This window comes from Larus michahellis, chromosome 5 (assembly GCF_964199755.1).
Source record: "Larus michahellis chromosome 5, bLarMic1.1, whole genome shotgun sequence".
Lineage (NCBI taxonomy): Eukaryota > Metazoa > Chordata > Aves > Charadriiformes > Laridae > Larus > Larus michahellis.
In genome coordinates, this window is record NC_133900.1 from 15848418 (window position 1) to 15920506 (window position 72089).

A 72089-nucleotide genomic window follows, 5' to 3' on the forward strand; every position below is an offset into this window, starting at 1 on the left:
GCTTAATTACTTGCTTACTTAGTTGAAAAGTTCAGTTTGTCACAGTAATCTTTAATCCACAGCAACTCCCAAATGTATTTAATGCACTGAATATATTGAGTAGTACATGTCGGGGATGGAATAATAAATTAAAAGGTCATTTGTGTACAGTGAAGTATGATTAGGGATCTCTGTAATTTGCACGCCTCTAAGCTCAGATATCTACTGGCAACAGTTCTAGACTGAAAGTGCATAGCATGAGTACAGTGGGTTAACCTCAGCTAAGGGCCAAACTCCACCCCATCTTCTTGCTCATTCCCTCTCCTCAGCAGGGCAGGGACAGAAATAGGATGGGAAAGCTTGTGGATCAAGATGAAGGTAGGCAGATTGCTTACCAATTACTGTAAAGGGCAAAACTGACTCAAACTAGGGAAAACTAATCTCATCTATTGTCAATTAAAATGGATTTGGGTGTTAGAAGCAAATAAAAACTTTAGAACACGTTTTGTCCCCCCTTTACAATGCTCAACTTTATTCCATCACTCTAGACTCCTCTACATCCACCTCTGAGTAGCAGTAGGGAAGGTACCAAGGGAGGGTAGGATTGCTAGTGCATGGCGGTTTTTCTCTGCCGTTTCTTCCCTCTCACGCTGTTCCCCTGCTCTAGTATGGACTCTCCCCACGGGCTGCAGTCCCTCAGGAAAACATGCTCCAGCATGGGCTCTCCATTGGCTACAGTTCCTTTAGGAAACATCCAGCTGCTCCAGTGCAGGGTCCTCCATGAATTGCAGGGAATATTGCTCCAGTGCCATAGAGCACCTCCTCCTCCTTCTCTGTCCTTGATATTTCCTCTCCTCTGCTGTTTCTCATTCTTTTTGTTCTTGCCACACCTCTCTCTGTTTGACTTTTTTTTTTTTTTGCCAGTTCTTAAATATGTTTTCAGAGAGTTGCTGCACTCTTGGCTGATGGGGTCAGCCTCTGGTGGGTCAGTTGCAGAGAGGTGGAGAAAATCTCTATAGATTGAGTGCTTGTGCTGCTGGTGTAACCAAAGTTGTGTGCAAGTTGCATACCTAGTTTGCTTTACCACTCTACAGGGGCATGGAAGGGACAGGGGAGGGACCCTTTATCAGGGAGTGTAGTGATAGGATGAGGGGTAACAGTTTTAAACTGAAAGAGGGTTGATTTAGATTAGATATTAGGAAGAAATTCTTTACTGTGAGGGTGGTAAGACACCAGAACAGGTTGCCCAGAGAAGCTGTGGATGCTCCATCCCTGGAGGTGCTCAAGGCCAGGCTGGATGGGGCTTTGAGTAACCTGGTCTGGTGGGAGGTGTCCCTGCCCAGGGCAGGGGGCTGGACCTAGATGGTCTTTAAGGTCCCTTCCAGCTCTAACCATTCTATAACAGCAAAGGGAGGCAGCCCTTGAACTGCTAGCCAGCAGCTGTCATATGCATATAACCCACTTAGGCTGATCACATGATTTGCAGAGAGAGTATTTGTGGAGAAAGAGCTGAGAAGTTGCAAAGGTGGGAAGGAATGAGATTAAATTTAGGTGCTGTTCCCTTGGGATTTCCCATGGTCTCCCAAGATAAAAGCTGAAGTGGAACAGTTGTGTCCTGCTGAGAACCATACAGATGGGCTCAGAAAGGATACTTAGAAGATGCTCTGCAGGTTATCCACTCAGTTCCCACCATGGAAGTATTGCCCTGTATGATTGCCTTTTGATTCAGAAGCAAGCCCTAAGCTTAAAAAATGGGGAAGTTCCTCCATCCAGTAATTGAAATTTCCATTTGTAGCACAGCTGGGTCAGAAATGCCAGCTTTTAAATTTGGTGCTAGTATAAAAGCGATTTTAGTGCCATTTTTTATAGCTAAACAATGGATTTGAATTTAAGTTAAAAAAGTGTTTACCTGAAAGGTTCTTATCTAGCTGGATGGTTGGAGGGCTAGCTAGGTATTTTCAATAGCAGGGGATTAAAGATGCTCAGTGGTTCTTTGTTAGTTGACTACAGTTAGTATACAGCTGGCAAGAACTTCTAGTATTTTATTCATCTATTGTCTATTGTTTAACATTGACTCTCACGTATGTTTACATACATCCCTAAGAAAAAATGTTACACATATATCAATTCTATGTTGCAAAGAAGGGCTATTAGAATAAGTTAGAAAAATTATTTATTTGTTTTATTAGAGATACAAAGAAGATGACTAAATTTTGTCTAGTGAAGTCAAAGTGTAAATGTCATATTAAGACCTTTATAAGCTCTTAAGACCTATATATCTTTGAGGTTAAATAACAAAGAAAAATAGGATTATTTTAACTAAAGAAAATACTAGTGGTCTGTTCTTTTGATCCTGGGATCAAGAGGCTGGCCATCAGTGAGTTTCCCAGTTCTCTGTAGGGATCATTCTTTTGACTGAGAGTTGTATCTCGGGATGAAATGTAACCTTAAGCATCTCATCTCAGTTACTGTCTCTCATTCTCTTTTCTTCTGTCAGTTCTGCTTTTCAACCCAAGGAATTGTCACCTCATTGCTCTACATCTTCCTTGTTACGCTAAGCAGGATATTGTCATTCTCTACAACCCAAATTAAAGTCTGTATCCTGGAGATACAGTCTAACTCTGAAGGTGTAACTATCCATTTTAAGAGCCCTCTTTAAAAGCCTAATCCCTAACTGAAAGAAATGCAGGAAGGGAGGGTATAAAGGAGATGACAGACAAAAAAGTAACATACAAAATGCAAGATAATAAAATTAAATTATAGTCATCTGACTCATATTCAAGTTGAGATCTGATACTTTTTTTATGAAAAGTTTTTTTATATTTTCTTTTTATTGTTTATTTAACCCTCTACCCTCACCCAGAATGTTGTAGGGTTTCTTCCCAGAAATGTATTTAATTGCTAACAGCTGGGATGCTTACAGTGAATTTATAGAAATTCTGACCTAAGATTTCCAGTAATATTCCCTGTTAGAACATATTCTGAAAAAGTTTTGAGTATTTTTAAATGGGGTAAAAATGAGGTTAAAAAATCCCTTGATTCTAAAATCACTTGTATATATTTTGGGCAACTCAACTCTGACTTTAATAAATAAAAGGCACTTTCAGGTCTTTTCATCAATGAAAAATACAAATAGTCTCAAGCATAACGTGGGTTTTACCATTATTACCATTACTGCAAAACAAGAATGAGTTTGTACAATTGATTGCAAAATTATTGCCAAAAGGTACATATCAGGTAGTATTTGAGCAATCTTGAAAAAAACTACACAGAAACACTGCCTTGTATTTAAAAGAATTTGTAGTTTTACCTTTACACAAAGAACATCATTTGGAAAATTCTTCATCACTTTAGATATAGCCAAGATTTTTACTATTGAGCTGATTTTCTGGATTGACTGAGAGCCACTTCAGATTAACTTTAGGTTGTTTTTTTTTTTAGATAGTGAAAGTTGAAAATTCCAGTAATTCTTTGTGTAATACAGAATAAAAAACACTCTCAATTTCCCTGAAGTCCTGAGAAAGTTTGAGAATGTAATCTATATACTCTTTATATGTGCTAATAACCCACACAGTATTTTCCTAGAGCATGAGAAAAATGCAAACTACTTCAACACACATATTTTGACATACATTTTTTATCTTCTTTTCACAAGGACATCAGTAGTCTTATAAGCTGTAACTTAAGAAGTTGCTTCAAAGACCGTTTCTGATGATGTAATACATTTCTCTGTTAGAAAATATTTTCAAGTAAAAAAATAATTTGCAACTCTGCTTACAATGAGAAAACAGCCAGCGTGGATAGATTTATGAGCTCTGTTGATATGCTTTTGTTGTAGGAACAGCTGTGAGTGAATATTGTTTGAGGTAAACATCTTTTCCTTGCAGAAATGTCCAGCCGCACTGTTCAAGTTACAGCATATGTCCCAGTGTCCTAACTATTGTGCAAAAACTGATCTGGAATACTTTCTGGTAGCATCTGAGGACTTGAAACAACTTTTTGGGTGAGCATTGTTTTGCCTTTTTGGATGATAAAAGACATTTGTAAGGCTTTTTGTTTTGTTCTACTAAATAATTCAAAGATCTATTTGCTATAACTGTAGTTATAACTGATCTATTTGATACACTGTAGTTTATTAACAGAAAACTTTGACACAGAGCTAGGGTTGCCTGGAGTTATAATTATGCCCTTCTGGAATGGCTTGCTCAACAAAACTCACTCTGATGACCAAGAATGCACAGACAACCTTAAGCACTACAGATTTCATATCCAAAGGAGATTTGCCTGCACTGAAGCTGTATTCACTGTCTTAGGCATAGCTACTGTGAATATTGGAGGGCTTCATTAAATCAGTTTGGCAGCGAGAGAATGATGCAGTCTGGAAGGACTTCACTGTGATGGAACTGAGTGAAATTTTTATCTTGCATGGGGATACACATGGTACAAAGAAAGGAGCACATATGCATCTCAAGAGATTTAATATGTCTCTTGTTCAGCACTGCTTCAGCTGCAAAACCTAGGGTGGTCTTGCTATTGACAGCAATTAGGTTGGAGATGAGCGTAGCCTGGGCGTTTAATAAGAGGAAAATAAAAGTGTGATACCCTTAAGGAGAAGAGTGCTGTAAAATTAAGTACATACAACATTTTTTACCATGAAGCCAGAAACTGTTTCAGTGTGGGAAAGGTAAAGGCAGATCTTGTTTCATATTGTTCACTATCAAAGGTATTCATGGCATGGGTTGCTGTTGAAAACTGTCTAAATGCATATGCTACTTAGTTCTCACTCTCTGTGTTACTCTTGTATCTCTGCTTCCCAGGGTTTTGTTGAGTGTGGTGGTTACAGAGTACCTTCAGGTGTTTAGAGATCACTATTACCAAGGTAGCTTGCACTTGAAATGCTACTTGTAGCTGGGCAGGGAGAAAGAAGGCTCTGTTTTCAACACGCAGTATACCTTGAGTTGGTCATGATTTACAGGTTTGGAAGATGTAGCAAACAGCTTAGCAAGAGGAGTCACAGGTGTGTGTCTGTGTGTCTGAATTCCAAATCTTGTCAGCTTTAATATTTAGTGGTTACAATAACTTGAAGGACCAGAGGAAAAAAAAATATTACTTTCTATGCCTTCACCCCTTCCTTGTGACTCCTTATAGCATATTTGTCAGCAGTGCTATCTTTTTTGTCTTGCCCCTTAATGTCACTGCAGCTTAAAAATATTCCGTGCTTTCTGGCACTAGATGCAGATTCATTCATTCACGTGGTCACCCCCAAATAAGCTGTGATGTGATGCCAGTTTGCCTTGGGGACAGCTTATTTGGATAGGCATAGAGGTCTTTGATAGATTTGTGAGAACATGACTTTGGAATTGTTGTTTTAAGGCAACTTGCCTAGAAGAAAATTATCTGCATAAACCCCATGTTCTATGATAGCCTGGTATCTATCATCACCATCGTGCTCAGTTGCTAATGGGACTTCTAGAAGTGCCACTGCAGAGTCAAAAATTGTGACTTCCAAAGAACTGTTTCAGGAACCATTGGCTGTTGGTGATTGTGTCCTTTTCCTGTCCATTGAGGAGGAAAAGGCATCTTTTGCATAGCCTGGTCTTACTGTCAGTCAACAGACAATGGAAATCGTGTACAAGCACATACCTGTAAAAGCTTATGTCCCACCTGTTGACGCAATTGATACCTGCGTTGTGGAAGTTTATCTGCTTGAGATTCCTTCACCAGTGCTGAAACAAAACATAGACTATGCAGAGTTACCAGTGCTTTCAAATATCCCAGAAAATCATGATGGGAAAAAGGGGGACATTAAACTGACAAAAAACACTTTAAGTCTTTAAGCAAATAGTTAACATCTGCACCTTATATGTCATAGCTAAAGAACTCAAAACTTACGAACAACTTAAGAAATTCAATGAATTCTAAGTTGTCCCAGGTAGATCTTCATAATTTATTAGTGATATAAAGTACTAGAGGATGAGGTCCTAAAAAGGAATTATGTCAAGTGATAAAAATACAGTACAGCCAAGGGATTTTGTCTAAGTTACCTTATCCAAATGCCTGATACCTACTGCTAGGAATATTGTCTAGGGTAAAATGAATCCCCATCACTGTCCTAAGGCAGGCAGTGTGAGAGAGACAAATATTGTCTGAAGACATCAATAAAAAATTTAAAATGTTGAATGATGCATGAAAGCAGGAAGCTTGTTACAGAAAAAAGTTGCAGAAATTATTCATAATGATCTAATTTTCTTTGAAATAGTTGTAGCACACTTGCCAAAGGAACAACCAAAGGAAATATAGATTAATCTCTCATTTGTTATCTCGTGACTAAAAGAAGAAAAAAGAATTCTTGCAAAATGTGATGTAAAAAGTCACAATTAAGGTTAATGAGGAGAAGAAATTCCCAGCTGTCATAATTGGTGATGATGAACACCTGCTATTTAGTATTGCAGCCTTAGAGGACTGGGGAGTTTCAGGTAATGCTAACTGAATAAATATTAAGAAACTTGAATGCTTTGAGTTTGGCCAAAAGCATGGTTTGACTTCTCTGTACTCCATTTAAAAACAGTAGACTCTATCAATTTTAAGAAATATTAGGATTTTTTTTTTTTGGTGGGAGAGAGAATTTTGGCTCATTGGGAAACTGATGGCTTCAAAGATGCAACCTGGGATTACTAATATTACTATATTACTGCAAGACTATAGATTTCAAGCTACCGAAAGTATATGAGTGTTAGAAATGCTGGGAAAGGCAACTTTTAAATAGAATGATTTCTCAGTTTTACCTATGGCACAGATAGCACACCGCTACAATACAACATTATCGCTGTTTGTGCCATATTAGATACATTCTAGTGATGTAAGTATATTTTAAATTTTTCTTAAATTCTATTTTTGTCACTTTAATGAGATCTGTCATTTGTGGTAGAACAGCTATTAACGTTATGTAATGATTACTGACATGCAATATTTCATTTTGAAAAGCCCAGTACGGTTGCTTCCTGAAAGGCATTGAATAAACAAAGCTGCAACCTGATAATTTCTGTTCATCTCACAACAGAAATACTGTGTTCGGGTCTAATTCAGATTCCTTCAGCAATACTGTCACTGTACTTTAAAACTCTATTTTGAGAAAGGAACTTGATGTATAAAAATTTAGTTGTAGTTCTTTGTTTTCCTCAACAGCAACTTCTGAAAAAAGTGCATTCAGAGTACTTAAAATGTTTTTATTTTTACCGGGGGCAGTCCTTAGAACTATGGGGTTTTTCATGCCTTTGTATTCTGATGACCATTGAACATTTTCTGATGGACAGTAGGGTTGTTGTTCTTTGTTACTTTTTGTTTAGGTGTCCTGTGGACTGCAAGCTGAAAATCTCTTGATCAGGGTATATGGTAGTCTACCCTGTACACACTCACGCACGTAAAATAAGCAGTAGTGTATGAATAAGCTCACCTGTTTGATGTAGGAAAGTGGATAAGCTCTAAGCTGTTCCAGTTAGAACTAGATAAATTCTGATTACACCTGAAGACTCTAACGAAGTCTGTAACAAAAATAATGTCCCTGCCTTAAAGTGCTTGGAATGCAAGATATGAGTAGGTAATTTCAGCAAATATATTATGTGTATTTGAGCCTGTAGATATCCACTGGTAAATCTGCATGTTCTAGAAGGCTAGAACACTCGCTGTAAATAATTTGCAATGGCTTAAAAACCAAACCATCTTTTAATTTTGCTTATTTAACTTCTCATAGTCAGTACTTGATTCACAAAGCAATACCTGATTTTTTGTGAAATGCAGATATAAATAAAAATGTCTCTTTATTACAAGTGGTAGATGGAACATTTTACCTTACCTGTATCACAAAAATGATAACATCTGGATTTTTTATGTGGCTAGTGCTCATCCTATGTACCTGCCAACATAGATTGGATGTGCAGTGCAAACCACAAAAAAAATTTGCATTGGTTGAACAAGCAGAGTTAGGAATTTTATTGAAAATAAACTTTATAGGAATGAACACACAAAGCAATGTGATTGTATTTTAATAAAACATTATTTTATTATTAGATTATGATTATATTGGGTGTCATAAACAATATGGTTATTATATTCTAACATAACCACAGTTCTCATCATTTAATATGTTCTGGCACAGAGCCTCATACTAGAGTTTGACCAGTGTCTATTCAAAAGCAACACTGTTAATGTATCATCATATAAAAGAGATGTGCATATTTATATAATAATAAGGCCAGTTATTCTCTGGGTACCAAGCCGTCTGAGCTGGAAGACAGTGATGGGGAGCAGAATGAAGCCCCCATAATCCAGGATGAAATGGGACTCCACTTAGTGAGTAGCACTTAGTGCTACTCCACTTAGATGCATACAAGTCTATGGGGCTGGATGAGATCCACCTAAGGGTACTGAGGGAGCTGACGGAAGTTCTCACCAAGCCACTTTGAATCATTTATCAGCAGTCCTGGCTAACCAGGGAGGTCCCAGTTGACTGGAAGATAGCAAATGTGATGCCCATTTACAAGAAGGGCCAGAAGGAGGATCTGGGTAACTGCAGGCCTGTCAGTCTGACCTCAGTGCCGGGGAGAGTTATGGAGCAGATCATCTTGAGTGCCATCATGCAGCACGTACAGGACAACCAGGTGATCAGGCCCAGTCAGCATGGCTTTATGAAAGGCAGGTCCTGCTTGACAAACCTGATCTCCTTCTATGACAAGGTGACCTGCTTAGTGGATGAGGGAGAGGCTGTGGATGTTGTCTACCTAGACTTTAGTAAAGCTTTTGACACGGTTTCTCACAGCATTCTCCTGGAGAAAGTGGCTGCTTATGGCTTGGATGGGTATACACTTCGCTGGGTGAAAAACTGGCTAGATGGCCAGGCCCAAAGAGTGGTGCTGAATGGAGTTAAATCCACTTGGTGGCCAGTCACAAGTGGTGTTCCCCAGGGCTCAGTACTGGGGCCCGTTCTGTTTAATATCTTTATCAACAATCCGGATGAGGGGTTCAAGTGCACCCTCAGTAAGTTTGCCAACACCAAGTTGGGTGGAAGTGTTGATCTGCTTGAGGGCAGGATGGTTCTACAGAGGGATCTGGACAGGCTGGATCGATGGGCCAAGGCCAATAGCATGAGATTCAACAAGGCTAAGTACCAGGTCGTGTGCTTGGGTCACAACAGCCTCATGCAACCCTACAGGCTTGGGGAAGAGTGGCTGGAAAGCTGCCCGGCAGAAAAGGACCTGGGGGTGTTGGTCAACAGCCGGCTGAATGGGAGCCAGCAGCATACCCAGGTCGCCAAGAAGGGCACAGCATCCTGGCTTGTATAAGAAATAGCGTGGTGAGTAGGTGGTGAGTAGGACTAGGGAAGTGATCATCCCCCTGTACTCGGCACTGGGCAACGAAGCTGGTGAGCGGTCTGGAGAGCAAGTCTTATGAGGAGCGGCTGAGGAAATTCGTGTTGTTTAGTTTGGAGAAAAGGAGGCTGAGGGGAGACTTTGTCACTCTCTACAACTACCTGAAAGGAGGATGTAGTGAGGTGGGGGCTGGTCTCTTCTCCCAAGAAACAATTGAGAGGACAAGAGGAAATGGCCTCAAGTTGCCCCAGGGGAAGTTTAGATTGGATATTAGGAACAATTTCTTCATGGAAAGGGTTATCAAACGTTGGAACAGGCTGCCCAAGGAAGTGGTTGAGTCACCATCCCTGGAGGTATTTAAAAGACGGGTAGATGTAGTGCTGAGGGACATAGTTTAGTGGTAACTTGGCAGTGCTAGGTTAACAGTTGATGATCTTAAAGGTCTCTTCCAACCATAATGATTCTATGAACATTAAAAAAAAAAAAAGATTTCTTTTTACTAGAAAAAAAAATAAATGCAGGTTAGATAATGGTAAATTTACCATCTGGATAGAGCAAACAAAATGCCAGAAAATACAGATTCATAGGAAGATTGAATAATCAAAACAAAATAAAGCATATCTATAGAGAGAGAGAGATATGCTTTTTAATATATAAAAAATACAATTTTTATAAATATATTAATGTTTACCCCCTGAGCATCAGATAATTTCCATATCATGTATTATGCACATTTATTTAATTAGAAAGGCACAATCACTTACAGAAAGATATCGGAAGTTTTGGCACTGAACAAACTTTGGCTTATTCTCAGCTCTAATTCATCAGCTTTAAAGAAGGTAGTATTTTGTATAAAAGTGTAATCACAAAGTAGGAAATTAGAGTTACTGAACCTCTTTTTATGCTGAAGAAGTTAATGGCACAGGGAAAAGAGATGTAAGGCAGAAGAGTGTCAGACAGCTGCAAACTTTGTTAAAGCCTGTAACTTTGACAAACACTCTTCTGCTCAACAGAAAGTGCAGATACTCCTTTTTATGCTGTAAAAGTGGTTGATGTGAGACATACGAAAGGAAAGTGAGGTTGCTGGAGGATATATTAAGCCACATAACAGGTTGGTTTATCTGGGTGGCTACAGATTTTCTGTAATTGTACATGGACATTGGACTCTGACCTGTGCATATTGAATTGGAAAGCCTGGAGGAGTATTGAGTCTCACTAGGAAAAGAGACAAAGGGGCAGAATTTATGCGGTTCAGGGCTTTGTGGGATTACAGTCTGGAGGTGAAACGATGCTGTTGTTTTTTCTTGCCTAGGGAATTTGAATATGATGAGAGACTAGCTGTATCACAAGACAAATTTTAAATAAATAGTTGGGTTTAGAAATCTGAAAGAACTGTGGGGACATCCCATTGGAATATAAACCCATTTGTGCTCCCCAGGGAAATTAGATTTTGAAGGAATAGGATGAAAGATTCAATTCTTTTCTTGGGTGACATAGCTTTAGAGTCACAGTTGATAGGAACTCTTTCATGATGCATTTCTGTTGGGCATATGCTTTCCAAATGGACTCTAATAAATTAGTTGAGGATGAACGTATTTACATCAATTCATTTCTTTCGTCCACAAGGACATGTTCTAAAGATTATGTCTCACGCCTTAGATAACTCCTGACATTTCTTGAACTGCTTCCCCCATCATTCACCGTCCATCTGAGACTTTAAAGCTTTTACTTAATAGTTAGTCACCATCCGTCTGAAAAATCTGCTTCAGAGTTGGAAGGAAGAGAACCGGGATAAGATTTTCATTTGTATGCTAAAGTTAAAATAAGCTGCTTTAGCTTTAGGTATTTCTGGAGAAATTTCATAGAAATGTTCTAACTTCATCCCTTTTTCCCGTATACATTTTTCACTTTCAGAGGTAGTGGTCTGCCTATGCCATGGTTCAGATAAGTCAGTCATTTAAACAGATGTTTCATTCTTTATTGTATTTGCCCACCTTCTCCCCCATTTTTACAAATCCAATTGATTCCTCGTCAGCTTGACTTGACCAAGAAAATAGCACCTCTAATAAGCATTCAGAAGGGAGTGAGGTTTTGGAAGATTTTTCTTTCTTTATGTCTATTTAAGGTGTTGATTATCGGACTAATTAAGCCTTTTGATAAGGAGATGAGAATTCTCCAACATTTTCAGGTTTTGGAGGAAAACAGTTGGAAGGAAACAGTTTAGAGATGCTGATTTGATCTTATCCTTGCAAAATACGTAACATACATTTATGGCTTTCTTTTCCTCCTTAAGTGCGCGTGAATAATATTCCATAGAGAGCATAGTAGCAAAGTTTAATTGTTTCTTCTCTGCCTCTAGGAAAGGTATAGCTCTTTACACACTACGGAATAGTCCCCTTTTAAGTACAGCTCAGTGTCATGTTGATCAGTCCCTGATGTTGTACAGAAATTCTGGTATGCAATGCTGTTTCTGTTGCTCGTAAGGTACGCCTTCGTATGGATGAGCTGCAAGTGAAGGCCACTTTGGATAAAAAATAATGCTGTTTCTATTCTCAGGAGCACCAATACTGACTTAAGGATACAGTAAAGTTTGTGTCTCTTGCTTTGGCTTGTGAGCAGCTAGTTCATTCCCACATTCTTAATCCTCCTGCGAAGACATCACATCGTGACCTTGTCTCAGGAATTTCCAAAGTCTTCCAAAAGCCCCCTTTGGTGCCTGTTAGGGAGAAGACATGAATGATTTGACTGCAGTTGTGGGAAGTACTCTGAAATTTACTGTTTAACCTTGAAATTGTAGGCATATCCTTATTTCCATCCAGCCCCTTGCCAAATTCTACTACTCAGAAAGAACTGATGCAGTAGATTCACAGTGAGTTGGAATAATTTTGCTTTCACTGTTATAGTTTAAGGTGCCTCTCACTTCTTTTCCTTTCTCCTGTTTGCTTTCGTTCCTGTAGTGCATGTTTCATTTTTCCTGTCTTTCCGATGCTGCGAAGAAGAGGTTGGCAACTCAATCACCTTTGAGTATTACTGTGAGAAAAGCAAAACTTATGATATTGGAGTTACCGATAATTACAGCTAGGCTAAACTTAGGTAACTTTATTATAATTAAAATCAATAGCTCCATCCTGTTGTGGTGTTGCCCACATTAAATGAGGAAAGGATGGCAGGCAGAGAAAGAGACTGACAAGGATGACAGGGCACTTAGTTTGGGTTTAGTGGACAGTACAACCACAATGTATGTGATGCAGCTGTCTAGACAAAAGAGTTGACTGACAATTGTACATGTAATTTACATACTTGGAATCAGTAGTAATGTGATTATCTAGTGCTATGTGTCGTAGGAGAGCTAATTTGCAACATGCCTATGTCCTAGTCAGTTTTTCTGGAGACCATAACCTACTGGGCAGTAATTTTCTTTGTAAATGCAAATGTCTTTTATTTTGCTTTACAAAATAGATGATACTTCTGGAAAGATTCACTGATCCTCTGGTGTGACAGGAGGTTAATATTATTGCTCCAGCATAGCCACTTGAATCCCTATACCTGCTGCACCTGCATTCCTACTGAGAGGCAGAAGTCCTGAGAAATGGAACAGTTATTCAGTACTCAAAAATATAGCTGGCAAAATGTGCAGCCAATGGTAACTCAGTGACATTTTCTGTTTAGGCATGTAACAGTATCACTTATTTTCAGGTGCTGAACTAAGCTTTGGAAAAAACCTCACCTGAATCTCTCTTGAAATCTCTGTTGGGCCTGTTCAGAAAGCTGCAGCAGGAAAAACAAAGAAAGAGCAGGCTGTTGCATTCAGGACTTTAAATCAACATACACTGTACTGGCTTCTACAGCAGTTAGCCTCCTTGGCTTCTATTAAACTTTGGATCTGGACCCTTGGTTGAAGGGTTGAATCAGTTGAAACGCTGCTTTAGCTATAGAGAATGCCTGTTGATATATATAGCAAATATATTGCTTGCCCTCCTTTGTAAGTGTTACCACTGTACATTGGACAGACATCATCTGCACTAGTGCTACTTGGATTATCCTGTTAAAATATAGACAGACATATGGATAATGAATACCAGGAAAGGAAAAATAGATTTTAAATTATTACAAAGTCAGGAACACAGAATTATGTAGTTCAAAACTTTTGTGAGAGTGCATTATTCTTATCTTCTGGTGTCAAAAGGTATTTTTCTTTCTGAACATAGAAACACCCTGCTATGAGTCACCTCAGTCCCAAACTGAGTTGGATTAATTGGAGAAAATACAGTATTAATCTTTTTCTTAACATTTACCAACAGTAGGTGGAAAAGATTAGGTAGTAAATGACTAGACCTTGTGTAGAAGAAATACCTTCCTCAACCTACAGATGCTTACTTCAAAAGTAGGCACCCTGAATTGTTTTTACTGTTCTACCTGCAGTATTAACAAGTCAGATCAGATTCATGCATGTCTTTGTCATATTGAATATTTTCCTTCAGGACATGTATGAATTCCCTCACTAAATAAATAAATACCAACCTGACCTTAATTTAGTCCATCCTTTATACTGCTCAGATCATTTCTTATAACCATAGGACTCAAGATGTAGTAAAGTTTTCAGCTGGCAGCTTAGCTCTCAGGAAAAGGAAAACCCCAGGAGAAATACTGGAGAACAAGATTAGGAAATGGCCTTTTCTGGCTCTATGAAATAAAAGAGATATGGACAATGTCCAACAAAAAGTGGCTAACAGAGTGATCACAGAGTTAGCAATATTCTTCTGGTAAGACAAATTCTCAGTATTTAACATACTTGCAACTGGTAAATGATTTAATGAAAAACAGGGTAAAATTAATCAGGTAACTGATTTTCACAATGGCCAAGATAAAGAAAACTACCTGAGCAAAGGGGCTGTTTGTTTCTTCCATCATGAATACTGCTGGAGGTCCCTCAAAACTAGAAATAAGGAAAATCCCTTTATCTCTTTTGATAAAGACCACAGTTGTAACTTGGTATTACCTTGCCTGTGCATGTGACATCAGATAAGAGAAAATCATATTCAATGCATACCATTGTTTTAAGGAAAAATTTAAAATGTTGGACCAGTTTACTCCATTCAAACTATGTAATAAACACTTCTTTCATTGATGTTTTGCAGTGGCAAATAATTTGTTCATTTCTTCTGTGATACCTCTGCCAGTGTTTAATCCTGATATCAATGTGCTTATGACTTTACCAGTTAGTCTATAAGTCACCTGGAAGATGACATCCACTGTGCTCCCATTTGTGTTCGTTCTCTTCTAGTTTACTGGAGATTCAGCTCCTCGGAGTGCTGAAGATGGACTGTTGGGAGTAACCCACCAATAACGGAGTGCCAGCCACTGTATTTGCTGCCATAATGAGACTGAGACCTCCTGCCTGGTAAGTGGACAGCTGAATCACTCAGCCATTTATCTAATGAAGATGGAGAAATGGAGGTGCCTGGAGAAAAGAATTACTTGTTATGGATAGCAGTTGGTATGACATGGTTATGAATCACGAAGAAAGCAGTTACTTTAGAAAGAGCTGAAAGAAGACTATGAAACATTTCAGAACTACCAGGGGACGGCTGACTGCATTGAGTCTTAGAAATACAGTTATCGTGATTTCCAATAACTGGTGAAAAGTGATTCCTGCCTTTGAAGTTCTTAGCCCCAAAGGGGACCAAAGTTACAAACTCTACTACATAGGAAAGATTTCTACCACATAGAATTATTATTTTTGTTAAGTGTGTAAGAGACTTGGTCACCTCCTTTATTGAGAGAATGAAATTTATGCTACTTTTCTTTGGCTGAAGTTTATGTTGAAATCTTTGGTAATTGCTAAAGGAACTGTGGCAATTACCATAATGACTGAGGTAGTGTCTGTGTCAGAGGTAACAAATGAAGTAACAAAGCATGTCCTGTCATTGAACAGTGGAACCAAGCACCAGCATTACCTTCTGTTGAGAAGATTGGAGATAATCTTTAATACCTATATGCTACCACTGTATAAAAGGGAAAAAAGGCAAGAAAGAATCTTGAAATAAATATTCTAATTTTTTACTTTGAATTCTTAGGCAAAACAAGTAATTGGGTTTACCTGAAACCATAATAGAAATAAATATATTAAGAGATAACTGATAGACCTTTAAGACAAATAGGCCTCAACATGTCTTTTGACACCAGTTCATTGAAGGAATGTTAATGAGAAAAAAAATAGCAAGGAAAATTGTCAGTCATGAATAAGAACAGAAGTGAAAGATGAGCTAGGATCTTCTAGGAGCACAGATGGTAAAGGGATAGATTTCAGATAACAAAAATAGCTATAGCCAAATGCTTTAACAGGGTATGATGATTTTATATTAATAATAATAAAAGAAGAGCTTTTCTCTGAAACCACATTCGGTTAGCCCTGAACTGATGTTCTTGAGGAGGTTCCCGCTGGAGATAGATTTCTTAAAGAATTTTGTTGAAAGGTTGGTAAATTAGGCAGGATTTCTTTTCCAGTGGACTTAACAAAAATAAAGACACTTTAAGTCAAGAAGAAGCTTTAAACCCTGTTAAATTCCTTTCATTTTATTTCATAAGTAATATCATTTGTACGTATTCGGTTACAAATACATTGTGAATTACAGGGATTTTATTATTCTTTGTTTACGTGTTTTGCTATGTAAGTAGAATTGTCAGTGATGCTCTTTTCATTTTATTGGTGATAACGTAATTTCTCTGAGGATGTTCATGGAAGAATCTTAGTTCCCAACTTCTGTCTTTTGGTCAGTGTTTGCATTCCCTCTGTATAACCTTGACGAAACTCTGTATAAATTCTGTAAAATTTTTTTCTTCATACTCTTCACACTCTTTGCATTTTGCTGATCTTGTGGAATTTGACTGAAAAAGAAAATGCAGTAGTAAAGCAGGATACTGATCTGTTTGTTGTGATAGAAAACTAACCCTTGTTTGTCCTGGGTTTGTGAATAACTCCAATGCAGTCAATGGCTATGCAAAGCATTACTGGAGGCTGCCATGGTACTTATGGTCTGTGCAGCTCCTGGCTTGCCTTCTGAGTAGGATCAGCTTTGAAAGATACACTTCAGTGAGAGATACAAGTGGCTGTCCCTTTGAAAATTAGGATACTTTTCTGTATGTGTCTGAGCATACCAGACTTTAGACACTGAAGTTACAAATTGTTATTTGTAATACACTTACACATTCAAACACCCTGACTTATATATGTGTACACAGTAAAAAGTATTTGCTTTGATGAGAATCCTGAAAGTGTTTTTCTAAAAACCACTAAATTCTGCTTTTTCATTGCTATATATGTAGCTTTTTCATTGTCATACGTACAGGTAACTGGATCCCATTTGCTTTCACCTGTACCATCCCACCTTTTATGTAACAAAAGAGGTATTTCTCCTACTGAAGAAACACTTTTGATTTGCCCTTTTTCCACAGACTGTTGGTGTTACTTACCTTGTTATTTTCTAAGCTTGCATTTCCATTTTTCCATATGTTCAATACATCCTGTGTTTTACTACAATTTTTGATAAGACATTCTTGAAGAATCACTTTTGTCTCTAAGAAAAAGCATCTCATTACAGGTTCTTGGCATTCTTTCTGGAAAAAAAAAAAAAAAAGAAGTTGCAATAGTTTTACAATTAAAAAGGAGTAAGTGACTGTAAGATATAATTTACCATGAAGTGGCTGATTTTTATTTACTGGATATGTCTTCTTTCTATTCAAATACTTTAAATATTGGCAAAGATTGGCTGTGAGAGCTGACAATGTAAAGGCCATCCAGTTTGCTAAGATGAGATGAAATGTAGTGTCTCGGTGAAGAACACAGGAAAATAATTAATTAGGATAGAAATTTGCGAGACAGCTAAACATAGTGGAATTAGATTAGTCTCATTCTTAGTTCTAGCACTTTCATTCAGAGATCTGAATTCTGAATAGGTAGGGGATAAGAAAAAGTAGATATTACCTGTATTTCACAAATTAAAGAAAAAGAAGCAGAGGAATTAATTTCTCCATCAAGTCAACAATAAACCCAAGAATAAGTCTGAAGTTGTCTGACTTGCATATCAGACTGTCCCACTTTTAGAAAATCTTCCTGACATTACCAGGTATTAAATCAGCCATTACAATTGATTGACCTCTTTGGCTCAGTTCTGTTAAGAGAATGTGTGTGTGGCTGTGGACATGCATGTTTTGCGACCTTTTTTCCTGTCATGTACAGGGCTAACTGTACAGACACATGAGGCTCTTGCTTTCTCAAGCTTGCCAGATCCACTGAGCATATCAGCATTGCTGTATTCTGCATGCACGCTGAGTCTGTTCTGCACTGAGGTAGTCAGTCCATCATTTCTAGGAAATCTTTCATTAACTCTTTATGTGCAGGATTCATATATGATCTGTGTTTGGCACAGTCCTTGTGTGAATGTTTATGTTGTCAGGAAAGCAATGTCTCACAAGCAGGCTACTACCACAGCAATGAATCCAGCCAATTCTGACAGGGCTGTACCAAAGGTGACTGCTAAGATTGGGCTATTGGCTGGATTCATTTTCTTGGTCGGATGTATGTGTCCCATGGAGTGCAGACTGAGAATTATGAAAACAGATCATGAAAAAGTCTCTTCAGGAATGAATTTATGGAAACTGCATTTAAGGTGATTATATTTTATGTAGATTTCCTTGATTTTATTAAGAATTATATTGACCAATTAACATAATTCATCCTTTGCAGAATAAATTATAATCTGCAACTATTAGAAATCTAAATCCTTCAGAGTACCTAGGTATTTGCTGCTAAGCTAAGGAATGACAACAGCAGAGAAATGCACAGGTAGATGCTGACAGTTACTCTCCATATTCTGCTTCTCCAGTATTTTATTCCACTAAATAGTGCATGGTGTTAAATAACTACCTTTGTCACTTTGTCAAAGTATTTGTCACTTTTTTCCTCCCTCAAATTACAAACAAATACCAACATTATTTTAGCAGTGTTTGCTTTGATAGGATCATTTTGGATCATCCCTTTAAATTGATTAATTTTTATAGCAGATGATTCAATAAAAATAATTAATATCTGCTTACATAATTTATCATAAGCACTTTAACTAACAGAACTGTTCCTTCCAAGGCAAATTATTTGATTTCTGAAACTTTTCTCAAATTAGACCAAGGCTGCCTTAGAAGAAAGTTGTTAGTAAAGAAATGAAGCCACCATATCAGACCAGTTGTGGTCAAATTTTAAGTTTACTTACATCCTCATCTGTATTTGCAGTATATAAACTGACATCAATATCCTAAAAGAAAACAAGAATTAGAATTATGGACATTAACTAGCAGATTTAGAGATAATAAAGCTAACTCTGCAAGACGTATTAGCTCCAAGTTCAAAGGCCCAATCCATCTGGGCACTGGGGGTCAGCAAGTCAGGGGATCCACCTAGTAGCCTGCAGGATGGGCTTCACTGTGAGCAGGACTCATCAGAATTGAGTCCCACAATACTTTCTCTGAAGGAGTTAACTTCCAAGCCCACTGCCCCTTTTCTTAGGAAAAGGGAGAAAGAAAATGATATTTAGTTCTAGAGTCTGCTGTATTTGGTCAACTCCAATTCCCTTTAACCTTCTATTCCTTTGCTTCCACCCATAAAACAGCATTATACAAACACCATCCCTTTTCCTGCTCCCTGTCACTGACTCTTAGCAGAGTACAGTGCTAAATATTTAATTATGTCTGCTCCTATGATTATATGAAATGCTGACTTTTTTATGAACTTACTTTGGATGTCTTGATCTGCTCCAAATCTTTCAGAACTTCTGCCCACTTGCAATGACCTGCTGCTGTCTTTGGTACACAAGCACTAGAAAAGAAGAAATCCAATGACCATTAGGCTAAACAGTAGGTATACACAACGTTTATGCTGAAAAAAGGTCAGAGATTATTAAGATGCTATAGCTATATTGTTTACATGTATATATATACCTATGGTAAATGTGTGGGGCAAGTATATTTGACAAATCATCAAATCATATAGATACATAAAAACCGTATCTCAGTCACACACCATATAAACAGTCAATTTGTTTTTTAAAAAGGCCAGTTTTATAGAACATAATGTAAGAGAAAGGTTCAACTACTTAATGTAAAATACCTCAATTCTTTTAAAGTATACAAAAAAAATCACAAATTTCAAAGTCTTTTATACTAAAATTTTCCCCCCTGCTGCTATGGAATTTCTACCTTAAGCCCTATAGAAATATTATTTGTCATTTTAGATGTAATTTTTTGTGTACAGGAAAGCTTCCTCCTGCTATGGATAAGATTGGGCTCAAAGTGAACCACTAAAGGGTGGAAGTAAGATTTCCTTCTCCTTGGAAGATTTTTGGAATGTGAATTGCAGTTTTAATGTATCCCCACTTGGATCCTTAATTTGGATGCCTTTCAGTACCGCTGTACTATAAATAATATACAACACTATAGCGAAAGGCAGACCAACTGTTTTCAGAAGTTGGCTTAAAACAAGCAGTTATTAAACATTTGAACATTAACCAAAGGCTCAAAAATGACAAGATTTTTGGGAAAGGAAAAAAAGGTGGGGGTTATAACAAGAATCAGAGGACACTTACCATGTTTTTTCCAGGGGAGAAGAGAGAGAAATGTCAGACCTTGTAAAGACTGAAGGGGCACAAGGAGAAAACAGGTGGGGCATGTAGCCCCTAGAAGCAGGGCCAATTTTCTGAGTCAGGGAACTGGAGTGAGAATGGAAGGAGGCGTGTCATGTACATAATTCAGCATACATATTTAAAAATGCTCACAGGTGGTGTTTTTTCATTACAAAGACATATGGAAATTGATGGAGGTCTTTAAATGCAACAATTCCAACAACTTGCGGGTTGTCTTGGAGATGAGGGCCAAGATGCATTCTTGACCAGATTGAGCCTCGCCAAAGACAGAATAAAGTAAAGGACTGTGGCCTGTGAAGCAATGGGGGACTGCATATTGTGGCAGGAGAGGGTCCACTCTCTAAAGCAACTGCAGGCAAGTAACAGCTGTAATAGGAAAAATAAATAATTCAAATTTACTGTCTAATTAGCATTGCCTTTGTAGTTACCATAGGAAGAAGATGATTAGTCCCATCTCAGTCTTTAAAAGGCAAAAGAAATGGCTGTTCAGAAGAAGATACAGCTGATACTGCAGACAAATACTTTTCAGGTGTGTTTTCTGAAAGACACAACCAAGACAATAGCTTGTCACAATGTGATTTCACAGAATTTTGCCTTAATACTGACTTAATTAACCCGTTTGACAAGACATCCAATCAAAATAAGACTATCTGTTGTGTGTAGATTGAAAGACCAACGGATTCGTAGCTTGCAGAAATATATAATCACTTTACAAAACAGCTGATAGAAAATCAGATGCTGAAGACAGACTGCAAAATTCTGAACTCATCCTGGACTACCTAGTTATTTATCTTTTCCTACTGCAGACTGCAATTTAATGCAGGGACAGTAGTAAACAACTTTTGTTTTGTTTTCCGTCCTGGAGACCTTTCTCCTGGCTACCTTTTGCCACCCAAATTCTGTGAATAACCTATAACATTACCTGCAACATTGTGGTTGCGTATATATGAAACCCTGCATCAAATACATCAAATGTTATAGCTATTGATCTTAAATACAATATTTAGATATAGTACATATTTATACTTCCTTACATAGTGTATGTACATCTAATAGTGAGAAGTGATGCATTTAAGAAGTCTGACAGTGGAATATGGCAACTAGAAATAAGGAGGAGGTGTGAGCTGTGCATTGACCGTCAGCAAACGTTTCACTGTGTGCAGCCTGGGAACCTTGGTTCCAAAGTCACAAGCCCTTTACTTTAAGCTGATACAGTTCCTTCACAGAGCTAGGTTAATTATCGTCCAACTATGCTTTTGATCCAAGGTTTCATTTCTTATCATATGTGCAACAATTTTATATTCACTTACTCAAATGATGTTTCTTTATCAGTGGTTTATTTACATACTAACTTGCAAGTGAATATTTAAAAAATGGTCCAGAGAATGTAATAAATAAGAGCTAGCACTGCACAGTAGTAAAAATACAAAAATGGGTGGTCAATCCATACATTGTCAGGTTTGCAACTTGCTGAAAGCCACCTTATTAAAGTATCCACTGGCAAAGGCAGGAGAGTAATACTTACATGTGTCACAGGGGACTTCTGAAGAGTATTTGTAACAAATATTTGTTATTCTCTTAAATTGAAAATGTTTTAAATACATTGCAATTATTTTGTTTACAAAACCCACAGATACAGCTCAAATAGTGTAATAACCTAATCATTACATAAAATTCCACACTCAATAATGGAAAGCAGTGCCAGACCCTTTTATGACCTGTGTGTGTCCAACACCTATTAAATAAGAAGTATGTAAATGAAGATAAATAATCTAAATTACAGTAAGACCAGAACAAGTAATATCCATCTTCTGAACTATTTCAGTATGGAACATGCCATGTTATTGTTACCCAAAGTATGTCTAAAAACAAGACTCAACCTGTTACTGTTTCCACAACAAATGGAAATTGAAATTACGTGAGTATGAAAATGAAAATATTAAGCATATATAAATATATATTTTCCAAATTTACAAGAATGTAATGGAAAAGAAATATTAACTGCTTGGCTATGGTGAAAAGAGCTAAATCGTTTCGTATGCCAGAATGGCTCTAACCTTTCCGCAGTTACAATTGTTTTATCTGAAATTCATCACAGTGTTGGTTTTGCGGTTTGGGGTTTTTTTGGTTTGGTTTATTTTTTTTGGGGGGGGAGGTTGTTTGGTTGTTTGGTTGGTTTGGGGTTTTTTTGGTGTTTTTTTTAATCTGCATGCTAACTTTTGATTTAATTTGCCAATCCTTAAAAAAAAATCCTATTTTGGGTTTTGGCATTTTTCTTTTAAATTTATTTGAAGTTCAAAAGCAGCCTTATGGGGAAACTAAAAGTACATTTAAAAACATTTAAAATCTGATTTGGTGGATACAGCTGAAGAAAGCATGTTTTAGTCCCATGGTTAAATTTTTAAAAACATGTTTTAACAAAATTATTTAAAATGTATTAGAAATATTTTACAGTGGATAAACACTGTGATCATTTTACAAGCTGGTTTTTATCAAACAAGATGAGGTGGCTACAAATGAAAATACAGAAGACTTATGTTTGGTCCATAAGCACTTACCAGCTGTGTGTTTCATAATTATTATTATGGAGCCTTAAAAAGCTGATTTGAGAGGGAGTTCCAGTCCAAATGCATTGTCAAATTTATGCTGTAGAACAAAGTGTTCAAGGTGAGGAAAATAATATATTATAGTACCTAGTGAATAATGGGCCAGGGTTATCATTAGTTTGTCATTTGTTTTCTTTTTTTAATAATTGTTCACTGTGATGACAATAGAACACTGTGTTCTTAATGATTAATGTAGTTACTTTGATCTTTGGTTTTCTTAAATATGGTAGGTAACTTTTTTATTGTAATGAAATAATCATTGCCAATTTAAAATAAAAGCTTAGTTTTTATAAGTAATAGAGAACTTCACTGATTGCAAAATGTATAAAAAATATACTACATGCATACTCTAAAGGGTATTCCATTTGTTTATAAAGAGGTTCTTAATGTCCAGTAGATCACCTAACACATTCCTTTCAACAATTCAGGGCCGTTTTCTACTTGAATGTCTTAATTATTTCATCCACTATTCTTTAACAACGTAAGAAATGTTAGCTCACTTACATGCTTTGAAAAATTATTCTTCTGCCTTGAACGCACATTGTTGTAATGTAAAAAATTTCTTTGGCTATTGCCAATTTTTCACTTTTACTCTTTAATCATTAACCAATTGCTCTCTGTATTCATTATGTCTCTGATACTTACCCTTGTTTTATGGAAGCTTGAACTTTGGACAAGGGAGCGGCTCATATTTAAATACATACATATTCTTATCTGTAGCTTGTGTCCTGATAACCTGCAAATCTAGGTTAAGGATTAAAGCCTGTGTTATTCCAAAATGCAACTGTTATGATATACACAATAATCTGTTTGGTAAAGGAATGCTGGTTTTCTATAATGACAGTAAAATCAAGTGCTTTAAGAGCAGTTACCACTGAGTGAAAGCTAAGCCACAGTAGTACTGTTTTTAAAGAAGAAAACATATAAGCAAATGACAAAACTTTTCTTTAACAAGGCAGAAACACTTGCTGATTTTGCTGTTTTGGATGTCACAGAAACTATAATCTAACCATAATACATGAGTCAAAAGAAAATATTTGTAGCTCTTTACAATATTTATGCAAAGGAAAGTACTGAAAGCTAAAATCACATGTCTTTGCCTGTATACCATATTTCCAAATGTCTTTATGATTTGCTTATAAATTTGTCAGTGAAACCTCGAGATGTGATATTCACAACTAAGAAAGTTTAGTTCCTTTGCAAGTTGGTGTTATCTACAAAGGTCCTATTTTTATTGCTGACTTTGAACTGTATTTTTATTCTTAGAGAATGTAGGTCCTGAACCTACAAGTCCTTGGCCACCACTTGTTTATGTGTGTGTACAATTTCAATACGGTTCCTCAGTCTAAAACGGCGCTTTCCTTCATTAGGATGTCTCTTTAATAAGTAAGTAGGCAGCAGTCCGCTCTCAGCCTCCATTTTGCTAGACTATTGTACTAGATCTGGTTGGGATGGAGTTCTGCATAGTAGCTGGTATGATGCTATGTTTTAGATTTGTGGCCAAAACAGTGTTGATAACTGACCAATGTTTTAGCTATTGCTGAACAGTGCTTGCAAAGCCTTCTCTTTTTCTCTTCCCTGACACCCTCAGGGAGTGGGCTGGGGGTGCACAAGAGTTTGAGACGCGACATGGCCAGGACAGCTGACCCAAACTGAGCAAAGAGATACATCAACACCGTGTAACATCGTACTTAGCATTAAAAGAAGGGGGGAAGTTTTTCTGAGGTAACCATTGCTCGGAGACTGGCTGGGCATCAGTCTGCTGGGGGGAGGCGGTGAGTGATTGCTTTTGCATTACTTGGGGTTTTTTCCTTTTTTTTCTCTTTACTTATTAAACTGTCTTTATCTCAGTCCTTGAGTTTTCATTTGTTTTACCCCTTCCATTTCTCCCTCCTGTCTGACTGGGGCAGGGAGTGACCAAGTGAGTGGCAGCTAGCTGCCAGTGGGGGTCAACCCACTACAACTATACAATGCAATCTCTTGAATACAGTTGCCTCCTTTTCTGTGATCTTCCTAGCAATCTTCATCTGCTTCATTGTTCTGGAAAACAAGGGACTAGACATATACAACACACTAAGATCTCATGAAGGATTTTAGAAACTGGTGCTAGTATTTTCACCTTACATGGGAAATAGGGAACTGGCTAGTGCCAGTGTTTTTTTTCATGACTGTATCACAGTGGTGCCTCATTCATACTTCAATAATGTGTTCCCCTGCCAGAACTTTATGTCCAATTCTTTCAGAATCCTGGAATGTCTGAAGAATCTTTCACTATTTGCAAAAAGCCTTCTCCTGACAAAAAAAACCCACAAACAACCAAAAAAACCCCAAAGTCTAACTTGCTTAATATTTGTTTACTCTCAGTTTTTCCCTAACTTCTTGACCTCTAGCACACAGCTTTTTTCTTGATCAGCCCTTTTCTCCCGTTGCCTCTGGGCTTTCTGGCTGGTCTCAATTTTGCTGATAGGCATCGCTAGTCCTTCCATTCCTTACTCCTGTAAGCAAATCATCCTCCTCAGACTGTTCTCTCTTGTAATAACCTCTATTCCATTTTTGTTCATCCTTGGCTTCTTGTTTTCCTTCTTTTTTTTGTGTGTATGGTATGTTGCTCTTCTCTAATTGGTGGCCATGGAATGTTTTGGTTTTGCCCATTTCTCATCTTCATTCTGTAGTGCAACAGACTTATTCTTACACATTATTTATCCTATTTTAGTCAGTCTCTATTTCTGCCCTGTTCTACAGATATGTGTCCTCAACGCTTTCTCTTTGACTTCTTGTGAAGTAAAGGGACATAAATCCTCTCTTCTTTTCTCTGTTACTGCTGCAAATTTCCCTCTAAAAGTCGTACCATCACCTCCAACTCTCTCTAGTCCTTGGAAGTTTTATTGAGCAACATCTCAGGCATACAGTGTTTCTTTCAAATACATATTCAAGGACTGTCTACATCATGCATCATTGAGCTCTACACCCATTCATTTGCATGGTTTCTGCAATTCTCCTTCGGTCTCCTTTGCCACAATAATTACAGCCTCCTTTTAGAGAACTTGGCTTCCTCCCCCAACAAAATCTCATCCTGTGGCACTTATTCTGTTGTTCTCTGTTTGTTGGATCCTCTCATTAATTGTTCTGTCCTCTTGTGCTAGGGAAATCCCTTTCAAGGGGACAGAGTGCTGCACAACTAGAGTGCTGCATGTATTTAAGGTTGTGTTTTGTGCATAATATTCAAGCTCCTTCTCTATGCTCAGAAGCATAGAGAGCATTGTTAATGTCAGAATCTGTAAGATTGGGAAGAAAATCAGATGTTTTTCCCATTTGTATCGTAGTCTTCTAGAAAAGAAGCACTTTTTTTTTTTTAAGATTTTTTTTTTTCAGGAGAGAAGCCATGGAGAGTAAAGATTCCAGAAACTAATGGAAGTGACTAGAAAAGGAATGGAGCCCATAAAGAAAGCAATACCTCTGAAATAGACAGAGGTTTCAGTGTTGAGCCCTTAAATAAGTAATTTTGAAATCAAATTTTCATGGATCATGAGTAAGTTTTAGAGGAAAGACCTGTTCTTAATGCCTGGTTATGGAGTAAATGCTGGAAAACATTGCAAGTCAAAGGAGCACATTCGCTGAAGGATCTCTCTGCTCTTTCATTCCTAAATTCCTCTAGACAGTTTAAAGGGAACAACCAAAGAGAGACAAAACAAACAAAACCCTGAATGTGAATTAATTTCAGAATGTATTTATTCTTATGGGATAGAATTCAGAGATAAAAACACATGCAGAGGTAAACACCACATTAATGTACTCTGAGACAATAAGAAACTCTGTAGCAGATGCTACCTATAGGTGCAGCCATCTAAACACACCTTGAGAGTAATTTCATTTGTGTGTCACCAATATCAACAGAAAGTAATATTTTCCTATGAAGGAATCTAGTACCAAGACCTTAAATCCTTTCCCAATTTCTACAGGCTAGTCCCACCTATCAAAGACACATATTTTACAGCTCTGGTAAATTCTGTTCTGAACACCATTTGATGCAGCAAATGTTTAAAAGTTGCTTCTTTGCTATCATGGTGCCCAATCCATTATGATTCCACAGCTGTTTTAGTTCCTCTTCTCCCTTCCTACCCATCTTTGCATAGAAGGCTAGGAAATCAGCCCTCAGGCTCCACCAGGTGTTACCAGCAGCTCTCCTCCTCAAGGTCTGAAGGCAAAGAGCAAGTTTTCTGCATTTCTGTCTAGCTTGTACTTACTGATCCAGAAAGGAAGTCAGTGGAATTACTGAGTGTTAAACCAAATCACATGCTTGAATGCTTGTCTGGATGAGAGCCAAAACATGCCTTAGATTGTTATGTCTTCAAGTCTTTATTTCACAAAGCTAAAGTGCTTTCCTAGAAGTTTTGTATTTAGCTAGTCAGGCAGGCTAAAGCACTTCTGCAGCTGTCATTTTAAAATTGGACATTCTTTAAATATTATTCCTACTTCCCTTTCAGCCCCTTGCCCCTAGAACTAGAGCTTTCCTTGGTTTTATTGTATAGTGGTGACTCTCCTAACTTAGTGTGCCTGTATGTGAATAGTGTTGACCTTCAAAAGAGTATTCTCAGTAACCAGCACGGCAGGAAACTCAGTTTAATAAGTTTTGCATTTATATGTTCTTGGTTTGCTTAAATACTTGTTGATTTGCTTTTGACAGTCATCCAGTAGGACTTCCTTCTCCTATATGCTCTTGCTAACTGGCATTTATGCCAGAAAGTAAAGTTTGCAATGCCTGTTTGAAAATTTTGCCAAAAGGTCACAGAGTCATTGCTATTCCACTCAATACCTTAAACATAAGAATTTGAAATGTAAGAAGTTAAATATCTCCTTTGACCTTTTTTTGCAAAACATGCTTGAGGCCTGGGGCTCATACCATTGCCTTATGAAGATGTGTCTTATACTTGGCTATAGGCCTGAGAGGAAGTTTGTCCTTGGTGCAAAGAAAGATTTCATACCTTTCCAAAGAACCTTACAGTCACAGTAGCAGTGAAAACCAGCAGAAGTGCAGCAGTTATTTCGGGATAAATATTACAAGTTGAATATAAGTATGAATAATATAAATTAAGAGCTTAACTTCTAGTCTGCTTTCACTACTTTGTCAGTCACAGTCTCAGCAAAATGCACACTGCATGACAACAGGCCTCTTCCATTAATAGCTCTGCTCGAAATAGGGGCGCCAGGTCCCGGCTGACATGATTGAGAGACCAGGACATCAAACATGTTGCTTACCCATTTGTTGCTGTCAGTTCAGGATCTCTCTTACAGATTTTTTTCTTTAAGCATCTTTTGCAAGATGGCAAAATCCAGCCAGAAAAGAAAGCTAATACAAGCTTCTTTCTTATTACATCCTTGCGTGTAACGTCAGTCTTTTCAAGGTATCAATCACTTATTAAATTATGAAGCTAATACATGCGTCTTTCTTTGTACTCCTTCCATGTAATGTCAGTCTTCTCAAGGTATCAATCACTTATTAAATTATGAAAGATCAACCCAATGTTGTCCTGATGCAAGCATACACGACAGTAATGCTAGGTTTGCTTAACAAACACTGTGATTGATAAATAGGGAAGCCCCAAGTTTTGGTAGTGGCAAAATTAGTGAGTTAAAGGAATAATTAGTAAAGTAAAGAGGAAGTACACAGCAAAAAACTCATTTGTAGGGCACAGATGGTTAGCTTTGACCATTTATCCCCAAAGAGCCCCCCTTGGGGTGCAATATGCAATAATTAGTGAAAAGGCCTTTCAGGGTATACTCTCCTGGATTACTAAGCAGTTGAATCACAGGAGATTTGAAACGTAATGGACATTAATAAAACACCAGAAAAAAAAGAGGCAAAACTAGTCAGTGATGAAGTTTGTTTAGCAAAATGTGTCCTGATCTATATATGCTATTAAGCACTCTCTGTAAATATTATTTGTGGTATTTTTATGCCATGCCAACAAATATCCAACAGGGAATGAAAATATAATTAGGGAAAAAAATTTTGTGGGTTTAGGGGTAGGATGTTATCATCTAAAACAGAGCCAAACACAGAAACTAAACAGTGAAAAATAGAAAGGATGTCATACTGATGCATAAAAGTTGGAAATCCTGACACCATAAAATACTTATCACAGGAGCAACTGCTGGGCAAATAATATCTCAGACTTAGCAGAATACTCAGCTCTGAGGCTGTGAATAATATCATATGCTAATAGAGGTCTGTAACACATTTGTAACAGATAGAAGACTAAAAATAGCAACTGCAGTTCGCAAAATGGTAAAGTAATGCAGTATTTTCAGAGCTTTTTTTTAAAAGGAAAATTTTAATCTATGACCCTCTCTTACAGTGATACTTTTACTGGAATTTACTGGATCCTGAAGTAAGCGGGTAGGATGTAGTTTGAAATACTCTACTTTTTCTTGTGCTTTTACTCTTCTTTAAAGAGCAGAATGAAATCCTAATGTGTCAATTGCCATAGCTTTACTGAAACCACTGAAGTTATTTCCATTTCCAGAGTGGCTGAGAGTTTGACCAAATGTTAACCTGGGAAAAACAAATTTATTGAACAACTGAGGAAAGCAGCACACAAACTTCCAAAAGAAATATTATAAACAGATCAATAGGCAGAAAAAATTAGTATCAGGATTCAAATAAAGAAGAACAAAACATCGCAACTATAGATTTGTTTCATATTTCTGCATAGGAAAGGCAGACAAATTTGGAAAGGAAATTATTTCTGCTTTATATTACTTTAAATAATTTATAAATAACAGTGCAGTAAGACTTAGAGCAACTGAGCAATCATCCTAAGTTTCTTGCCTTAGGATACAGGAAAATTGATTATTGGAAAAGCTCCAGTGTGTGCTACAGAAACCTCCCCCTTTCATGTAAATTTTGAATGTATTTTTGTGGAACGTAACAAATCATGAGATGGCACTGAACCACTTTTTCTATATGTATGCAAGTGGTGAATGCAATACAGCAGTTGTCATTATTTGAGGTTTCTTCTGTTTGTATGGATGAAGGTTTTTCTTCATTTCTTGGCAGCCAAACACAGAACGTATAGAGGAATGGAAGAGGTTGTGTGTGTGCAAACTAACAAGAGCTGAAACAATACTATATTAAGCTGGTTTCTGTATCGTAGCTATTAAAAAAGAATAAATGGTAGTCATAGCTCTTAACAGCGCAGCGCAGCACAGCACTCATCCAAAAAACTTCAAATATTCTTTCAGACAAGGTAAGATGAATTTACTAGCCAGTACATTAATTTACACAAAAGTGTTTTTAAAAAGATTGAAAAGAGTACTTCACAGGGATGTTAAAAGCAGTTGTATATACAATAATTGGCAATACTACAAAGCACAAATAAATCCCTGGGTGCCTTTATATTATAAAACTAGGTGAAACAACATTATTGAAAAGGAGTAAATTCTTGGATAAAATTGCAGGTCTGCGCTCTGGGATTGCTTACTTCATTGATTTAACATACAAGATGGTAAGCCAAAAGCAACTCACTTTGTTGACAGTAATTAAGTGATAACAAATGTTTCCAATATGCTCATACAAGAAACAAGATAAACTGTAAGAAATGAAATATACATTGTAAGTTTAACCCATGACCACATTGCAAAAAGTCAATCAATTCTATTAAATTAATATATATATGTATTATTTACAGAATTATGATTCATCTTGCTAAGTAAAAGAAACATTTTGGGAGATAATGCAGCCTGCCAGAAAAATTAATACTTCTTACAAATTGGAAAGTGCACATCTTTAGATCAACATCAAACAATAAAATAGAAAAAAAATTAGCCTCATTTTCAAAACGGACTTTTGTCAGCAGCTCCCACTGAAATAAATGCCTGATTCAGCTGTAGGGAACTGGTCTAGTAAACATGCTACATCCATTTTGTGGGAAGGCATAGGAGAATAAGCTAAAGATAATATTTCCCCATAATCTTTTTTTCAAGCAAGCTTCTTTCTCCACTTTTGAATGGTAAAGCTAGAAATTAGTTCTATGTCATTCTAAGCAAGGGCTGATAAAGTGTTTGATTTGCCTCACAAACATAGTCTCTTTTTAAAAAAAAAAATAAATATAAAATTACTGAAGATATTAATAACTGTGTGTCATGCTGTTTGCCTGAACAATAGTCGGTTTGCTGAAGCCAATATAGCCCTGCTGTCTCATATAGGCTTTTTTTTGCTCTCCCACCAGGCCTGCTTACTGCTTGCTTACTGCCAAAGGAAGGTATCTAATTGTCCTGAATGGAAGCACAACACTGCAAACTAATTTACTTTCTTGTCTCTCTTGAACAGCTAACAAAGTTTGGTTCTGGCAGATGTTCACCCCAATACCACGTCAGGTCCACATGGTTGGTAAAGCTAGAATCAGTTTTATAAGTCACCAAAAAGACGACCATTCACATACATCCTGGCACTTTCTGGTCTTTAAGCCGGAATAGGCATCATGCATATTGCACATAGAGACATGTGGCAGAATGCAACTGTAATGAAAGTAATAAGGAAAATTCACATGAATTATCACAGATGAGTCCAAGCGGCCACCTGGCCTCTGAAACTTCCCTGACTAAATGTTTGAAGACCTTAAGACTTAGTTTTATACGGAAGTCTTATTATTGCATTCTCTATGACTCATGTTATTAATAATAAATCTCTGGGCATTTCAGTGTGGGATCTCAAGAGGCCAAGGAACCAGCTGACTGTCCACGTAAACATTCCTCTCTTTTGTTTTTTTTAAAACCTTAACTGATAGCATTGGGTGCCTATTTCCACACGGGAACAAAATCAGAACAAAATGAGGTTGTGTTACACCTATCTCAGGTCAGAATGGGCACACTGGCACACTCTTACTACTTTCAGAGATTACAGCAACTCCCAAACCAAAACCAGGGTTGCCATCATTGCAAACACTTATTCTAAGGATCAAGATGGCACAATAGGCTCTTTCACCAACGTTGCTAGTGTCCTCTCCATAAGATATGCAAGCTGGATAATAAGCGTAGCAGAAAGTATGGTTGAAATGTGTATACTGAAGAATTTTACACTTTCCTTCCCTAAAATCAGGAACTTCTACTTTTCTAACTGAGCTCACTGATTTTTGTTCCAACTGTCTTGAACTTCTGAACTAGTGAACTAGATTCCTCCTCCTGAGAACACACACCTAGAAGTTTTCAACACTTTTGCAATAACAGGTCCAGCACCATTTCATTCCCAGAAAACAAAACTTTCTTCTTTTTTTTTTTTTCAAAATTTTACATCTGTTTGATTTTTCCAACGCAAGCTATCCATTCCTGCCACTCTACAGCACCACTGCTGTATGCCATCTCAGAAAGTCTTTCTTGCAAATTAATTAGGCCAGATTTAATACTATTATTTGTATTGAGCCTGCAAGTTGCTGTGTCTGGTCTTTTCCCACTGGGTTTTCTACCTTTTGCTTTCAGAGCCTGACTGACATTACTGATCTTTGTCTGTATAGGCAGCCAATAACAGTTTTGCATCGGAGTAGCCATGCAGGAGTCATCTTGTTGACAACCTGTTTTATATTAAAGCTTCTTTATATAGCTTCTGGACACTCAAATGCCTGCAGAAAATCCTGTTGTATGAAGTACGTCACACATAACAACTCTTCATTAGCCCCTGCTGGTCTCTAGCTAGTATGGGTACCTTATGGGTAAGTTGTAATAGGCAGATAAGAAAGGGTTTTCTTCCTTGCAGGTTAAAAATTAGGTACCTTGCCCTGATATGAATTACAGAAATACATTGAATTTAGGAATAGCAGAACTGACTGTAAGCAAAAGGCCTCTAGGCCTGATGTCTGCAACTGCAGCCAGTTGTGGATGCCACAGGAAGTGCGTACTGATAGCTCCCTGACATATCTTGTCTCCAGTAAAAGAGAATGCAGATAAAGCTTGTCATTTGGGGCTAGTGTTTTCAAGTTTATAACTCCTCTAGGCTTTTTTCCCTGCTGTTAATAAATATCTGCTTTTTAATGGATTTTTTAGAATTTTATGTAGCAGTTTCTTCTACGTAAATGTTTTTTTCAGCTTACCTTTCCAATTTTGACAGGCAATGTTAAATTCTAAACTTAAAATATGATGGTAATTAATGAGGCCTCTTCATAATGTAATTTTCTAAAGTGTACTGCTTTTACAAACTTGTATAACCTAAGGGAACGTATCTTTCATTTTTTAGGTCAGCTTGAGTTTTCTAAAAGTCACAATGTCACCACTTTGAGTAAAGATACATATTATTTCCAGACATTACAATAGAACAAATGCCAGTATTTACCCTTTTCCTGAAAAAATGTATCTCATTTCTTTGTGGTTTCAATCTATTTATTTTTGTTTCAGTTCACCAGGCACTGTGAGAACATTTTCATCATTTGAAATAGCTATTTCAAAACTGAGCAACCTAGTTGAAAGCGAGAAAACAAACTTTCTTCTTTCTTAGTTGCAAACCATGAATAAAAAAACGCATGGAAGGGCTGTAATTTACTAAGTTTAAATAGCTGGGACAGTGTACCATACTTTCAAGATTACTTCTGGCACCAAAACAGGCACGCAGAGAATTCTTCAGAGCACATGGCAAAGTTGCATCCCATAGACCCAAACTTGTAGTCAGCTGAAGGCATGATAAATACCAGTTTATTCTACCAGTTTAAGTAAGAGTGAATCATTTATACTACTCAAATGCCTTGCATATTTTTTCCAAAGGTGCTTCCCTGTCCTTCAGAAAATCTGAGGCATACTGAGCAAAAAGAATAACCTATTAGTCTGAGAATGCTCCTTTTTTCTTCTACATCAGAAATAGTTTAGCTACTCATATTTAACTCATCCAAGACAAGATTCAAATATTCTTTGAGCATGTTACTTCCATTCCCATTTCTTTGGAATGAAGACTGACAAAATTTGTAAGCAAATTACAAAACAAACTAGCAAGCGAAGAAGTCATAATTCATAATCTTACAGGATAAAAACATTCTCACAGTTAAGAATATGAGTGGATGACTTATGAAATTGCTTAAGAAATATGGCACGTTATGTTTTTTCTCATTAGAATTACTAGGTAGTACATTTAAAGTAAAGGTTTCTTTAATTTGCCAAAACTATTAGTGGTCATGTGAAATAGAGAAAATGACCCTTTCTTTAGAAAATAGTTGAAGTATAAAGAGAGATCGAAATTAAGATCCATGATTTAAATGAAGGTTTTTTTCTTTGCTGATATTTAAGTCAGATCAAAATAGGTATCTTAAATTTCTTTGAGATAAATCAATCTGTACCATAGTTTTGATATGGTATAAGCACTGAGCTGTTAGGAAAAGTACTGACAAAAACCTTCAGACCCTAGGAAGCACAAAGGATCACCAGTAGCCATCTTGTTGGATGACGTTATTGTTGAAAAGTCACTAAGTGTAATACAGAGCTTGAGTTGGCCTTCTCGACATTTATACATCAGTTCACTTTCAATGCTGTACCTTACTCAGAGTGGTAGTCAAATTATTAGTTTCTTGTTAAAAATTTTCACATATGCACAGCACATAAATTTGCATTATTGTCAGGTCATTAATCTTTAGCTGGATGAAAACTACTAGAAAACTACTTTGTCCTCGCTATGACCCATGTATCTTGAAATCACACACAGTTTAAAATGAGACCTGAAATATTCATGTGTCATTTAAATTATGCAAAATAATCTACAGGCATCCATAAAATCTTATGAATCTGAGAGATATTTTCAGTTACATGAGGGCAGGAGATGAGTGGCCGTTTTGTCCTTCAAAAAAAAAGGGAGGGGGCGAAGACAGAAAAAAGAAGGAATTGCTTCAAAAGTAGAACTTGAGAAAAGTTTCACAAAGATTCCCTTGGAAAAAAAAGTCTCATAGATAATTGAACAGTAAATGTATCAGTAGTGTACGTGCACTAGACATTTCTATTGTATCACTATATATTTATAATATGTTCAGGTACTGTTAGATAACCCCTACCAAGATAACAATTGTTAGTAGCATAGGGTTTTTTGAGTACAACGCACAAGTCACGTGTTTTTGAGTATGGAATAACAGAAGAGAGTGGGAAAGCCGGTAAAGCTGCCTGGATTATAGGTGTCCAACTGCTGGAATGCTAGAGAGGAGCCACATTTTGTGTTCTGATCAGCTAGAGAGAATGCAAATGATAACAGCAAGTACCCATAACAGAATTTTCAACTGGGTTTGTGCCCATGGGGAGTTCAGAGCCAGTGCATCATAGCTCTTCACTAGGGTTTCCCTGTATTCTCTCTAGTTGTTATGTCATTTTTATTGCTGGAGAACTGAGACACAATAATGTTGCTTTAATGGCCCCTGGTCACACACAGAATTTGTGCAGATTTCAGAACGTGAACTGAATTCTCCTGAATGCCAGTGTGGATTTTCAGGTGAACAAGCATCCTGCTCCTTAGGAATTACATTAGTTTCTCCTCTGTGCTCACACAGTGAAATTGTTCTTGAGAGACTGGCTATTGAAACACACACTGTGCAGCTAAAATCTCAGTGACACCTAGGCCGGGTTTCACTGTTCAGTGCATTGGTTTATTATGCAGTAATATTAGTCACAGAGTGGAAGAGGCTTCTGGGAGTCCAATTCCTAGTTCCAAGACACAACCAAATGCCAATATCTCTTTTTTTTTTTTTTTTTTGCCTGTTATCTAACACTTCTAGAGAAGATTCTTCAACGTTCTTAGGGAGCTATTTGTCTCATATGACAACTGCATATCACATCTCTTGTAGTAACAGCATGTGGCCTCTTCCTTCTTAAAATGGAAAAGGATATGAAAAAGAAGATAAACTTTCAAGGACATCTAATCATTGCCTGTTGCCAGCATATTCATAAGAACCTCTGAAAAGGGAGCTTCTGGGCAGAATGGGTAAGTAAAAGATACCACCAAATTTGGATTATGCCTGATCTTGCTACTGCCCGAATCAATTGTTTTCTGCTGACAAAACAAGAATTTAGTCCTAATTTATTTGGAACTTTGAGGATTTTTTTGTTAAAGACTGGTAGATAAAACGGCCAAACTCAAACTTTTACAATCCAGACAATGTATTCTTTTCTCCTGCTTCTTTCTTCATCTGCCATTGCCACAGATATCTTCTGTAATCTCCAGGCCTGTTGGTTACTTCCCTTGATGCTCCCAGGTGACAGAGTGAGTAGAATTTGAAGCAGAGGAAAAAACAGAAGCAGACTGGAGCAGAGCAAAAAACGTCTGTTGGGGCTCACTAAATATGAGGAAGATAATGTAGTATTTGCTGATATGAGATATAGGATTTGAGGCCAACAAACAGGCTATCCTGTATGGTAAGATCATCTGTTGACTATTCTAAGGAGGGGTCATAATATTGAAAGCTGAGAAAAAGAGTGATGGGATATCTACAATGGAAAAAAACCTCACTTCATGTTTGAAAGAAGAATGGTAGCTGGGAAGAGGAAGCACCAATTATTTCTAATTAATTAACGATATTAAGCGAAGTGAGAGGCACATTCTGCTGTAAAGCAAATAAAGACAGGAAGAAATTACTTAAGTCTAAAATGCCATAGCATACCTCTCAAATTACGTTGGCAAGTTTATCTGCAAATGAACAGCAGATGAGATGAGAAGTATTGTGGATGATTAATATGATTCAGGATCTTAATTCTGACATATTATTTGGTCATCTCTCCTTTGCAGTAGTATCATGATGCAAAATGAAATTCACATTATTTATTACAAAGAACTTTAAAATCAAACCTCTTTAGTAGCACAGAATTGTATCTTGGAAGGACTAAATCCACCAAAATATGCTGGGAAAGTCTAAGATCAGCCAAAACATGGCACAACCTTTCAGCATTCTGAATAGAAGCAAAAGAGCAGGACAAAGGGGCCATTCTCTAATTATGTGGAACAGGATAATGAGGTGAGAAACATCTCTTTTGTATGAAACAAAATAAGCATAACTGCAGGCTCAAAGCTGCAATCCATTAAATAATACTGTGTTTGTCTGGACATGTTAATAAATATTTTTTTAAAAAAAAGTTAAATCATGCAGTTATCCAGATAGCTTCTGTAGGAAACTGTAAGTCACAGGAGTCATCTCACTACTTTTAGGTAGCTAGCTATTTCTGGGGAACACAACTGGTTAAATAAGCAAAATTTCAAAGCAATTAAGGAAACAAAGGCATACAAAGCATACAAATCAAGGTTATCTTTCTTTGCTGAAAAGTTTGCTTGAAGGTGTGACAAGGAGACATGAAGAAACACCTACTTGGCATTCAGGAGAGCAGGAAAATACTTACCCACATAAGAATGTAGCCAAGACATAAAGGCTGCCAAATCTACTTTTGCAGAGTATCATGAGACATAAATGGTCTGGTGCATTGTGTTATGTAGCAGTAGAACCAATTACTTTCATAGCAGCCTGTGCTTTTTGAGTTTAGTTGGAAATTGCTTGATAGCATAGACAAGAGAACTGACCGATAATATCTGCATGGCGAATCTCTTTTTAATATATATCTGTATTTATTTATTTATAAATAACAGAATTCACTGTTATTTCCATAGCTGTTTAAATCAGTACATGCAAATGGCACCATGAGGTCTTTTCCTCCACTCCCAGCCCCCCGCAGGATATCTGTTAGAAACCACTGAGGGTTTGTGGTTGTAGTCAACCCAACAAAATTCCATGTTCCCTCCAAAGGGACTTCACAAATCACCTGTCTTGAGATGAAGTAAAGTTCTAGAGTATTTAGGGAGGGAGCTTTGTTTTCTTCATAAAAAGAAGTGCTAATACACTTTCACTTGAAGCTGCTTTCATTTGAAAGTAAGTTGCCATGCTGACATTTTCCTCTCTTTCCTCCAGCAAAAAAGCTGTGAATAAACTTTTCCTGGCGCAAATTCATTCAGGAGACCATTATTTCTTGGCTCAGGAAACTACCAGTGAACATTGGGAAAGAATGGTGATTCACAACAAGGCTGTGCCGGATAATGATATGATAGTGAAATGACTATGTGGCATGGAAATTAAGCTTATTATCATAAATATCTGCTTAGAGACAATCTAGAAGTTAAAAGGGTATACTGAGGAAATAGTTCCACCTCAGGGCATAGTTTACTACTAATGCCTAGCTCACCACTTTGCTGAGGACAGATCAAACACCAAGGCTGTAGATGAGTAGATTACATCAGTTAAGTGGATACTGAAATCTTGACTTACAAAATTTTGCAACGCATGGACGACAGATGGATTTGCACAGTTTGGATTGCCAAGCTACATACATCAAGACCGTCAGGACTCCTGTCTGCACAACCCTTCAGGTCTCGCAGTCCATCTGCATAATATTCCAAGGCCCAAGCATTTACTACACCCCACTACCCTGCCCCTGATCTAGTCGCCAGGCAAAATGGATAGGAGGGAGGATCTCAAGAAGTTGCAGAATGACCAAAAAGTTTTCTGCTGGTAGGTAGAAAAGGAGTTTGCAATGGTTAATTATGAGGCTAATCAGTAACACACAGACAGTGTCTGCCTCAAGTGCCTGAGAAACTTTCCCTATTTGACACAATACCAGCAAAAACAATGGAGGGGACTTCCGCAGTGGCCAGGAAGCAGAACCGCTGAGACTTTTCTTATTCATGCAGTTTAATCCCGCCTGCTAGCTGAGCACAGCACCAGGGTAGTCTGCAAGGAAGCCACAAGCTGAAGGGTTCTATGCAGCTGTCCCTTTAAAAAACAAGTTCTGATGCTTCATTAAGCCTTTGTCAAATATAAATGTTTTTTACCAGGAAAAAAAAAGCAAAAGCAAAATACCAACAATGCAAACCTTACACCATGAAGTTCATGCTATAAGAATAAATATTTCAAACTTCACTGAAAGTAACAATGCAGATGTAGCGGGCATGCCTGCAGGTACCGAGGCCACAGGTTTGAGTTAGACTCTGCTACAATAAACATAGTATTTCTGTCTGCTGACCTTGACATACACAGAAAAAGAGGTGCAGTTGTCAGTGATTCATCTTGCATACTCTCAGCATGTCATTAATTTTAGGTTCTAAGGCTTTTCTGGAGTTTTAACTGGAATATTCTCCTGCAGGACCAACCATTTCTTCAGTTACTCCAACAGCTGTTTCTGGATGTTCCTGTGTTTCTCAGTACTGTCTTCTGACAATTTTCTATGCCTCTCCCTTTTTTCATAGGGGCTTCTCTCTTCTTTCTGTTGTTTGATTCCTCTTCAGGATATGATAATGGAATTGATCTTTACAGGAATGGATGGTGAGCAAAGCAGGTAAGAAAAGGAATATTAATCTTTCTATAGAGATTTGCCTGTTGTTCTGAAATGGAAAATGGTCCTCTCTATAGAAGAAACTTTGTTATCCTCACTCAGGAACTAGGGAACAGAATATATTAATATTATATCCATTTCTCCTTGGCAACAATGATGAAAGCTGTATTTTTCATCAGGTTTGGAATGTCTGTTCCATGGTTTTCCCCTTTGTTCCTGCCACCATCTAGAAAGCTTGGAGAGAGAACGCATCTTCATTCAGCTTTGCAAAAAAGGCCTAATTCAGGCTTAGGCTGTTGAGTTGACTGAAGGACTGGAGATGTTGGAGCGAGGACAGAACAAGGCAAGTCTGCAGCCTACTCTAAATACTGAAGGAAAGCTGTAACTTAGAGACATATCTCCAACAGGCAGCTTTTTCATAAAGGAAATAGAGCAACACTCCCCTGGATCGCTTTGGCTTTTCTTGGAAGTTTCTCTCATAATAAGCATGTTCACCCTGTTCTAGCCTAACTATCTCACTTCCCAAGATGACATAATTGAAAATTTATTATGCATTAATTCATAGAAATGCCCATTGAAGTTACACCCTAATTTCCATGCTCACTTCTAGTTTCTTTTTTTTCAGGACTTTGATCCTGAAATTTTAACTCTTATACTGAAGATTTATATGGCTGGTGTTTTGTCTTAAAAATAACTTCGAGGGGGAATAAGGGGAGTGAATATGCCTGGAGCTTTTTTGGAGGCTTTCATTTGCCCAACAACCTTGGTAGGCTTAAAGTACAGCAGAATAAATCTAGTTTACAACTGGCTACATGATTACAAAGGTGTAACAAAATACTGCATATGAAACTTCATACAAATGTATAAATTAGCTAATAAAAGCATTGAAATTGTGTTCCAGTTGTAGACCTAAAGTTGATTGTGTTAAAAAAAAAAAAAAAAGAAGTGCTTAATGTATTGATGATGGAAAGTGAGACAGGAGAGAATAGTGGAAACTGAAAAGGCTGCACTCTCAATGGCATTGTGTTGTCCTTCACAGAACTACATATCCTGAACATCAGAAGTCAAGGGTTGTGTGCAGTGAGTTTTATTCCTTCAGTAGGTAAATACGCCTAACTATCCCTAACTTTAACTGGCACAGAGTTTCATTGACCCAACTGAGAAAAGAACAGGCATTTTAACACCTTTCAGAGAAGATTAATTAACTACCAAGATCGGAGCTGATTTATTTCATTTTCATGAGCGAGTGAATAAATTAGATGTACTGGTGGCATTTCAGTGATCTTTTTTAAAAAGTACATTTTGGTATCATTAGAATGCGACGAAAATATGGAGATAAAGTAAATGCATGTGTAACTCTGCAAACATACCTGACAATACATTTTCGTGAAATGACTAAACTAATTCCTTTTCTCTGAAAGACATAGAAAATTTAAAAAAAGAGAAATTTTCCTCAGGCCCCTGATGTCGGTGAGGGAGGGAATCCTCTTATCACAGCCTTTGAACTTTCAAATTCAGCTGGAGAACCTTATATTAGGAATAATGAATCAGCTAACATGTAATTTAATCTAAACTTGTAGTTTCAAATCATATGGTAAACTATTGTAGAAATTTTAAGAGAACGAAAAATTCTGCTTGTACTAGTAGCTGTTAGTGTAGCAAGACACTGGGTGAAATGTATATTTCCCCCCTTTATTTATTTGTTCTTATTTTTATGTTAATGTAACTGTTTATATTAAAGATTAATGTCAGGAATAAACTCTTATTCATCAACCTCCTTAATAACGACCTTCTACAACACCACTTGAGAGCATCACCACAGCCCGCAGGCTAGCACCGGACAGGAGCTAGTTCAGTGCATGCAGAAGCACCCTTGGGTACACTAAGGATAAGTAATTATTTGTGAGCCTGTAGATTAATATCTTTGACTGCTTCCCCTGCAAGTTCCCAAGGACCAGCTACTCTATTCTAACTTCTAGTTTATGGCATCTTTTCTTCTAGCACATAGAGATAACTCATAGCAAAGTGGCCAACAGACAGAGATTCTGTTACTCAAAGTCATTTTGGTAATGGAAGGCTGATCTGACAGACTGGGAACCTTGGTTCCTAAATTTCTGGTAATGTTGTAGCTACCTGTCTGTTCTGCAGTGAGTGATACCTCTTTGAGCTGATCTCTGGAAACTGTTCTGAAACTTCTAACATTATCAGAATAGTCTTAGCTTTTGTGTGGTAGTTTCTAAGGTAATATTATATATAATCTCTGTTAAAAATAAGCGAGAACATAGCTCAACTACAAAATCATCATCCAGTTCAAATGTTTATTGATCACTAAAGATTTAAAGGAAAAAAAGCTTTACAAAACTATTACAGAGTGCACAATAATATATTCTCAGTGGATGGAATCCACTCTCCGCTCAGGTTTTTTCCTCATAGTAGACTCTTCTACCATGATTTACTATTTTCATGTTATCTGCACTTTTTATTTCTTTTAGCAGGCACAACATAGATTTTAATGGCTATATGTTACACCTGGTTTGAGATACTAAGTCCTATTGGGAACGATATTGGTTTTTTGTTTGTACCTTCATAGCTACATCATTCAGTGTGTATAAATATGAGAAACCGCATAAAATGATTAATTTAAGAGATGATAAAGTAACAGCATAAATTCCAGACAAATAAACTTGTACACACCTTTAAAAGGGGTAGTGGTACAGTTGTATTAAAAATACTCACTGGCTTTGGAAGCAAACAGAATCGCTTCCAGAAGACATGAGACTTCTTTTAAGTTATCATGAAGGATGAAGGAGATTAAATAGGTAAGTTATAACAGAGGCAACATTGCTATGACCAAAGGGCAAAATAAGCTTGCTTACTGAGATAGTCACACAATCCTCTGTCTGCATCTTGCTACATGAGTAATGACTTTTTATATTCTTTAAGAGCAGTGGGGGAAATATTACAGTCAAAACAACACTGGCTGTATTTGTATTTGAAATGCTCAGCATAAATAGAAACTTATTTGCTTGTGATTCATTTGATTTTTGTTTTTACAGACTTTGAAAAGTAAATAACCTTAACTTGACTCACATGTGCTGCAGGTGATCATTGTGGAAGAACTAGCATGCAGTAATTTTTACCTACTCAACGCAGTGGCTCATGACCAGCCCTGTCATTATCCTATATCATATCTTCAGCACCATCTGAGAAGCGCCAGGACCTGCTTTTTCATAATGAGAACATGGGCAGGAGACTGAAAATGTAAGGACAAAGGCTCAGGAGTTATAGTCTGGTGTGGAGAGACGGAGTATGATGCAGGATATGGTAGAAGTGTAGACCAGAAAGAAGGAGGTGTAGAAGTGGGAGCACTGTAACATGGCGTAACTTTGAAAGGCCTGTGATAAGTAGGTCCATGCAGTAGTCTAGACCACTGTACTTGCAGGCAACTGAAGCCAGCCAACACGAGGAAGATACCATGATCTCCTAAGAGCGATCTTTTAACTTTTACCCCAGTCTCCCAGCAGAATATGAACAGCAGAATGGTAAGGAATTAGATAAACGTGAGAAACCTTATAACAAGTGACTCTCAATATGTGAGAGAGATTTGGGTGTGTGATTTAGCTAGGCTATATTCTTCACCTCTCCCGTAAACAGCTGCTGTCTACTGTAATCCTCTCAACTTTCCATAGATATGTGGTGGGGTTTGAGTTCCAAATTTTTCTCCATAATCAGGAGGGCTATATTTTTCCGCTTTTAATAAAAGCTAAGATTCTGATGTAATCACTCTGGTATTTGCATGAAGTCATATGAAGCTATTGGGTAATCAATGATTAATTCAGTTTTGAGCTAATTGTTTCTATGACTATGCAGAAAAGCAGCTGGTAAGCCAGCAGAAAAGACAAGCTATAGTTTCAAGTATGAGCAAGGGTTTTCCTCTTGTATTAAACATCTTTGAGGGAGAGGAGTTATGGCCTGGCATGTTGCAAAAGGTCAGCTAGGCATAGGCATTATGGCCAAGCAAGAGGGAAAGTCTGCTAGAACTTGCTGTGCCACAAATAAACTGTGAAAAACACAAATGTGAAAAAATCCAGACCTATTTACTGTGTAATTCTGGTACAAGTGAACAACAAGGAGTAGAAAAACCAAAGCAGAAAATAATAGGGTGCTGGTGATCTCATCTAAAATACTGGAAATGTTTACAAGCCTTAAATTTGCTGTATTACCTAGTTTTCTTGATGGTCTGTAAAAATAACATTTAAACTTTTGCTGAAATTTCCTAAAATGTCATGTTGTTTAAGTGACACACACCTGAGTCTTCAGCCTGCTCAATGCTCCAGCAGAGTTTTGTGTTGGTGATGCGATCCCCGGCATCCTGCCTGTTGGAACATTACTCAGAACAGAAGCACAGAATCTGGATCAGCAAAGTACATTGTAGGACCTAGACATGGAAAAAATAAGTATATGTAATGTTGCAATAAAATTCTGAGTGACCCTCAGCCCATATATTAAGAGCATTCAAAGCAGGAAGTTGCTGAAATTTCATAAGTAACTTTCGCAAGTCCCCTATAAATCTTCTAAATTAATGGAAAACACAAGATACAGACTTTTTTCAAGGGTTATTTTAACCTAGATAATAGAGACACTATAATAATTGATATTTTACCTAAATAGAAATCTGCAATATAAGGGGGGGAGAGGGTCCCTCTGGAAAATGTATATTGTCATCAAAGGAAAAATTTTTGTGACTTCTGATAATAATCAGAAGAGAGGTGGTAGCCCAGGTAGCTAGTATTAAAGTCATTAACATCAGCAAAATTCTGTTTTTTTATAAAGGGCTGGAAGAGTTCCCCTAATTACTACAACACAGCATGACAATTGCTTTTAATAGTTGCGTTTTACGTAGACAGAGTGCAGTCCAGGTATGCAATTTTATTTTTGTTCTCCCCTATTTTATAAAATAAATTAGAAGAGAATACATGAGGCAAACCATATGGAACCAAGGTCAGGTCAGCAGCAATCCAGTATACCACCTCCATTTAAGCAGTGTTTTCATAGTAAGGATCATGGCAAATGTCTAACCAGCTCATTCCCCTTTTTATTACTTTTTTACAGATGATACAATAATACCTATTTGGAATGTTTCCCTTCTCTTTTAGAAACTTTTTTCCCCCTAGATTCGCTTTCAAATTTTGCAAGTGTTTGGGTTGGAGAGACAAGAAAAAGTTTCATTCTGACAACTGGGTTTCTATGCATAGGAAGAGCTTGAAGAGACACAGGAGAAAATGGTGATGGCAGGTTGACAGAACAGTTTATTTGGACATTAATATCAGTATTTTTCCTAAAAGGATTCCTGACACAATCTGCAAGAAAATAAGTTTGTGAAGGAGGCTGCCTACAGAAGTTGTGGAAACTCTATCCTCAGAGGTATTAACAAATCAACCAAGCCTCGAGCAACCTGCTCTAATGTTGACATTAGAACTGCTTTAGGTGGGAGGCTGGAAGAGGTGATCTGTAGGTGTCTCTTCTAATCTAAATTGTTCAATGAACTTAGGCCTAGAATTAAAAAATGTGATGGAGGAGGAAGGTAGAAATATGCAAACACGCACAGATGTGTGATTGTGTAAGCATTATTTTCTTAGCAAATTAAATTAAGCACTGATAATTTCAAAGATATGAGCTGGGAAAACAGTCCTATTTCTATACATGCAAAGGGCTATTGCCTACAGTTTTGTTAGGGCCTCCCGCAGCTAAGTCTCAAACAATAAGACTCCATTTCATTTGCTTTTAGTTTGGTCAAGCTGAAATTGTTAGAGCTGAAATTTCCTACACTGAATTAGTTATTCCGGCTAGTGATTTTCTTTTAAGTTCCATCAAGAGTAGTTCAGTCATTTCCACAAACAAATGAGCAGAAATATGCATTACTTTCATATAAAGAAAATTTTTATAAACATTTAATTAAAGCTGTGCTTTTTAGTAATGTGTTTCAGTTTGGCAGCCTAGAAAACCTGCACAAACTTGGCCAAGTCATGAGTGGCTTGGTTTACATAATTGCAGAAGACATTTCTTGGCACTGTGCAGTTGGTCTCCCACAGTCTCTTCACAATGAACATACTCCATGTCAGAGCTTCAGAGGCAAACAGAACTCTTTGTATACAAAACAAGGCTTCCTGCAGGAACAGTGTGCTAAAGGCTGAGGAACAGAGATCAGTGATGCTGCTGGTATACAGCAGTGGAATTTGAGTAGCATGACTGAATGGAGAGCACAGCAAAGAATTAAGACAGAGTGGAGGTGAAAGGAAGGAGGAAATGTATGTAGCAGAAGCGGGAGGATTTATGAACGCTAAAGCATATTCTTCTTGAGAACTTGAAATTCAGTCCCATGCTCACTGCCTTCCCATGAATTCATAATATTAAAGAGGTATTAAATCTTTAATCACAGTATGATGTAATGATTTCCTTTTTCTCTCACAGGATTTATGAACAAAATGGATTCTGTTCACCAAATGGACCAAGCTCCTGAAAAAAACCACCTGCATAAATGTCCTTATTTGAAAAAGGAAGCTGTGTAGAAATGGAGGAAGAAGATCACAAAAAGAAAAGTATGGGTTCAATGACAAAGGCAGCTGAATGCAGCCCTGAGGAAGAGAGTCCTGTCCCTGCCTTCATCTCACCATCTCCCTGTGATTTGGGAAGTTCCTTAACCCAGATTTTTCAAAAGTGACAATAATTTTCTGAGTTCCCTTCTACAAGAAATCTTGACTTTAGGTTGCTTTGTATATCTGCCCTTAGGATGAAATCCTTCATGCTCCCGAAACATATTTTTCTAGTTGTTACAGTCAGCTAGCTCAGATGCATGTTTCCCCAGTGCAGATGATACAGTTGGAAGGAATGAGTGCCCCCTACAGAGCTTAGTTCAAAAAAGCACTGAGTTCTCACAGCTGTCTATGTTCACGTATAGCACCCAGAACTAACTGGGTGCTGTATGTGAAAACAGACAATCCTAGGGATTGTCTAAATCTCTTAAAAAAAAAAATCCATCTCCAGGTATCACATACTGGACACAAAGTCATTAGGTTCTTCCAGTCTTTTTCCATTTGTGAAGTTAAATTCCCATTATCTTATCCTTCAGAACCTTTGAGAAAAATGAACTAATTCATGTTCAAGAAGCACTGGATGCTACACTGGTAAGTGCCATAAAGGGAGACCAAAAAAGATAAAATTAATTATTCTGGTTTTGCAACATGGTGCAAGGAATGTGCAGTAAATCAGATATGGGGGCCATGGAAAAGAAGTATACATGAAATACAGAATACCTGCTTTTCCTGGTTTTCCTCAGTTTTATTAATTTTTTTGTATATATAAATACTCTAGCTAGTGTAAAATCACATTTCTTGTGCCCATGTAACTAATTACTATACGGTAGTGTAACTAAGGCTGTAGACATTTTTTTATTAAATAAAAAAGATTTAAAATTAAATAAAATGAGTGAAGGAAAGCTGTAAGCAGCAAGGCAGCATGTAAACCCCTATGTGATTACTTTAGCCATCACAAGCATCCCATCTTGGTCATTGCACCCGGAATCCCCAGGTTCAGAACAGGGACCAGTGTAATCCCAGATGGGCTCCCAGTGCCACCCTCCTTCCTGTTCCTTCTGCTGCCCGGTGGTGATCTACGCTGCATGTGGCAGCTCTGAGTACAACTGATGATGTTAACTCTAGTATCACAACCAATCTGGCCTCAGGAATGCGAAAAGCTATTTGAAGCATTTATTCTGCCAAGAAGCAGCATTAAGAAAAACTCCACCTAGCAACTATACCATTACCAAAGTACACTAGCATGGAAACAAACCACAATTTTTGTTTTTCTGGCACAGGCTACAATATGTAAGCCTGCGAGAATTACTGTAACTCCTGTTCCTGTGTTCTTAAAAGCACAATGCGTGCACTCAGTTTTAAAGGTATGCAGATGTCTATTATTTTAATGACATTCAAACTGAGGCTACATGACTCGGGAGAGAGCCAGTATGGCTTATACAAACAGATATAATGAGCTATTTTTGAACAAGCATGCTTATGTTGATACCTTTTACTCTTACAAGCAGATTGGTGGCAGTAACCAACTGCAGCTTTCAGATGTCAGGTGCGTAGATTTCCATGTTCCTGCAATGCCTCTCCTTAGTCCTGGAAGGGCAGGTAAGGTTCCTACTTGCCCTTGCAGGAAGACTGACAGTGACACTTTGTCACTTGCCAAGGATACACACAGGCACCACTGGTACATAATTCTTAATTAGCCAGTGCAGGATCAAAAGAGGCCACAGAGTTCATGCCTAATTTTTCATCATGTTTGTTACAAAATTGCTATGTTAATAATAGTTAACAACATATTAACAGTGAATATGATATTTAAGATAAGATACGTGGAGTGAAACCTTATATCAGTGTTGTTATTCCTTTACATAAAATGGGTCTTCTACTGCACGAGTTGTTCACAAGATCATTAGCTCAACAACTGCATCGTCATATTTTGTATCTGCACAAACAGGATCTCTGGCAGACGGTGACCTGACATCACCGATGAGCTCAAGTCCTTTCTCCAGCAGAGACAATAAACTTCTCCACACTGTCCCTGTTTATAGCTTAAACCCTAGGGAAGAAAATTACTAAGCATTTGACACTCAGCCTTCTGGCAGAGACTGCATCCAGGGAAAGGTGCAGTGGGAGCCGTTGTTGTCTAGATGTTTAGAATACGGCAATCCCTCCACTCAAAAGGAAATTACAGACAGTAAATTTGCTTCACTTGTAGTTTTGCTTACAAAAAGGCACCCTAAAATGTTTGATAAACTCAAGTCATGGGTGGGCTGGTTTAGCAACTTTGGTATAAGATTTTTTTAACTGTCACAGAGGGCAACACTTCTAGTCTACAGGTACTTTTATAAAGCAGGCTTTTAAAAACAGTTCCTCAGTGAGTGAAAATATAAGTCATTTTTTGGTAAAGAATTTTTAAGCATTGGCACTAGAGTTAATTGATAAACTATTAAACTGTTCAGTTGCAATTTATAGCCGCTATAATGGCAACAATGTCTGAGTGATCACCCTGTGCTAGCAGTAAAGACATACCTCATCTGCTATAGCATGAAATACTGTAAGATGGTTTGTAATGATGCATATATCTTGTTACCTGCTGATAATAACCTATCGGCAAGGACAACAGTTTAATTATATAGTACATCTCCTGCTGGCTTCCAAGTATTTCTGCTGCTCTTCACTAATTTCTTAGATAAAAAAGAATCAGTCTCCTTATTTTACACTCGTACATTAATTTATGAATGGAAGACAGAAAGCTTTTATTAGCTCCTGAGGTGCCTGAATTCTTTGTGTTGTCACCCTGATACAAAAATCCAGCCCCAGCTGCCCATAAATCCTGATGGATGGTGCAGAACAGGCCCCAGATTGGCTAAAGGATGTGGAGATAATCCCAGACTGGACTTCTCACAGAGATGTGCAGAATATTATTTTGAAGGTGGCCCTCAGCCCTGGCCAAGTGGGATCTCTGCTTGCATTTATACAGTACAGGCAGCTTGGATGAAACATCTTTCTCTTATAGTCCTCTCTTCAGGTTCATTCTGAGCATTGGATCACAGCATCCACCTTGGGAAAGGCACTGGCCCAGCAAGAGCAGAGCAGCCTTCAGTACACAGAAACCTTTGAGGTGGGCACCAACAGCTAAGGTTCAGTGTTTGGCAAAGAAGCAGTGAGAAGGTAAATTCATCCGGGATTAATGATATGAAATTGGAAGTCCTTTTGTCTGTGAAAGAATAATCTGTGTGTCTAGGTACTGAGGACCTCCAACATAGTCCTGTCCCTTTGAACTCCTGCTGCAAAAGGAGTTTTAAGTGTATATTCCACGAAGACCTATTAATAGTGCTTTCTACCAGAGTTTGGTCTTTGCAGAGACAAATATGTCAGCTTGTTTGTTAATATGTCAGCGTTTATTCCCGGCACGAACTCCTGTCCTATCAAAGCCCGTAAAATGGGAATCAGAAATCTGAGTTGAGTGAGAAAAATGTCTTTAAATTTGGGAACTGCTTATAAAAAAAAAAGATTTTGCTACATACACATTTCTCTGAGTAATAAGTAGCTGATAATAGATAACTGATAGTAGGAATTTCCCTCCTCCATTTCTGAGCAATTACTTTTTAAATACTTTTGAAAATTTGAAATATTTTCACATGCATGCGCAGCAAATGGACATGTTTTAGATGTTCTTGCTTTGCCTAACACATTATAATTTGGTGTAGACAATTGGAAATTTATTATAATAATGAGAATGGCAGTGCATTACAGTCCTGTTGTTAAAACAACCTTTAAAGTCACTATCTTCCATTATGAGTTTTTAAGTGCACAGAAAGGCCTCATGAAAAACATGGATGCAAGGGTCTTTACTCTCCCGGGTTTTAGCTCCTACTGATGGTGCAGTGACGAAATAGAGGATATAGCAACAAGATCGCATCATGGAGAGGTATAAAATATGTACTTCTATGCAGACGTTATAACAAGTTTGTTCCAACAACTGATTTTGGACTGCTGTGCTTTACTATTCCCTGCTAGCAATAACACAGTGCTGGCTTGCAGAACAGTGGTCTACTTTACACAACAAAACACATTGTTTTGATAGAACAACATATGTCACAGAGGGCCTGTTCCAAATTGTCCTTCTCCCTGCTATGCTGGCTGCAGCATGCTGAGCTCCCTGAGCACAGAAGAGGGAAACATTCAGCTGACAGAACCCTGCACCTCATATTGGAAAGTTTGGCTCAAATGTATTACTGGCCATGGCCTGGAAAAGACTGTAAGCTGAAGTGAGAAGGAATGTTTCACTCTTCAGAAGAAAACCTAGCATTATGTTATCCACACTATCCAATTACTCCATATCAGCCTGTACGTCTCTCCCCTGCTATCCCTCTCTATTTTCAGTGAAAATCTAGGAAGCCTCAGAATGGATCTCACCGTAATATTCTTTTTCCCAAAGAATTCAAACATTCTTAAAGGCAGCAAGGTATAATGTTACACTCTAAAAAGCTGGCAAAGTTGACCTTTATTGTGTGAGTTCGCAGAGCTAAAATGGTTGTGACAAGCTATAAAGTCGTACCACATGTTCTTAGAGTTTACAACAGTCCAGTAGGCTCACAAAGGATGAATTTGATGCCTCTATTGATCAATAATTTGTTTGTACCGAGTTGATCTATAGTTAAGTATCTCCTTCCAAGATAAAATAACCAAGTGATACCTTTCCATTTATTTAGTACGTGTCAAATAAATTGGTAACTGTAATTAGAAATAAACACATTCATAATAGGAAGTGCTGTGCTACTGACTATTTGGAAAATATTGCAAAACATATCGTGATAATTATCAGGAATTTGTTCTGCAACACCAGACTCTTAGAAGTAAGCAGAACAAATACACCTGCTGTATACAGAAGGAATCACAAGGTAGAGGCTCGGCACAATAAGGAAAATTTGCTATTACCGGGTTTTACAGAGATAATTTTGCAGGTTTTGACAATAAAATCATTCACAGGTTTCTGCCCCACACACCTTTTTACTCCTACCTTTTGGTTTCATTGAGGGAAAAGTCATATTTTTAACAACAGACTCATAAATGCATTTGCTTACTCAGGTTTACTGCTGCCCAATACCTCTCTATTATACTGCTATCAGCTACAGTATCTCTGTATCACTATTTTCAGTAGGATTCCACTTGAGTGCAGATTTTCAGTTCCCTGCCTACATTTAATGCTCTTTCAAGTGTATACACTAAGCTGGTAAATAACTTTTCTCCCATCTTTTTAGGGCTGTCTTGCTATGTTAACTAGGCTCACAGTAGTATCTTCGTTTTCTCCTCATTTTTGCTGTGTGAATTTGTTAGAAAACAATGACAAATTTTCACTGGCTAGCACCAGTTCTCCCTACTTGCTGATGTCTCTCACACTGCAGAAGCAGAGGTGCCAGGTACAAGGTTAAATACAATACTTAAACAATGTCTTTTATATTGATAACAAATCTTACAAGACGATTTTTAGAAACCTTAAATAATTGGAAGCTAAGCAGTATGAGTTCCCTCATCTTTCTAATACAAGAAAGAAAGAAAGAAAACCAAGAGGATGTTAAAAAGTTGTAAAATACTCACAAGTCTCGGAAAAGCTGTGCAGCAAGTTGGCACAGAAGTTGGGATAAAGTTTGTACTGGTGACAGCAGCAAATGCTCCACCCCCTCCTCCGTCCTGTTTTACTTTCAGTTGTTATATAATAATACAGGACTATGTTTGTACCTACTACAATGTGGAAATTATCCTCACCACAAATAATGGAGAATAGGGATTTCCTGCTGCTATTTCTGAGCAATTTTCAAATTCGGAAAAAAACCCAAAAGAAAACGTGGGGAAAGGCATATGCCTGTGATTTAGAAGGCAAGTGACTGACAAACACAAAAGGCATCTGCTTGCTGCCCCAAGCAGTGACATTTACGCATGCTACCTCTTATCCCTCCATAAAGGGAAGAAAGTGCACAGTTTGTGCCCTTGTCTCTGCACAGTCTCTACCCGCTGTGTAGCTTAAGTGTATCCTCCCAACCAGAGCTCCAGAGATTTGCTTACCTTGAAAGCAAACGCTGTAGCTTTATGCTGTAACTCCTCCTCTTCTCTGCAGCCTGAACGGTGTTACACTGGGGCTGCCGCCACAGGAGGGAAAGAGAAGTTGCCTGTTGGAGCAACACCAAGAAAGAAGAGCACGGCCATGGAAGAGAGTTGCCAGGACAGAAAAGAGCTTCTCCAAAAGGCACAGCACCTGGCTTTCTGTGGGAATACAGCACAGAGAGGTGTCATAAGACCAGGAGACATCAGAAGAGGATCTTTGTAAAGGAGCTGAAAAAATACCGTGCAAATTGCACTGAAGTCAAAAGTTATAGATTTTATCTGTTAAGAAAAGTGGGGGTTTAGTGCTTACGATAATCACAAGGCTTGGCAGCTGTAATTCTAAAGTCCTGCTTAGACACCTCACGATGAAAAACCTTTCTACCTTGAGCTAAACTTCAATGTCCTGAAGATGAGGCTCAGCAGCTCCCAGGAGTACTCTCAGGTTTCCAGGAACCATCAGTTACCTATGTAAGGGTCATGCAATCCAGAGGCAACAGGGAAAACAGTACTTCCTCTCTGTGCAATCCTCTTTTTGTCTTCTTCTGTGTTATTCTGGGTGCTGGTTGTTATTCTGTGCGTGTCACATTCTGTGAGGTGGTAAAAATATTCTGCAGCTAAATGAGAGCGTTTTAGAAATGGCTCGGTCTCCTTACTGAGTTTCTAGAGTTGGGCGTTTCCTTCCTGTTTCTCAGTGAAACAACACTTTATCAGGAACACTTGGTGAACAATATCAGTTAGTTCCCTGTGCTGGGATATTCTATTACAGCTAGATTCAGAAAATCTACTTAAGGACCTAAATAAGACTTCTGTATCTTGAACAGCTGTCATACAAGAGAGAGAAACAAGGACTGGAACTGAGTGTTTCCAGAGAGTAGTTCTAGATGGCTGCATGCCGAATTCATTACATGAGGCAGCTTGCTGCCATTTCTCAGCACCGGTGTGCACCGTAATCCTGTGGTCCAATGCTTGGGTCCAGCATCCGTTCTGCAGAGAAGGTACCAAAGTGAAATGCAGCCATGCTGATTAGATCCTGTGCAGGATCTGGTTTGCAGACGCTACCACTGCAAAGAACCTTCCAGCAATTTAACACATGACAAAAAAGCAGAACTCCCACTTTCAAGCTCTCCAGGGACTCTCGGCTCTCACATGATACTGTGTCTCTAGAAAAGCAGCTTCTCACTCTCCTTGTACTCTGTCTCCGTATAGAGTGTTAATATCACTTCTTAAGCAGTTGTACAGACATGGGACAAGCATTAGAACTTGTGCAGGATTTGAAAGAGAAAATAAAAGTACAGACTTGGCTGGAATTCTTGCTGTGGAACGGTACAAAAATGCAAGTGAAAAAGAGGTACCAGCCTTGCAGGAAAAAACACCAGCCTAGATAAATATTTAAACCAAAGGAACATACTCATTTACTAGCTGCCTTGTGATAAGGGCACTTCTTCTAAGACAAAAGTGGTCACAAACGCCTGTGTTTCTTCAGTTTACTCCAGCCCAAAGAACGAGAGTGAAAGGTTTTTAGTACACATGTATACATGTATTTGTACTGGGGATCCCAAAGTCTCTCATATTTGTCCCTGTTAAAAACTGAAAGAAAATAAATTGTTTCCCATTTGTCTTTGCTTTTTGATGTGATACTTTTGCTATACTAAAATTTGTCAGAATTTTCTCAACTAGGAAAAATTTATAAGCAAACAGTCAAAAACAAGCACACAGAGCTTTAGGTATTTATGAATTATATTCTCTGGGAAAAGGGGAAGAATCTCTTATTTAAATTTTGTTTAAAATCACTTTCCAAGTAGTTTCCTTTGAACACTGCAAAATGAAAATACTGTATATAGGGTGGATTTTATTTTTTTTAAACTACCTCTTTGGATTTGTTCTATTTTTTTTTAAGATCTATGTTTTGCTGGCATTTCTGCAGTTAAAATATATCAATTTCTAGCTTAATATAAAACCTGTTCCTATTATAGTTGTATATAAAAATAATATAAGTGTCAGTATGTATTACATTGCAATAGGGTGGCAATACCACCTGCATTCCCTGAAAATTCAATTCTGGTTCATTTTCTTAATTACACAAAAATGTGATTCCTAATTACACAAGGGATGTTTTATAGTAATCTAAACATTACTAGTCACATCAAGGTGTTTATTTATAGCATAAATTATCCTCATACTCTCCTGCAAGCAAAATACCTCTTTCTGATTTATGCAAGTTTCATTTATAGTGGACACAGGCTATTTGGCAAGATATTGGCAATTACTGTCACTAATGAGCTACTAAATTGTTATTTAGTATTATAAGTACAGTGACAAAGAATGTGAATAACTTACATCATGGAAAGAGTAAAGTAAAAACAGATGCGTGAGTGTCATTTTGAAAATAAAACAGGATAACTGAAAATTCAAATATGACCATCCTGATTTGAAGCAACATTGCCTAAACCATTTGTGTGGCTGCACGATGGTCAGCAGGTTTGGGTTTACTGTACTCTTAAAAATTTGCCTGTATTCTCATGAAATTAATTCCTTTGGAATTCGTGTTAGTTTTGTTGATGAACACCAGGAGAGGAAGTGTTGCTATAGGAGCAAGAGTGAAAAAGAGGGAGGGAAGAAGGCTTTTCCAGAGCAATATGATGTGGTTTGTAATACAAAAATGTTGTATTTTCTGAAGGTAGTCTGGAAAAAAATGGCAGTTCTTGCAGAGCCAGATCCCTTCAGGGTGGCCCCCAACCCACCCAGCTCAGAGCCAACTTTCTTTGCTAAATTTCTGAGTGCTCAAAGACGGGTCTTCTCACCTACTGTCTTGGTATCAGTTCTTTTAACAAAAAGTCTTGAAATGGAGGCCTTCTCTGATAAGATGTGGGCTCTGATAAGCCATTATGCTCCGATAAGCATAGTGATTTTAATTATTTTTTAAATGAATTCCAAAATATTTAAAGAACCTGAACCCAAACGTACAGGCAGATGCAGAGGACAGTAATTGCAATTTGAATAACGTCTCCCCCGAATACTTTTTTATTGTAATGTTCCTGGTGTGTTTGAATTTTGCTGCAGGGCTGAATGACTACACCCTCAATTATCGACCTCATGAATTGCTGCATAGGAAAATGAAAGAACTGTTGTTTTCTTCCTCTAGGTGACAGAATGGATGTAAAGAGCGGATAAGCAGGTACAACTTTGACTCCCCCTGCTCCCAGTGTGGGATCCTGAGGAGCTGACTCAGGAGGAAACAGCCTTCTGCCTCTGAGGAGTCACATCCCGGTTGTCCCACCAACGTTCACCGTTGCTGCATGTTATTTCAACTAAGGTGAGCCTCGATTCTAATCACGGTGGCCAGCAGCAGAGGGCATTACTCCTGAGCAGGAGAGGACAGAGAACTTGTATCATGAGGGACTTACATAAATCTGTCTTTGATCTATGCTAGGAAGGTGCATTTCTGGGAGTTATAATCTTCAGCAAATCATACATATAACTGAATTTGGGAACTGTCCTGCACCAGTGCTGTAACAACACATAAACCAATATTCAAGTTTGAAATAATTCTATGGCGGAGGCATTGCTGTAATAGAACATGTAATATACTAAGTGTGTTACTAGGTGGGAATGTGTGCCTTCAGAAAATCTAGGTAACTTCTGCTTCATGGCTGGTATAGGACTACAGATAATCTGTCTCTTTTTTTTTTTTCATACTAAATTATAATGTACCTTAAATTATAGACTCTTCAGATGGGTTATGAAAAACTTCTGGCATCTCAAAAATGCTATTTAATTTCTAGATACATCTGGAGAGACATTAATATTCTGCCTTTCAGAAGCATACGCAATATTTCTGGCATGTTATAATTTATCAATTATTGTTACTAAGCATGAACTATTCCTATTTAAAGGCTGTTTCCAAGCAAAACCATATAAATTGCTAAGTTAGCAGAAACAAAACAAAGGGAAGGGCATTTAATGCTTAAAATAAGTAGGTATATGTTTCTGAATCTGTGGAAGAAGCTAACACAGAGAAATGTGCAGCTCTTAGTTGGAGTCATGTGAGGAACCGATAATCTGAAGTGTTTTGTTTAATGCCTTGTGAACAAGCACTATCCTATTTAGACAAAATATTTGCAGTATTGCAGCCTAAAAGTTTTCCTAAAAGAGTTGCTCCATAAATTGCATGATAGATGCAGACAATCCTTCAAAAAATAAAATAAATATGAGAACAAAAAAGCTGCCTAACATCCCAAAAGGCATGTCTTCACTATAGTGGTTCTCTCAGGTTATACTTGTGTTAGTTCTCTCTGTGTTAATCAGCCCTGCGTGGAGCAGCCAGACCACAAAACTCTTGCGGTCAATGCTGTCTCAGTAGTCTCTGATGTACAGAGCTACATGCCAAATCCACAAAAGTCTTGGTGAATCTAATCCTTATTTAAGTTCCCAGCTAGTTCCCATAGGAATGATTCTCTACTCAAATGCTTTTTTGAAGTTAAGCGCTGTGCCAGTTCACTTCAGACGTCTGAGCACTTTCTGAACTGGGTATCTGGAGCCCAGTGCAGGCACATTTAGCTGCTAGGTTTCACGTGCTGAACAGGGCACTGGCTAAATTATTAGCCAATTAGCAGGGCTGGGAAAAGCCTTTTGAGGGCTTAAGTGCCCTTGGCTGCACTGACCATGCCTCCAACCAGAATCTATAGCTCAGGATCCTCCCCTGAAAGCAGTGCCTTACTTCAGTTTAAAGCACAGCATCCAAAACACGTGTCAGTCAATTATTTTTTTTTAACTAGACAGGCATTTTATAAGTGTTTCTTAACAGAAATTCTAGAACAGCAAATTGAAGAATCAAAATGTTACATTATAATATGAAACTGAGTCATTTGGAGGGGGGGTTCTTTTCCTCAAAGCTACTTATTTATCAAAACAATTTCTCGAGATCTCTCAATCTTAGTCCACGTAGACACCCTCTCTGAGGTTAACAGCCTGCTTTGAGGCTCACTTTGCCATTTGGAGTTGGAGCTTTCAGGAAGGCAGGAGAATTAGATCCTAACCCTTGTGACAATCCAAATAAGTTAGTTCTACTAATAAGAAATAACATACAAAAGAGAGGGCTGAAAGAGGAAAGAATGCAACTGAGTAATGATGTGCATTCCATCAAGATTATTCCTCAGTAACCATAACATATGTATGATATTTCTCTTTTGATAATACTGTTTTATAGTTTCATTATACTGTAATACAGCTGGTCTCTTTAATGGTCAGAGTTTTTGTGGCAAAGGTAGAAATCATTCAGTGGAAAGTAATTTCTGTATAAATAGAAAAAAACAAGATATTTAGCTACCACGAGGAGAGAATGTATTCTAAACACTTGAAATTTAAGAGCCTCTGCACAACATACTGTATTTAGCTGAAAGGAAGGAAAGGGCTTTCTCCAAGTAGTTTAAATTCAGAGTCATACCAAATTCAAGGTTGTCTTTAGTTTTGCCACATCACTTTCAGGTTACTAGGGTATATAAAGAGCCTTTTCATTTATTACGACACACTTGTGCAATATTAAACTCCCACATCATCCCACAATATATTGCTCACTCCTTTACATGAAAAAATCAATGCGCTTTCTGTAGGGAATCTTAATATGTGACATACTATGTACTGAAAGGATGAATGCACTGGGAGTTATCAAAACGTTGACTAGTTGATGAAAAGATAGTGTTTTGAAATTTACTATCAATAATTGGTCGTTTGTCATTTCAGTCCCGAGTTTTTTTGATAGCTTATTGTCCTCAGACCAGCAATATTTCCCATCTGTTATTTCTTACCTTTCCCCAGTGCACCTGTTATTCAGAAGCAGCAGCTTCCTCTGAATGGTATGCCATTGCTTTTGCTGGCACCATGTGGGACATAGAGGTGTCCTATATGCATAAGAATAGAGATTCCCCATATTTAACCTCCACTGCTCGCTCTGAATTCTTCTGTCCTCTGCCTCGTGACTATCTGGCCTAAGTCACTGAAATTCATTGTAGGAAACCATGCAATGGCATGTAGCAGGACATATTTACAGGGCATTTCCAGTCCTCTCCATTTCCCTGTTTATTTATCTGTATGTACTTCCTGTACCCCGAAAACAGCTGAAGATAAGATGTTTATGGACAGTATTTCTGGTATATCAGGCCACTGAACTCTACTTGTTTGTCAGCAGTTCAGATGAATTGTCTGTATCAAGGTCCAAAATGGAGTTGGCTTGCAGATGCAAACAATTGCCCACAGAAGCAGAGACTGCTGAGAGTGACTTTGCAGCTGCTCAGACCCATGGCCACGCCCATCCACAGGGAAGCCAGAAGGTCCCTGCCTCCCAGAGATACAGGGCGTATGAAGTGACTTCTAGCAGTGTGAAAATGCCCGTGTCTCCTAATATCAGCATGTCCAGCTACCCCAGATCTATGACTTGCAGTTCTTGTTACTATTCAAGGGGATCTGCAGTCTGCTTGAGGTTGTTCAAAGTAGAGAAAGACCAAAGAGTGACTTCTGGGCTGTGTCCTAGCAGGCAGCGTAAAGCAGCAGCAGCCCTTCAAATTCCCACCACAATAATGTGCAAACTGGAGAAACTGACAATGAGCCAAAAACTTTTGTCAGTATGCTTGGATCAAAGTTCCTGTGCATTAAAATAAAAGATGAAAGGCGCTCAACAGATTATGGTGTTCTCTGCAGAGTTGAAAACGTGGAAGAAAAAAAGCACTTTTTGGTAAAAAAGCGTTATTGAAGAGACGAGACTCAAACCACCCATTGCTGCTCACTTTGCCTATTTTTGTGTGTCTCCAGAAGCTACTTGGACAGTACTTTGTCAAATATAACCAAACAGTAGCATCCAGAAATAGCTGAAATATAAATAAAAATCATATATACTGAATTCTAATCATTAGAAGTAAGGATGTTTTTTCACTGGAACAAAGTTGAGACTATACCACTATGAAAGAGATAAGGAGACTGTAGAGGACATTGCAATTAAGAATTCAAGTACTGATAAGTGGACATCAGGTTTCATGTGTGTATTTAATAAACAAATCAAGCTTAAACTCGAGAAAATACATTGCCTCAAAAAGATTTCAGTTTGTGAGAATGCAACTACACATAGTAATGCTAGCCCATAAATCCTGCGTAATGAAGATACTAAGTAGTGAACTTGCAAGACATGGATAAGTAGTCACTGTAGGTATATTCCAGAAGATCAGTGGACTTGATGTCACCTGAGAAAGGCTCATAAAATCTCTCCAAAATCTCAGATATGGAAAACTCTGACATTTCTTGTCACTTCCCAGATATGTAAATTACTGGCAACATCTTCTCATTTGCTTTTTTTTACCACAGGATTCCTTCTGAAATGATTCCCACTGAATTCACCAAAGAGCATCGAGTTTAAAATGAATCTTGTGTGGCTTAGGGAAGGGACAGAATTGAGTTCCTGCTGATATTATACTTTCTTGCAAACCTTTCCATGTATTTATACCAGTGGAAATGGTGTGATTTCCCAGATTTACATTACCTGTGGCTGATACATAAAATTGCATGCTCTACTTGTTTCATTCCTGTGTGACTGTATGAAATCAATTTTAATCTACTCTTATACACATATCAATAGAAGCTTAGACCTAAGAATCTGATAAACACAGTTGTCTTCTGGCACCCCAGAGGAGCAAGAGATCCATTTAATCTTTGGCAAGGAGGAACGGCTAAGTCTTTGCACTGAATGTATTTGAAAAAAATTATTTGAAATTTTGATGATGGTGCAAGTTCACAACATGCTAAATCACAAGGCCATTCATTGCCATTCACCCCAATTAGCAATAGCTGTATTCATCAACTTTTAATAAATCCTCTATGTTCTACTTTGGCTGAAATAGGAGTTTAAAATGATGTGTTTTGCTAATTTGTTCATTTCTCAGAAGCAGAGTGAATATATGAAAGTGGTGGCCTTCTCAAGGCTGCCTAGGGACTGTAAATGACCACTGTGTGATTGCTGAGGGACAGGTAGTGTAACTTGAGAGTTTAAAAGTACTAGAAATACTAATATAATTCATCTGATAATTTAAGAATAACTCCATTCTTATAGCAGTAGTCTCCACCTATCCATTTTTCCTTCCAAAGCAAAATTTAGAGTTCATGGTCATGTTGACCCATACTACCCCACGTGAAGACAAGCACTGCTACCATAAGGAAGCAACTTCACTCTTCATAAACATTGATCGGGAGTAGAAAGCTTCCTGTGCCATGCAAATAGTAATTCTGGAGGTAATGCTGGATATTCATGTCTAAAAGTGTTTGTTAGGATCTGAGCTTTTATCAAGTACTCCATTATTTACTTTCTCTCCTTCCCACCTCTTCTCCAAATAAGGAGATTGGCCCTTCGAATTTAGATGGGTCTTTCATCTGTGATTGCACCTTCTTTTTATATTTTTAACGTTATCTGTGTTTAAAAAGATCAAAAATTGAGTTGTAAGGGTTTTGTGACGTCGTTTTGTCAATCCTTCTGCCCCAGGGCATGAGCGTGTGTGCCTAAACCACACTTAGTGGATACTTTGTTGAAGTGCTCTTCAAGACCTCCTGTGTGCTGGAGAACTTCACAGGGATGTGGCCTAATATGGCATGCAAGAGAGGTGCACAGCAAAGGTAGGATCCTGTGGCAAATGCAGGCAAACTGAGAGAACGAGAAAACATGTAGCAGAGAGACAGGTCTTAGGGGTGGGCAAAAAGAACTTTTAGAAGACCAGAGGAAAGTGAGCACTATATGCTTTAACTCAGAACCAGAAGTGATGTTCCTCCATGCAAGGATAAGTGGGCAAGGAAGGTGTGTTTAAAATATCCATTCTGTCTGACCTAGTGATCCTGAGTTAATTTGAAAATGTGGGTATTTTTATGCCTTGGGCATTTTTATGAGCTGTTCAGAATCTCTTGGTACTATTTATGATTCATTGACTGCCCTTCGGCCTCTAGCTGAGCAGCAGATTTTCTTCCTGTCTTATGTGTGGGCTACTCTTCATCCCCTTTTTTTTTTCCTTTGCACAACTCTGCTGGCACATGGCTGATTGTGACTGGCTGTCTTCTCCAGTAGCTGTGCCATCACTGGTTATCCCCATGTCATTTTCAAGCATCTAACTACTCCGATTTTACACTCATTGTTGGTGTGTTGCAGTTTGGGCCACTTCTCCAGTTTTTCAAGATTATTTTGCAATCTGCTCTTCCCTTCCAAAACATTTCATTCTTTCTGTTTAGTACTGTCTGATTTTTGTCAGCAGAGCTTTCATTTGATAGCTGCATTACAAGTGAAAGTGCTTGAATAACACTGGTTGACCTACCCACAGTCCTTCCTTTCAATTACACAAGTTCCTCTGTGAACAGCACTCCTGAGTCCACCTTTCCAACAGGTTGTGCCCCCTCATAATAGCAGATTCCTCGCTTGCTTATATTAATTTCACATGACAGCATGTCAAAAGTCTTACGGAAGTCAAGATGACATGACAGCTACTGCTTCTCCTCTATCATTTTGACTTGTTATCCAGTCATGAAAGAAAGAATAATTTGTCATAATTTGCCCATAACAAAATGTGTGGGCTGCTTCTTCCTCCAATTTCCGTTTTCCCTTAGAGTTTCTTCTGGTAGATTTTTCAAGCATGGCAGGCTACCTGTCTGGACTGTAGTGCCCTCACTCTTTCTGCCCCCATCTTGAGGACAGTTACTCTGCGCCTGTTTTCTACCACCTTGGATCCTAGCACATCAGTCAAAGTTTCTGGAAGGGAAGAAGGTAGGAAGCCCATACACAGTCAAACCAAAGGTCTGGTAGCCCAGAATGCAGCCTGCCTGCTGTCCTCTGGCCAGAAGCACATGGGGAGCGTGAGAACAGAGCGAGGGCACATGGACCCTTCCCCAGTGATACGCTTGTTTCCTCCAAAGATCTCTCAGACAGCTTGTCTCTTTCAGGCAGCAAAAAGCTCTGCAAGCTGTCACAATCACTCACATCAGATCTTAAACAGAGGTCCCATTTTGTTCACAGTTGGTCCTATTTTTTCACTATTTGTTCTCTACGCTTTTCCTGCTAATGAGAATTTACTTTTTATTTTTGGTGACATGATCTGTTCTCTGTCATAAACAAAGTTAAACTTTTAAATGTTATCACTGAAGCTCCAAGTGATTTTCAGCCGTGGTGTCTTGATAAGTGAATGTACATTATTTTTAAAATATACATGTACCTAAAAATTATGGTAATGCCTCCTTTTGCATCTGGTGGTAAATGCACTATGTCCCTTGTACAATTCTTCCAGAGGCGTGGAAAGAACTATTTCGTTGTATCACTGCTCAGTTTGGCCCTGAGTGTACATTTGGTTCATGAATGCTTACCTAGATATATCTCTGCTGCACTTTCAGAAGCAATTAAACCTTTCTATGTAAATATCCAAGGTGATGTTTCTGCTAACCCCACCCCTCTCCTTACTTCTCCAAGAATTGAAAACTATTGTTTCGTGATTGCTATGCCCAAGATGGCCTCCAACCATCACATCACCCACAAGTCCTTCCATGTTTGCAAACAACAGGTCCAGCAGTGTGCATTCCCTAGTTGAATCACTCACCAGTTGTGTCAGTAAGTTATCTTCCACACACTCCAGGAACCTCATAGACTGTTTCCTCTCCAAGTATTTCCAGCAGATTGAAGTCCCCCAGTAAATTGAAGTCCCCCATGAGACAAGGGCTAGCGATCATGCGATTTCTCCCAGCTGCTTACAGAATATTTCATCCGTCTCTTCATCCTGGTTGGGTGGTCTGTAACAGACTCCCACTGTGATATCTGACTTGTTGGCCTTTCCCTTGATTCTTACCCATAAACACTCAACCCTTTCATCACTGTCAAGCTCTAGACAGTCAAAACACTCCCTAACATACAGGGCTACCCCACCACCTCTCCTTCCTTGCCTATCCCTTCTGAAGAGTTTATAGCCATCCATTGCAGCACTCCAGTTGTGTGAGTCATCCCACCACGTGCTGCACAGTGTCTTCCAGCTCCTCCTGTTTGTTGCCCATGCTGCATGCATTGGGGTAGATGCACTTTGGTTGGGCTATTGGTCCTTCCACCTTTGTGGGGGGAGAAGCCCTGATTCTTGCGTGACTGTTCTCAGGCACTTTCTTGGTTTCTAACATATCAATCACCATTTTGTCTTTACTGCCACGTGGATCTCCATCCCCTACCTCTGCTGGGTTGGCAGACCGAAGGACCTTGCTAGCACACCATTGGCATGCCACCCCCAGGCTAATCTTTTTTGTTTATATACTTATTTGAGTGTGTACTGGATGCTGTTAAGTGATAAATATGGCAACTTCAATAGATGATTTTTTAATTAAGCTTTCGAAAAATTTCAGTACACTTTTATTCTTCCAGCAGTTAAGCTCTCTTATGTGGCTTATAGCTTTATAATGACTCTTAACTTACTTTTCAAAGTATGATTTAGGTGTTTACAGCGGAAAGTATACCACAAAATATTTGAAAAGAACTGAAAAAAAACCTAATTTACTTTGCTGCAATCTTCTGTAATTCACATGTTTCCCCAGCAAATTGCTAATCATTAGAGATTTGAACCACATGTCAGGTAAGGAAACATCAGCTGGTATAAATTGGTACAGCCTGCTGTTTTGCTACTACATGATCATTGTCTACCAGTATAGAGGATTTTGAAATTTTCACTTCTAGGGAAACGTCATTTCTACCCAAAACAAAATATCATACAACTTCCTTCTCTGTTGTTATAATGGCTCATGGTGTTATAACAAATAAACAGTAGGATGCTAGTTAGCATATATGGAATAGATACTTATAAGAAAGGGTCAGTTTTCTAAGATAATTTTTCACTTAGAAAAAGTTCACTTTTGTATTAACTGTCATGTAGAAAGACGAAGGTACTTTTAAAGTATGAATGTCAAGATTAGAGATGATGATCCTCTGGGTGAAACCATTAACATGGACTTCTTGAGAAGGATTTATGGAAGATCTTCACATCTAGGAATCACAAGGATACGAGAAAGCGCTGACTTTAAAGAAAAGACAATTCCATGTGGTAGATTAGCAAGGGGAGTTAGCAGATATGCAGATGATATCTTTGAAGCTTTAAAAAGATTTGTGTTCCAAAAGCCACAATGAACTTAATTGGTTTCCTAGAACCTTTGACTCTGGTCATTGTGGGACAGTATGAAATGATAGACCATTCTAGTAAAATATACGAGCGTTATTGCAAAAAGGAAGGGAGGGCAAAAGGATATGTTGAAAGGAAATGGAAACAGATTATTTCCAAGTTGAAAAAAGGGTAAACGGTGAGAGGAGCTTGGTGATTTAATGTTTCAAGATAGTTCACTAAATTTTGTAAGTTTTTAGACAAGCTCCAGTTAATTAAAAGTATCTTAACTTCTCTTAGCCAGACAGCACAGTGAACAGATAAAATAGATTTTCAGGTGGGGGGTTGGTTAGGGTTTTTAGAAATTTAGCAGCTTATTTTTCCCATCCTTTTTTTTTTTATTTCCTCACCCGCCTCAAGGAGATGCAGAAACTCCAGTTCCTTAACCTTTTGAGCGAAAAATGAGTTTACAATTGCTACAGAAGAACTGCATCATAAATCAAATTCTTTTGTGATTTGTGAACAAATCTTGACTTTGTTAAGATTACTTTCTTTTATGTATTCGGAGCTAGCACTGCAAATTCAAGTGTTAGCTTTGTTTCATGTGGAACTGAAGAGTACTATATAAAACCTAGACATTACTATTTATTTACTGTATGCTATTCATAGTGACTAGTACATGAAACTATGTGATAATGTAGTTACCTCTTTCTTTCCATGAGCTGACCTTTATAAGCTTCCTCTCCTTGACTAAATACATCTTACAATTCTGTTTTCCCTTGCACATCTGTAAATGAAACCATTGTCAAATGAGGCATATTAACGAATACTAAACCAAAAAGCTGCATATTTGAAGAATTCACTTATTTGCTCAGTTTACATCCATACACCGTGCATTTTTCTGCAGTTAATAGAGATCTATTCTACAGAATTTAAGCTTTTATTTTGTCAAGGCTTCATTGCCTAAAGGGTCTGAGAAGAACTTTCCATAAATTAACTAGATGTAACTGATGGGATATTCACAGAATCACAGAATCACACAGAATTGTTCATGTTGGAAGGGACCTTAAAGATCACCTAGTTCCAACCCCCTGCCATGGGCAGGGACACCTCCCACTAGACCAGGCTGCTCAAAGCCCCATCCAGCCTGGCCTTGAACACTTGCAGGGACGGGGCATCCACAACTTCTCTGGGCAACCTGTGCCAGTGTCTCACCACCCTCACAGTGAAAAATTTCTTCTTGATATCTAATCTAAATCTCCCTCTTTCAGTTTGAGGCCATCACCCTGTGTCCTATCGCTCCACTCCCTGATAAAGAGTCTCTCCCCGTCCTTCCTGTAGCCCCCTTTAGGTACTGGAAGGGGCTATAAGGTCTCCCCGGAGCCTTCTCTTCTCCAGGCTGAACAACCCCAACTCTCGCAGCCTGTCGAGGAAGCAAAGTGTTTTGAACAATAAGGAAAAGAGTAGTGTGAACTATACTTTTTATCACTGATTTTTCAAGCTAGTCAACAGTATGAAGAAAATGTAAATTGTACTATAGTACTGGTGGCTCCAGCAGACAGAACTAGCTATTGTGTCTATCTGTTGACACGTACTAGGGAAACATTTCTCGATGGGGAACACAGACATAGTCCCTTCTCCGTCTCCCCTTGTCCCTTCCCACCATGCTTAAAAACTGGGGACTCTACACACACACAAGGGGTGGACACAGAAGTTTCAAAACGCAGTTGCCACCTATTCACCCTTTGGAAGTGCTCAATTTCTTGACATATTGTTGTTTTCATTACCAAGGTGAACATTGCCAACAGTACTGGGACATACTGTGATTTGAAAAGCAGGACCACTCTGTGCCTGTGAATGTGTGATATAATGCTTATAACCCCATGTAGCCATACATTTGCTGAAAAGTGTCTTGTCTGCCAGAAAGCTAGCTAAAAACAGTGTCTGCATGTGTTTTCTGGACTGTACAAAAGTTAATCTCTTACAGACAACTAAAGCAATCTACAGCAGAACAGAAACAGGATTGATTACTTCAAATAAACCCATATCTTGTTTCTATCAATATCATGATTAAGCTGGTTCTTTACTCAGAGGTAAGGATGAAAAGCATTTGTTTTATAGTCTATTGAAACAAGTAGTGTTTTTTTCCCCACTGGTTTTGAGGAGCATCAAGACTCGATCACAAAACACAGTTGTTTGAATTATGAGTTCTGCTTTTGCTGCCAGTTTTAGGAAGATTCCTTTAGGCCATACTTCACAGTAGCGTGAATGTGCGTTTTTTTAACATTTCCATCAACAACCAAAAAGTGTGTTACATAAGTTTGAGCACGTTGTAACAACTTTGATGTTAACCCACATAAGAGCTTCTCTACACCGAGAGATTCAGAAAACTAAGCAAAGCAATTAGAGTAATTTGCATAAGTGAAGACTTTTAACAGCTGTGTTCTTTTGCCTTCATTAGGTAAGATCAGATCACAATAGCAGCCTAAAAGTAAAGGTATACCTTTCCCTTTCAAGGGAGTACAGGTAAGAAATGTATGTGCCAGCCAAAGATTTTCATCTTTTGACAGGATGTCATTTTGGGAACTGCTGAAATAATCTAATTCTTATCTTGCAAGATGCAGTCTCCTTCAGGGTTCAATATGATCAGTTTTGTTGATGTATTAAGAGTTTCATTCTGTCCACACAACTGAGTATGGCTTTGAGCTTACTGGCTCCACCAAATACTGTGAAGCAAGGATTATGCAGAGAGATCTTTATTTAAAGGATGACGATGTTTTCAATCTTGCTAAAAGAGTAGCTGCTGAAAAATTTTCTTTGGGTCACAATGGTTACTGTGAAGAAAAGAATCTTGAATACGCAGCAATTACAATTTTTGAGTCAAGCGGCATGACATAAACATTGGATTTATTTAAACCATATTTTCCTACAAATTGCCCTTGTCTTTGTTTCTCTTGCTGTCTCCTCCAGATGTTTTTGATTTTCTTGTTTTCCACTAAATATATTTGAGTCAAAGATCTGTTTTGATAATTTGTTCAATATGCTTCAGTTTGTTTGGATGGACCAATTAAGGTTGAGATATATGTTTATCTAGAAATGCTTATTTGTAGAGGCAGAGGAAATTGTGTAATTTTTCATGTGTATGTTCAATAGCCTGTTGTTTATGATACTGTTTTATATTCTAGTTTAGAAGTCTGAATATTCAGATCTGACCATTCAAAAATCTTTTTGTTGATGGAAGTTTAACCTTTCTCACCTGTAAAAATGCTTATAAAATGAAGTTTTTGCAAGGTCTTCTAAGAAAATAATTCTGGTACAATTGCTGGAAAGTACTTATTATTCTTTTCTTCCTTCCTTTTTGTAAGCACTCCTTTACTCGTGCATCATATTTTCTTATCTAATGTTTGTTCGTTAAGTAAAATCTTTCTTTGAATTTCTGGTCTTAAGTTTTTATTCAGCACTTGACCTTTTTCCTTTCAGTTTTCTTATAAAATCCTGCAATTTTGTTCTGATGCACGCTTTATATTCCTTTCAGGCCTATATGTTTGTGTCCATTTGTAGCCTCTGGGAACACAACATTAACTTATTTGAATATGCTAAGCACTTTGAGATTATATCTGTCTGTCTTTTCTGAAAGACAGGTCTTTTTACTTGGTCCTTCATGTCAACAAGTTTAACAGAAGATAAACCCATCTTGCTAAGAGTGTGCTGTAAAATGCATATAAAAATAACAATGTTGCAGAAACCAACCGGAGGCAAAGATCTGTCACAAGTCTGTTTAATTACTGTCTTATTAACCAATTATCTTTGCATTATGGAAAAACCTATAAAATCAAAACGTGGCTTTCTAGAGCCTCTGTTCCTGACTGAAAGTAGTAATATCAGTTATGAACAATTAGGCTCAGAACAGGTGGGACTTATTGTTACATGCCTAAGCCCAAACTTACAAATGTGGTTTTCATGCTCAAAGATGGCAATGCATTCCTCAGCAACAGAATGAAACACAAACCATGCCCAGTGAGAAGGGCCTGGTATATCTAATGCTTGTTCAACTGTAATATCTTCTAGTAAGACTGTCTCAAGCCAGCAAGAATGCCAGGTTCCTTAAGGTCACTGTGGACACATCCAAGCTCTTCTGGAACAAGACATCTTAAACCACCATCAGGTAATTCGTTCATTTTATCACCTTCTACATTGCTCGTTATGGTCTCCTCCTCACTAAGAACTCTCATCCTTCTTGCCCTTTCCTTGGACCTTCACTTCAAGCACTGAAATGGTGACAAACAGCCGCGCAAAGGACAGTCTCCAAGATCTGAGCCAGCACTGTTCCATCTGCTATTATTTAGCATAAGTTCCTGTAAAGTAGCCAGCCCAAATACTCCTATTAAAAGTGGAAATAATTTCATTTATGCATAATACTACATTAGCCTAATTTAGCAGAACCCTTCTTGTTCAACTGTGTGGAGTATTTGTTTAGTGGTGAATCCCAAAGGTGGCTTGTTTTTAGCTGCAGGGCGTGGGCTGCATGCAATCATTGGCCTTCCCCCAACTTTGATCATTGCGTTATCAAACAATGTTAGTTTGGTGAGCTTTATGCAGAATCTTAGAATGGCAGAATTTCTCAAAGCATACATTTTATAGCTAACCTACAATAATTATCACTTAATTTGGTAGAAGAGGAGGGTGAGAGGGCAAAAGGTTTAATTACTGCTACATGGCTGGAGCATTGTATCATCATCAGATAAAGTGCTGTATAATTTGTTTGTAGACTTTTACCTTGTAAGATCTCTAATGGTGTGATATCCCTAACTATTTTTCCATGTATGTTTGCAAATTTCATTGTTAATAACAATCCTAATATGGTATTCATTAGCCTGTTAATTACACTGTCATTTAGAAACCCTTGCTTCCAATTAGCTTTAATGACAACATTGAAGTCATTTTTCTGTGCTGCCATTTTTGTGCAACACTCCCATTTAAACTGCCTGCTGTTCTGTCTTAATTAAATTTAATAACAGTGGTGGTAGTTTATAGGGGACTTTTTAACCTCATTTAATGTCAGACTATTTATACTAGTTTGAAGTAGGCACTGAAAACGTTTGCATTAATCCAATTACTTTGAAAAGGAGCTTGTTTCACTTGTTTCAGATTATTTTAATTAAGGCAAAATCCCCATGAAAGGTCAAACTCCCTACCTGTGCAAATATGTAGAAGCATTAGGGTTTTTTCTAAGTACGCTGAAGACACAGTGAAAAACCAACACTACATAGAAGGATAATAGCAGGAGAAAGGGGTGGCAAAGCTGTCAGTGTCATTAGTGACTCCATGCTGCCATTCGGACGTAACTTCAGGTAGGGAGCGATTGCAGTATTTTTTAACTTGGGAAGGCTCCACAGGACCTGAATAATATACTTAGCATTATGCAGCACCCTTGAAGTTGCACAGTGAGACTAGAATCATGGCTCTCATTAAAAATAATTGTCTTTTTAGCCCACACAAATTTAAAGCCCTTCAAAGAATCTCTCCATGAGATTATAGAAAATCATAGAGAAGTAAGATTGAAAGAGATGCTGTAGGTCACCTAGTCCATCCTCCTCAAGGAGGCTGTCTAAATCAATACTATTTCTGAAGAAAAGTTTGTTATACCTTACAGTCCTACTTTAATAAGGATTCCACAGCTTCTTTAGTGGGCTCTGAATGATAAGGTCAAATTGCTGTGATGAATATTGCTCCAATACCAACCGTCTTTCTGTGAATTTGGAGGCAATTGCAGACACCTTCATCCTAGACTACTTATTTGACTCAAGAGAGGCAGTAAACTTGACTATGCTCTGGAAAATCCTATGGCTCTCTTAGGGTGTTGCCTAGAGTTCAGATATGGTTTAGTATGTAGAGGCTGATGAAGGAGGAATTGGAGGTATTCCAGTGACCTGACAGAGAAGGTAGCTGCCATGCTGAACTTGGGAGATGCAGCAAAGTAAAGGAAGGGGAAGAAAGGATGCAGTTTCACAGTTGGAGGTGAGAGGGAAAAGCCAGCTGTAAGTACAAGACAGGCTGCAGGCAGCAATAGTGGGCTGTGCTGGGGAGAATCTGTGATCACAAAGCAGAAGTGGAAGCTGAAGGAGCAAAATTCTTGACAACCTCGTAGGGTCACTGGCCCACAGCTGGCAGGTAAAGTAAGATAACTCCAAAGTGGTAAAGAGACTGAGGCAGGAAAACGTCTCTAGAGGCTTCCTTCTCTGCAGCAGATGCAAATCCAGAGATTTCAAGGGAGGGAAGAGGAAGACAGGGTTTTCCGTCCCAGAGCACTGCTTTGATCTTGCTTACCTCTCTTTGTTACACACCACAAAGGTGTAATACACAGCTTTCTACTCGGCTTGCTGACTTCTATAAATCTTGCTGCTAGGCTCCGACGTCACCCTTACCTCTGGTGAACAGTTTCATAGAATCATTTAGGTTGGAAAAGACCTTTAAGATCGAGTCTAATCATCAACTTCGCACTGCCAAGTCCACCATTAAACCATGTCCCTAAGCAACACATCTACACATCTTTTAAATATCTCCAGGGATGGTGACTCAAACACTCCTTTGGGCAGCCTGTTCCAATGCTTGACAACTGTTTTGGTGAATAAATTTTCCATAATACCCAATCTAAACCTCCCCTGGTGCAACTTGAAGCCATTTTCTCTTGTCGCTTGTTCTTGTCGCTCCTATCGCTTGTTACTTGGGAGAAGAGACCGACCCCCACCTCACTATAACCACATTTCAGGTAGTTGTAGAGAGCAATAACGTCTTCCCTCAGCCTCCTTTTCTCCAGGCTAAACAACCTCAGTTCCCTCAGCTGCCCCTCATATAGGACTTGTTCTCTAGACCCTTCAACAGCTTCATTGCCCTTCTTTGGACAGGCTCTAGCACCTCAATGTCTTTCTTGTAGTGAGGGGCCCAAAACTGAACACAGTATTTGAGCTGTGGCCTCACCAGTGCCAACTACAGGGGGACAATCACTTCCCTAGTCCTGCTGGCCACACTATTTCTGATACAAACCAGGATGCTATTTTTGAGGATATTGAGGTCCTGACTGGGTCTCCTTGGTACCAGATACAAATAACACATTGGTAGTATATGCTCTAATATTTCTAGAAGGTAATTTAAAGTAACTTCATTAGGTTACATACAAAAATAAGTACTTGTTCCCTTTGACCTAAGTGCTTAATATTTACGACCTTTTGTGATTGCTTCTGGGATGACAACTGATGGCACAAAGGTAGACTTTACCTGGACGTACTTGTGTCAGATAAACCTGTGTATGTCAAAGTCCTGTTTCTCTGAACATACAAAAACAACTTCTCTTGCTTTCCTAATATACCATGCCAGAAACCTTCTGTCTTACAGGTATGGACACATGTCTGGCGGCTTCTCAACTTCACACATTTAATTAATTTCCTGCTTGTTGAAAACAAATAGCTTACGCCTGTGTTTACAGCTTGTGTTTCTTAGCTGTGATGGGTTAAGTACCTTGCATCTGTGTTCTATTGTTAACAGTTGCTTCTGTTACTGAAATTTGGACCTTGCTGTCTGCGCTCACTGGATTGGAGAAAGTGCTTTGTGTTACTCTGATTTCAGCTAAAGCTACATTCCTCTTCAAGAACCGGAAGCACTCCCACTAATACTAGAAGAAACTTAGTGGGGGTAACAAGAATTTTTCACTGTGTAGGTCTGAATGCAAGATGTATCTTTTCAGCTGAAATTCTCCCATCTGATTTTTTTTGTAAATAACTTGCTTAAAGCCACAGGAAAATAGATTACTGCTTTTTGTTTTCTATAAAATTGAAACTACACTAATAATTTGTCTGTGCAAATATAGCATTTTGCACTGTGCAGGGACAGTTGGTATGCAGGAGATCTCTGGAGAGGCTTCCTTACCCTGAGGTACCAGAGCCTTCTCGGGGCAGTGGTTCTTTCTAGTCCAAGCTACGTAATGCTTCTCTGCGTTATGCAGAGAAGGGGAAGGATGTAACAGGAGATGCTGTTACAGTGCCAGATTACACAAGAGGGATTAGATGCAGAGAGACCATCGTGCACCACCCAACAGGACATTTTATGTGTATGCTCCATCGCTAGTTTCAATAGATATCTCAATACACTGTTCCATCTGTTTGATCACCAGCTTTTCATCTAATGCCAATAGACACCCATCCCATTATTATATCACAACATTTTAAAAGTAGAAGACACATCTCTGCATTTTATAGAGTACATATAAAAACTGAGATAATTTGGATGACCACCACAAAAAAAAAAA

General features: G+C 38.1%; 1 protein-coding gene across 6 annotated transcripts; it reads right to left on the reverse strand.

Annotated features, from left to right (window-relative positions):
- Positions 1-15888: 15888 nt before the first annotated feature.
- On the reverse strand, positions 15889-52309 carry IL15 (interleukin 15). 6 transcript variants are annotated; one of them, XM_074588902.1, is made up of 9 exons: positions 52036-52175; positions 51615-51812; positions 43270-43399; positions 23287-23385; positions 20464-20573; positions 19131-19212; positions 18611-18652; positions 16818-16961; positions 15890-16232 (listed from the first exon to the last, which is right to left on the reverse strand). In XM_074588902.1, exons 3-9 carry the CDS (start codon positions 43330-43332, stop codon positions 16119-16121), a joined length of 654 nt encoding a protein of 217 aa, XP_074445003.1. In that variant the 5' UTR covers positions 43333-43399; positions 51615-51812; positions 52036-52175; the 3' UTR covers positions 15890-16118. The 6 variants fall into 6 exon arrangements, with proteins under 6 accessions (XP_074445006.1, XP_074445008.1, XP_074445003.1 ...); XM_074588904.1 differs by lacking the exon at positions 23287-23385 and having other exon boundaries at positions 51964-52309; XM_074588906.1 differs by lacking the exon at positions 23287-23385 and having other exon boundaries at positions 52036-52244.
- Positions 52310-72089: the final 19780 nt, after the last annotated feature.

Bases quoted from the DNA above. Each gene is read 5' to 3' on its own strand.
- IL15 (XM_074588902.1), bottom strand. From the start codon at position 43,332: ATGCCGGGGATCGCATCACCAACACAAAACTCTGCTGGAGCATTGAGC. The intron at 20,574-23,286 runs GTAAGTATCAGA...TGTGTCTTTCAG, and splicing joins CAAGCTTCCATAAAACAAGG to AAAACACACCTGAAAAGTAT. The intron at 18,653-19,130 runs GTAAGTTCATAA...GTTTTCTTTTAG, and splicing joins AGCAGATCAAGACATCCAAA to GATATTGATGTCAGTTTATA.